This window comes from Physella acuta, unplaced genomic scaffold (genome assembly GCF_028476545.2).
Source record: "Physella acuta isolate Inbredline_101_S28 unplaced genomic scaffold, ASM2847654v3 ptg000988l, whole genome shotgun sequence".
NCBI lineage: Eukaryota > Metazoa > Mollusca > Gastropoda > Physidae > Physella > Physella acuta.
The window spans coordinates 35,632-106,744 of NW_026732505.1; the positions used below are offsets into that span (position 1 = coordinate 35,632).

Sequence of the window (71,113 nt, forward strand, 5' to 3'; positions counted from 1 at the left end):
AAGATTGGTATTTATACCTTTCTTTATAATTATTTTTTAAAAGTTAATTAAACATCTAATTAAGTCACATTTCATATGCATTGTTATTTAGTCTGCACACATGACAAAAAGTTAGAAAATATCTTTCAACATTATAATTAAGAACAAAGAGGAAGGAAAAATCTTCTAAATACACCTATAATGGTTGAATTATTTTTAGTCTCATTGATATTTCATATTTGAAAATCATTGTGTATTAAACGATTGATTTTATAAAAACATTTGATCTTTGTAAAAGAAGTTAGCTTTTTTTATAATAGAAGTTTATTTTTTTAAACGGGATATTATAATTTATAAATTATCTTTTTTTTTTACAAAATTTAAAAACAATTATATATAGATCGTATAATTGATAAATAGTAATTGGTAAAATTGTTTTAACCCATTACAGCAAGCAGATGTAATGTGTCCATTAATAATAACTAACTATGTGTAAGAAAAAAATAAAATGCTGAATGCATTTTGTTGTTTTAGGTGATAGATTCTGCAATGTTTTTAAACAGAATTAGTCTAGTACAAAAACAATGTACTTTAACATTTTAGATAAACCAAATTTAAATATTCGACAGTCTGTTTTGGATGTCTTAAATTGTGTTAACCCTATAGATGTTTAAAAAAACTGTTTAAAGTTTGAAACTAAAACTTAATATAAAATCAAACTCAATTTTAAATTATAAACAAAGAATTAGCAGAAAGTCAATTTCTATCTCAAATTGTAATCAAAATGCTATTAGAAAAATTAGCTCTCTATATACTGAATATATTGAGGATATTTAGAAAAAAAATCAGTATATAAAATCTAAATAATGAATGAAATTTTAAAAAACCTCACCAAAGGGAGATGTACTAGCTTGAAACGAGCGAATACAAAGAGGAGCAAAGAATGCTGGGTGTTTTATAGGGTCTCGTGTAAACTCGGAGCCAATCAAAACACTTGGCGAAAATCAAACTACAAGATATAAAAAATCAGAGGTGTCGCCAGATTTAATACTATATTATTTAGAGAGGTGCGACTAAGGAGTACTTGATAATTGTAGCGCAGAAACAGTAATTTAAAATCTGTTATTAGGGGGAAAAGTATTGTAATTTATATGGAAAAAAAGATTTTAAAAAGAAAGCTTAATAAAGCTTAATAAAGTTTCAGCTAAAAAGCTAAGAAAAATTTCATCCTGCGCAACACCATGGCAAACAAGCATACGCCTACGACTTTTAGTATCATAAAACCAACTGGTGATGTATTGATTAGGAAACTATCATTGACAAACTGATCCCGCCCACGAAAAAGTACAAAGTGTAAACGCGTAGGCGCAGGTTGAGGTGGGAGGGGGATGGTTAGTTTTATGAGGGTTAACCCCCTCCCCGTTCTCCCACACCCGGACTAGGGGGGAAAATGGGCTTGATTGATTTATTCAAAATGTTGAAAATTATATTTATCTACATCTATCTAAATCTATCTACACACAAACAAACACACACACACACACACACACACATATACATATATATATATATATATATATATATATATATATATATATATATATATATATATATATATATATATATATATATATATATATATATATATATATATATATATATATATATATATGTGTGTGTGTGTATGTGTGTGTATGTGTGTGTGTGTGCTTGTGTGTCTGCTTGTGTGTGTGTACACAGGAGCGCTCACCATGGCATATATTTTTCATTATTCCCTATTGACTTATCATGCGGTTGCCCCATGCCTTACCCTTTCGCTATCTTGTAGGTTTATAAAATTTAAAAAAAAACGTGTTCGAGCATCTTGTTGAGCACCGGTCTTTAGATGGCTTTTTATCAATCCACATCACATCGTTTAAACACAGTCGTTCACCAAACGCAATCATTCGTCAATACACGATCATTCATCAACACACAATCATTCGACAACACACAATCCTTCTGATGGACTATCTTATTGTTAGACAACATAATAGCAGCTGTCACAGATTTTTTTTCATTGATCCTGACAGACGAGTTCTTTGAACGTATTTATTTACTTTTAATAGCTTTTTATATATCTTACTAGATTCGACATCAAACAATCATTCGTTGACACGCAATCCTTCAGATGGATTGTAGGCTTTTGAGAAAACTGGACTACAGCTGTATCAAAGTTTTTTATTTTATCTCAGACATGAGTTATTTGTATATTTTTTAAAATTATTAATTGGCTTAAATATAAATTATTCGTCAACAAAAAATTATTTGTTAACACACAATCTTTCGTCAACACAAAATAACATGTCAACACACAATCATTCGTCAACGCACTAGAGTACTTTAACACACAATCATTCGTCAACAGACAATCCTTCAGATGGATTGTAGGCTTGTGAGATAAAGTGAGCGCAGCTGTCTCAAGAGTTTTCATTGATCTTGACATTGAGTTCTTTGAACGTTTTTATGTAGTTTTAATTGCCTTTCATATCTATATACTACTAAAACTCAAGTTTGTTTACAGGTTTGTATATTTATTTTTTTGTTTTTCTGTTTGTTTTGTTTACAGGAGGGAATGTGCACTATGTGTAGAGCTGTAAAATACGCATTTATGTAGAAAATAGTTTTTTTTAACCAAACTGTTAATCACAAATTTATTCAAAGACTTTAATTATAAATGTTCAAAACAATGACTTTATTTATGGTGACGTCACATGATTATCTGACTTTTTACAACAAACATGACGGCTTCCATGGAAGATTATGTTGCCTATTCAAAAGTTTAACGCATTATAAAGCTACATTTCTGTCGGCTACAACCGTTCAAACACTATTATCAGTTTTCAAGAGTTCTTCCAATTTTGGTATTCAATAAATTTCTCTAGATCTACAGATAACCTGACGGAGAAAAGGAAAAGTTAAAGTAGAAACTAGATCTAAAATTGAGGTCAAACCAAAATTTATTGATTAAAAATAAAAACAATTATAAAAACACGATAAATAATTGACTTTCTTTATTAAATATGTTAGTCATTAAATATTTGATATAAATCTTTGCTTTTTAGCTTCAATGATCATCTAATTTATGAACGCAAGGGATTTATCTTTCTAGATGGAGTGCTACGAAAACCTGGACCTAAGCCAGCCGTGGATTATAGATCTAGATCTATCTAGATCTCGAATTTATGCCAATAATGAGTTTCGATACTAAACTATTTCTGGCCTTAATTACTTTATATAAATATTTTTTGTTTGGCTATTGAATTGGCTAATTTGGGATCAAATTTAATTTGAAATAATATGGCATATTCGCGTAACTCAAGTTCCTTACGCTAACTAGATCTAAGAAAAGTACCTCACTAATATTCTGCACGTAATCGGAAGTGCCTTAATAGCCGAGTTGATAGTGTAATAGTTACCATGCAGGTGGTACGGGTTCCAGACACATCACGTCAATGTTAAATTTTTGTTTCAATTTTTGTTTAATATGAATGATAAAGTTGCCTATCATACATCAACACACAATCATTGGTCATCACACAATCCTTCGTCAACACCCAATCATACGACAACACACAATACTTAGTAACACCTCTTCACAACTTCCTTGAAATCCTGAATACAACCCTACATTATGCAACTCTTAACCAATCTATAATCAATAACATTCCTTATGCGCCTCTTCTTACTATAAATCTAAACCTAGTAGGCCTATAACTTATGTGACTCTTAAATTAGCCTTACAACTCTTTGACGCACAAGATAAAAATCGAATAGAGAGTCATGAACAGAAAATGTATTTTTAGAAATCACCAAAAGAAAATTTTACAAAGAGCGGACCGAATGTCTCACTAATGGCAAATTAATGTTTAAATTTATTTTTGCTTCAATGGTTTTAACGACATTTTGACTATCAAAACTACCAAGATCTAAAGGCAAGATACATTACGGTATAGATGGTCCTGTTTTCATCTTCAAGGGATGTGGGCGTTGTGTAAATCGATTTAACTGGTCGAACCACCCAAAGGCCACTGCTATTGAGCTAGCTAAAAAAATTATTAGCCTCTTCGTGTGATTATATAATATTTGAATAAAGTAATTAAGTGTCAATTTTTAAGTATATAGTAATACTGTTTTTTTAATATTGTAAGAATGTATTACTGTAGGCTTGTATTTGAATTAAAATCTTTAATAGGCCTACAGGGGAATTTATTATGTAATACTAAGAAAACATTTGACAATTTCAAATCTTATACAAAGGCAAACTTTTCAGTATGATTTCTAATATACCTTATGGTATGAAAAAACTTACTTCAACAAAAAAATAAAAGAATTTGAAATTTTTATTACTGCAACCATTTTTGAGCAAACCAAGTGAAAAATAAGCCTCTTTGTAATGTCAAGTGTTACAGGCTGCAACCCTTATAACTATACTTGTTTTCAGCCCTTAGCTCATATCATGATTTTTATTCTTGTTTCCATTGTTAAACTGGTTTTTTTTTCTTGTTTGTAAATATTTAAACAATGTTGTGATTATTTTAAAATGAAAAATAAAAAATATATTTTTTTAAATTAAAAACAAAAAAAAAAAAAAAAAAGCAAACTGACAATGTAAGTACATGTCCGAGGTAAAACAGAAATAAAGATGTAGATATTGGTTTTCAAAGATCATATACGAATTCCATATATCTAGCAATTAACTATTTTTAAAGCTGACGGTTTAAAGATTTCAAATACGAGAGAAAAAAAACAACATTTTTTCTTGGTTAAAATATGTATACTAGAGATAGAAAACAATGTGTGAGAGCGGTTGCTACTTTCTGCTTTTCACCTCACAATCCATAGATGATTGTAGACTGTAGTTACATAGATTATAGTGGGTGGTTAATGGTTTGTTGTTGGTATAGGATTTTAAGGTGAGTTGTTGATGTTAGGTTGTTGATGGTGGGTTGTTGGTTTTTTAGTGGAGGGTTGTTGATGTTAGGTTGTTGATGGTGGGTTGTTGATAGTGGGTTTTTTGGTGGTGGGTTGTTGGTGGGTGGTTGTTGGCAGTGAGTTGTTGATGGTGGGTTGCTCGTGGTGGGTTGTTGTTAGTATTTTGTTTCTGGTTGGTTGTCGATAGTGGCTTGATGATATAGGGTAGTTGATGGTATGTTGTAGATGGTAAGTTGTAGAGGCCAAAGACATCCATCCGTTTCAAGTTTTATTTCTCTTTCAAGATTTAATTTTGTGGGAAATATTAAAAACATATATATATTATACATTTTCTTTCTAACTTTATCCAATGTACCTCGAATGGCAATAGCGTAAACAACTATTTTATTATCAGAATTACCAACATTAAACCTCAAGTCGTATACTAGTCGATAATCCTTGACAACGATCACAAAACGTTGGATTAGTTTTAGCTACTCAGACAAAATAACACATCTATTTAAGCCCATAGGATATAAAAAACCTAATTAAGCCCACTTGGTGAAGCCCATCCCACCCTTCCTTACCCCTACAGCTCAGTATAGATCTATCTCTGTTGGAAAGAGCACGAGGGGATTGTCTGTCCCTTATCTGGCTAAGTCGTATGAACAGTATCTGGTAAGTTCAATAGTGAAAATGTGTTGCCCAATGGTAAGAAAGAAGAAAAAAACAATTACACAAGAACAATAAAAAGCAACAGTGGGTTTTTCCGACTTATCTAAGAATAACAAAGACAAAACAAAGAAAAAATGTATTCAATTTTCTTGTGCTAAATTTGTGGGAGATAATATTCTGTTCGATTGACGCAAATTTCGAAACAAATAAGAGGGTTATACTGGTTGTTTAATTCTAGATGGGCGGTGTGTGATGCAGAAACTTAAGCCCAGCTGTCTTGTTTTTTTAATTGAATACGAGAGATTAACTGTATATATATATATATATATATATATATATATATATATATATATATATATATATATATAGTTTTTCTAAAGAATTTACTAGATTAAAAACATCTAAAATTGGATACCATCCCCAGCCCTTCTAATATTATATCTCGGAAAATAACCTTTACATCTATTACTTGAGCCTGGTCAATAAACTCTCCAACAAGTACTGACACTCGGCCAATAAACCCTCCAGCAAGTACTAACACTCGGCCAATAAACCCTCCAACAAGTACTGACACTCGGCCAATAAACCCTCCAACAAGTACTGACACTCGGCCAATAAACCCTCCAATAAGTACTGACACTCGGCCAATAAACCCTCCAACAAGTACTGACACTCGGCCAATAAACCCTCCAACAAGTACTGACACTCGGCCAATAAACCCTCCAACAAGTACTGACACTCGGCCAATAAACCCTCCAACAAGTACTGACACTCGGCCAATAAACCCTCCAACAAGTACTGACACTCGGCCAATAAACCCTCCAATAAGTACTGACACTCGGCCAATAAACCCTCCAACAAGTACTGACACTCGGCCAATAAACCCTCCAATAAGTACCCCACCCATTTTATAACATTCAGGAGAGTATTTTCTGTTTCTGATGCGAATTAGCCAAGATCTGCAATATGGATTGAGGGGGGTGTCTCAATACAACACAGCCACTCGTCTAGGAGAGACAACTCCAAAATTAAACAACTGCTGCCTCGTAGTTTGTTCTTGGTTGAACAAAGGCTATGGAATCAAATCCAAAAAGAAAAGCAGGCTGAAATCGGAGTCAATGGCCTCAATGGCGCATAACCAGTTGACACGTAACGTGGTCGAGTCGGCAAAAAGCTCATGATTGATAAATTCGAACAAAGCCTCGAGGTCAAACCCACTGGCAGATAAATCTCGATCCCCTTCAACACTAGTAATTAAGAACAAAGAAGAAGAAGAACACAGGCAATTTGAAGATGGTGACTTGTTTAAATTAAACCTAAGAAGTTATTTTGTTGTTGTCTTCATTATTATGATGTCTTAATTGTTTTGTTGTCTTGAACGTTTGGCTGTCTATTTTTTGTTGTTGTTGTCTTCAACATTAAATGTTTTAATAGTTTTGTTGTTTTAAGCTTTAAAATATCTAACGATTTCTTTTACTAGCGTGTCGCACTGTTTCCCCCCCCCCCCCCCCCCCACCCTCAACATAGTTTATAACTTACAAAGCAGAGCATCATTAAACTCAGATTTAAGGTATTGACTATCTACTTATATTTTGAATCCGCGGATGGTGCGTAGGGAGGGGGGATAATCGAAAGGGCAAAGGGCTTAGCACACCATTACTACACAGAGCCACGTAAAGAAAACAACGTATACATGATCACAAACGCCCTTACAAACACATTCACAAATACAATGAAACTGAAGAAAAAATAACTCAGAAAAATATCGTACACTCACAAGACATTAAATGAAACAGTCACAAACACATTGAAAATATACTTTTAGAAATACTCACATTTAAAAAATACTTTTAGAAACACTAACATGAAAAAAATACTTCTAGAAACACTCGCAACACATTAAATGATAAACCCACTAACACAGACGTTGACACTAAACACACATTTAAAAAATACTTTTAGAAACACTAACATAAAAAAAATACTTCTAGAAACATTCGCAACACATTAAATGATAAACCCACTGACACAGACGTTGACACTAAACACACATTTAAAAACCCACAGGCACACACAACACGCACAAATTTTTACAGGCAATCTCAAAAACACGATGGTAAACAAAAACACGCAAAACAATGATTACTTTATTGTATTGTTTCCCTTGAAAAAAAGAAAGAAAATATATAGCGTAAATAGTTTTCGCTTTCGCGGCTAATTTTGTCAAAGATATTACTAATTCATTGCTGCTACTGAAAATAATCAGCGAACTAGGGTTAATATTAAAATTTCTCATCAATAATTTCCTTTACAATTGGCACATAAGAATGTTATTTTAGAAACCTAAATTAACTTCGAAAATGTTGTTTAATATTTATTATTAAAAGTGCCTACAGTCAAATTTTATTTGTAAAAATAAATTAAGCTACTTTTAAAAAAAATAATACAAAATTGAAAATAAACCGGGAGTGATTTCCCCTAAACTTTTTTGAATATTCTTATATAAAATAACAGGGGACGGAAACTCGGGATATAGACATGATTTTTAATCCATTTTAAATACTTACACTTTTTAAAATAGAATAGAATCTCATAGAAAAAAGAATTGCGTTCTTGGTGTGCAATTCTTTTTTCTACAAGATTTTATTCTATTTCAAAAAGTTTAAGTATTTAAAATTGATTCAATTGATTGGGTTTGTTTTTAAAATTAAAAAATCTGAAAAATAAAAACGATTTTGATCCAAGTCATCAATAAAAATAGAAGGATTCTTGTCAATTCAGCAGTGTGCATAGACCATACACGTATTACTTCTTTGATTATCTTGTTGTAATGCTTTTTTATTCTTTTTATATGCTAAATATTTTCAATTAGATCTGCATTATTTATTAGTGACAATTCTATATGCCGCATTGTTTTTGTTCAATTTATCTATACAATAAATATTTTTTTAAGTCTAGCACAAGTCTTTTATCTGGACTCAACTGTAGTAAATGACTTTTTTAGTACATGCTGATTTCTAATAATTACATCTCAAAGAAATTAAGTTGTATTATAATCGTATCATAACTTTTAAATTAGATAAGAGTATTTTATTTCTACTTTAAAAACACACTGTGATTAAACCCAATATGGTCAAACACCCTATGGTCAAAGCCCCACTAATGCCAAAGCCCCCGCTGTGGTCAAAGCCCTCGACTGCTAGCCGGAAGTTCTCGAACTCGGGTTTTGTCCAAACTCGTGACTGTAGAACGTCCATGAGTCCACCCAGCTCTAATGGGTACCTAAATCACGTTAAAGAAAGTGAAAGTGGTTGGGCATAGTGCTGACGATATTATCCCTTCATATGCCGAGGCTACATAAACTGGAGATACAGGTAGACTCTACTTTATCTGCCCTTAAGACCACCAGGTTCAAAATAAATGCTTTGAAATTAAAAAAAAATGCTGAAAAATTTAAACACTTTTGAAATTTTAATTTAAGTGTAATTGGAGAGTAAGGTAACAGAAGCAGTGCTTTTCTTGATGAAACTATTTTATTTGAATATTTATAGATGATTTACGTTTATTAACGCTGTAAAGATGATGTTGCTATTTCTTTAAGAGCATTGAGCTTACTGCTGTCACAAAGGCACACAGTCCCAGCATCTGTGTTGCTACCGTCCTGGTCCCGTTCTGTGGGATAAGGCAGTGATCGAACCTGGATGGAGGTGGCACAATGATATGTTTTTGTTTTCATTCGTCTAATTGCATGTGCGAATTAAATTTTATTTTGTGCTGGCGTTTTCTGTCTTCATGCTTTGCTGCCGTTTTGTCGTCATATTATGCTGGTGTGTTCTCCCATCTATCACCTTTAAGACAGTCCTCTCAGTCTCTGGATCCGAGTAATTAGCTGAGACCTACGTTATTGAAGAAGGGGGTTGTCTTATTATAACACAGGTAATTAGAAGACATAATGATTTAATAAAGCCAGAGGCAGTTCAGGGAACGGTGTAGCTTAGCAGTAGAGTGCTAAACTGCTAACCCAAACGTCTCGAATATTCGAAACCGGGTTCAAGTCGATTGAACGTCCCTGAGTCCACGTTAGTGATATTAAAAGCGACTGGGCAAAATGCTGACCACACTACCCTTTCATATACTGAGGTAACAGGAACATATACACTCTAATTCACCTGCCCCAACTCAAATGTTGATTTCACAGATGTAGATATACTCTACCTTTTGCAATTCTAACCTAACCAAGGAGAAAATAACTCAGTCGGTAATATTTGTTTAAGTATAAGCATAACCTTGTTTTTAAACTTGGTTTAGTTTTGAGCGTCGGTTATTTCAATCGTTGTGCTGTTTGGGCCGTTTTAAGCTAGAGTCGGTCGAAAGTGTGAAGTGATTTTAAATGGTGGAAGGTGGGTGGGGGGGGGGGGGGCGGTAGGCCAGGGTATCAATTTAGTCGGCCTTGAGTGTAGAGTGTGGTTGATTCAATTAGTCGGTCATTAGGGTGTGGCCGGTATGAAGTGTGGGGTGGGGTCGGTATGAAGTGTTGGGTTGGGTTAGTCTTTGGGTTGGGGGGGGGGGGGTCGGTCTTATGTGTCAGGTGTGGTCGGTGTAAAGTGTGGGTATGGTCGGTATGAAGTGTGGGTAGTAGTCGGTCTTAAATGTGGGGTGTGGTCGGTGTTAAGTGTGGGATGTGGTCAGTCTTAAGTGTTGGATGTGGGGCTTAAGTGTGGGATGTGGTCAGTCTTAAGTGTTGGAAGTGGGGCTTAAGTGTGGGATGTGGGCGGTCTTAAGTGTGGGATGTGGTCGGTCTTAAGTGTTGGATGTGGGGCTTAAGCGTTGGATGTGTTCGGTCTTAAGTGTGGGGTGTGGTCGGTCTTAAGTGTGGGGTGTGGTCGGTCTTAAGTGTGGGGTGTGGTCCGTCTTAAGTGTGGGGTTGTGGGGTGTGGTCCGTCTTAAGTGTGGGGTGTGGTCCGTCTTAAGTGTGGGGTGTGGTCCGTCTTAAGTGTGGGGTGTGATGTGTTTCAAACGTTCTTTTGGATACTACATCTTCGGGTTCTGTGTATACAATTTTTACCTTTACAGTCGTCAGTCGATGACATTTTCGAACAAGCTTCAAAATGGCGGCATCCACTGGGTCGCTTTTGTTGTCTACGTTCATTTCAAACTTGACCAGGCTCTGTCTATAGACGACACGATTAAGGATTGATTAGTAGTTTCCCTTGCTCTAAGCCCGCCAGAGTTAAGTCCCTTGTCCCACCCACCACACTACTGTCAGTCACCTAGAAACCAAGTCAATTAACCCAGTTTACAGATAGCGGCTTATATGTTATTGAGCGTAGGGAGTGTGTGTGTTTGTTTGTCTGTGTGTGGGTGTGTGTGTTAGGAGCAGAGGTGAGATGAAGAATAAAGAGCTTAGCTTAATTTAAATATTATAATTTGAGTCAGATTTAAACACTGAGAAAGGTGCTGCATTGCCTGATCAACAACAGTAACCTAAGCTAATAAAGTATACATTTTGTGTTGAGCACGCATTCACAACATCAACATCTTCTTTATATAAAAAAATATTCGTAAATAAACATACTTAATTTCAACATTGAATGACACAATCAAAGACACCTAAATACTAAATATCAAACACACAGACACGCCGAAAGACACAATATCAAATACACAGACACTCTTGGAAACACAACAACACACAAACACACACGCAAGACCACACAAACCTAGAACTAGTCGTGATGTCCTCCAACATACACACACACTCATACACACATACACACATACACACACATGACTCCCACAAACCTAAAACTAGTCGCGATATCCTCCAACACACTCGCCGCACTGGACCCCTGCATATCGAAGTAGTTGAACCTTGACCTCAGCATCAACCAAATCCTATAGACGGGCAGGACCGGGTCCAGTATGTCGAGAATGGAAACAAAAGGCGACAGGACCCAGCCCTCGATGTAAAAGGCCACTTTCAAAGTTGGACAAGCCTCTATCTGTGTACGGGTAATATACAATTAATCCTATTTCATTCGTATTTACCGACAGGCAATCCATTTTAAAATAAATATAAATAAATATCACCCCCCACCCTTTCAAATCTCAGTATATTTTCCTCAGCGCGTGAAGTTGAATCAAGGTATAGTTCAATTAGAGATTATTCGTGAAGTACTACTGAGTCAAACTCACATGATATCACTGAATTTAATTTAAATATATCAAAATCCTGCTATTAAATTATAGTCTATTGATCCTCAGAAATATCTCATCAGTCGCAACACAGAAACGTTGGAAGGCAGATGGAAAGTCTAGAGTTCTATTACCGGGTTTGAGTCCTTTGGAACTTTCCTGAATCTACTCAGCTCTGATGGGTACCTGACTCACGTTGGGATAGTAAAGCCGGCTGGGCGTAGTGCTGAACACATTATCCCTTCAAACGCCGAGGTCACTGAAACTGTTGATACAGGTGAAATCTACTTCGTCTGTTCTAGAAATACATCTCCCTCCAGCTTTACATATTCTCCTGCTTCGTTATCAATTGAAATATTGGAGCGTATTATGTGTCAACATGTTACTAGCCATCAGAGGCGTAGAAACCCATTCCGGCGCCTAGGGCAAACCATCAAATCTGCGCCCCCACCCCCAATATATACAGTTATTTACATTGGCAAAACAGCACCCCCCCCCCACCCCAATAGGGCTGGTAAGTAGGTCAACAACCAGTTATATGGCTCATGCAGTGTTTATTGAGCCATAGAACTGGTTAGTGACCTACTTACCAGCCCTATTAGGAAAGGTCGGAGCGCTTTTTACCTGTCTCTGTCCCTTAACGGCTTTTATTTTGGTTGCACACAATTGATGTAGTCAACATTTAAATAAGCCTGTTAAGTCTATTTTCTTTACTTTGACTGTGTATAATTATGTAATACAGCTCTATATTTCACATCCCTTTCGGGGCTCCCGAGTCTCGGCGCATGGTTCTGCCACCCCACCCAACCTTCCTTAGCTACGCCTCTGCGTTGACTCTGACCACATCCTGCTTTCTTCTGTTTAAATTACTTTGCAAGCCTTATGTTTAAACTCGTTTTAAAGGTTATCAATGCTATTGTATAACTATAATTGATGTTACTGTTTTTTGTTTTACGATTTGATAATTACCCATCTATTTTCTCACCAAAGTCAACCAGGAGCTTCTTGAGGTCTTGTCGTCTTTAGAACTCAGCTGAAAAGCAGAGATTTTCAGTACCTTGAGCTGTCCTGTGTGTGACCTGGACAGCGCTGTCACAAAGCTGTCAGTCAGGAGCTGGTAGTCGATGCTTAGTTTTGTCAGGCGGTTGAGAGAAAGGATGCCGTTGGTCACTCGCTCAAACTCAGCCGGTCTCTGGGCTAAAAAAGTCGCCTCAAAGAACCCGTCGATGACCAGAGACTGCAGGGTTCCTCTGGACACAGTCAAGACGGTGTCGATGACCTTGACGCCTTCATCTATTCTAAACAGCGAGGAGGTCATTTTGAAACACTGTAGACCTTCAAGTCTGGACAGCATGCGCGTCAGAATCTCACTGATGCTTTTTACAGTGCACATCAACGCACCTCGAAGTTTTAGGTCAGTAACTTTCAATGACGTTAATTCCGGTTGATGTAAGGTAAGTAAAAGTCTCCGGAAATTAATACCCATTAGCCTGCAGACCATATGGTTGTTGTCGTGAACGCAGGTGACCGACAATTTCCGGAAGTGATTTCCAAACTGGCTGGCGTACCAACACGCTCTCTTCCGGTGTATAGATTTGCTGTTACATGACAACTCCAGGTGCATATCCCGCCATAAACTTGATGTAGTGTGGATCAAATCCCACCAACACTTGCAAACTCTCGCCACTCTTAGAAGTTCACTTTTTCCGAGGTATCGGAAAATATGTATTATAACCTCTCGTGGTAATTGATCCCAAAGACATGACTCTTCTATTTTGTCTTTGAGCTGATCTTTTAATACGTCAATTTGACTGGATTGTCCCTCTGCTGATGATGAAGAACTAAAATCACTTACCACGTTGCAAATGATGGTGTTTTTAAGGTGCGCCATTTTGTTCTAACATGAAGCTACGTTGTACCTTACAGATGTTAAATAAGTTGACGAAATTAGTCAGTCAGATGTTACTTGTTCAGCATGCTTACAAAACGCGTTCTTTGTATTGTTTTTATGCAAACCCGTGCATCAAGGTGCACATTATGTTGTGTAAAAACTATATTAGCGTGTTTCAATTTTAAAAAATGCAGAAACGGGTGAACTCTACTTCACTTGCCCCATGGACCATCAGGTATGAAAAGCGAACTTCTCTAATTTTTTTTAATGACGCCACAATTAACAACACCTCCTCCCACATAGATGTCCAATCAACTACATTTTACACACGTACTGCTATAAAAATTTAATTAAAAGGGTTTCTTTCAGAAAAGGGATGTAACAAGTGTACATCTATTTTGCCTTAATATGTATGAGTTCTTTCCCTTAACAAAAAAAAATTAAATGATAACTACACTGTGTTGTATGTAAACAATAATAATAATTGCATTTTTTTTAATTGTGTAGTTGATTTCCTCATCAATAAAGTTTGTTTTTTTATATTTACTTCTTCAATTGATCATTATTTTTCATGCATTAGTACAACAGTTCGTGGAATCTCTGTAACTCCTCAATAAGAAAACCTAAGTTGATAAAATGTCTAAAATCAATGTATTAACCAGAGCGTGACCGCTGGCTGGGCCAGCCTTCACAGAAGGTAGACACGTGATCTAGATTGATGAACACAACATAGTTTGGCAACATGTATTACCAGGCAATGTATATAATCTATATATACAATTCACTCCTTGGAGACCCTAGAAAACACCAAGCTGTAAGCGCGCTCTCTACCACCCCCACCCCTACATGGTCTGGTGAGCTTTGGTTCACGCTAAATGTTTACAATCGTAGAGCCGGGTTTAGTGACGGCTATTAGGGGCAGATAATTTAGTTTGAAACTTAGGGGAGGTAACTAAGAGGAGGCTGCTTTCACGGGGGGCGGGGGTTGTAGGGTAGTGGTTGGGGGAAAGGAGGGTGGGGGTAGTATCGTCATTAACGACCTACTGATAGTGTTTTAAAGCAAATATTTTCAGTGGCAGCATTGGTACTGTCGAATTCACAAATTATGAATTACTGAAAAGTAGAAAATAAAACAACTAAATAGTGGCTTATGATATGCCGCGGGTCGGCTCGTATATATAATAGAATCAATAACATATAATCAATAATTAATAATAATATAATCAATCAATAACATATAGAAGACTTAACAACACGAAGCATAGCGAAATTACACAGACACGAACATTGCTGGAAAGAAACGAAATAAACAAAATATCAAAAGATTAAATGATGCTCTCAATGGACTACTCTTCAGTGAGTTGTAAAAAGCGAATAAGAAAAAAAATAAATGTCACTATTGATCGATAAACAATTTTATTTTCATATAAAAGCAACTCACAATGATACCCCCCAACCCATTCTTTTTTTTTTACAAATCCCCCCCCCCTCGTCAAATGAAATAATAACTGTAACGAATTTCAACTTGTTCTTTACTTTTCAAAATTCAAAACGTATTAAACCAATTCACAGCTCATAATTAGGTGTTATCTCATTTATTGAACCCCCCCCCCCCCCCCGTCTTTTTTTTTTCTGCCTGAATAATAATAATGAAAAAAAATGCTTTATATAAGAACTCTGTTTTCAAGTGTAACAGTAAAATAACTTATTTCTTATTTGTAAAAATGTTCAATCAACGTTAAGAGACGATGTTGTTCAAGAACACTATTCCCCCCCCCTCACCCATTTGACATATCGATTTAGAAGATGATGGTATTCGAGTACACTATCCCTCATTTGCTACAGGATACCATAAAGTGACCAGCAAATTAAAATAGGCAACGTATCGTCCCCTCAGTATTATCTTGTTCTAACTACACATTTTGATTTTTTCGAAAAAACTCGACCCTATGATGTAGAAAAGCACTATGTTCAATCTCCACTTATCTACGTGACTCTAAGTCATCTGCTTCCTACCAAACTTTCCAATTTGACATTGTTCTAACTACAAGTTGATGCATTTGGCCAGTATAATCTTGTTCTATGTCAATTTTATAATATGATTCTGTTCTAACAGTATATGTTAACTCTAGCAGTAAAAAACAAAATCGTTACTAATCTACCTCAACAGAATACACACACACATTTAATTTTTATAACGAATATATTGAAATTAAAACTCAAAATATAAGTACTGATATAATATATTTTTTATTTCGTCCTTTAAAACTGACTATTAGTTGACAATATTCTTAATATTTATCTTTTAGGTGTATTGTTAAATGTAATATGGAAATGTTTATTTACTACATATATGCACATAATGATTAATTTGTTTACTGATGTGAAAGAAAAAAACATATACTATGTTATAACATGCAATCCATAATGTTAAGATTGGTGTACTTTTATTATCACATAAATACAGTTTTTTCTTTCTCTCCATAGGGGTAATTATACAAATGAATGTGTCAATGTGATATATTGTTATAAATGAACATACGAGCATACATTGATTTTTAGTAGAGATTATGCATACTAGTAATTAAAAATGTAATTGATAAATATAATTAATTTATAATGTTATTTTATTATTATATTTGAAACTAAAATATTTGTACTTAATTATCTAGTATAGATGTTTATATACCTAAATCTTTGTTCCAGAATGGTCTATCTTTCCTTCGTCATTAAGGGGTCATCTGTCATGGTTCGTTGGTCAGTGATAGTCCATCAGTCTGGTCGCTGGACTCAGCCTCCATTTTGATGACGTTTACAGTTCGTGCCACCGTGGCTGTGTCGTTAGCGGGACTCGAACCTGCGCCGTCGTGCGGGCTTCTTTTCGCTCGTTTGTTGGCCGTGTCTTGGGACATCCTCAGGTCACGTTGCCGCCTCCTCTCTTGTAGAACAATCTGGGCCGTCATCTCAGTCTCTGGGTCCGTGAAACTGGACGATGCCTGGAATGTCAAGGACGGGGGTCAAGTTGTTTAATACATTCATTTTGAAAGAGGTTGAAGGTTAATTGTATCTAGTGTTATTTAAACTTACGATACGGACTTCATTTATATACGTCTAATTGTCTGAGAATTTCTTACTATCTGATCAATAGCTAAGGCGTAAATTGTACATTTAGTGATTGTTTAAAAATGATCATTATAAACATATATATGTATATATATATATATATATATATATATATATATATATATATATATATATATATATATATATATATATATATATATGTAATCCAGCTTCCATTTTGGTGTTCAATGTCCGACACCACTTCTTACCCCATGCTTATGCCATTGTGATAGAGACTTTCTAGCTTTAATTATATCTTCTAAATGTTGAATGTTGTTTTAAGTATGCAGTTGTCGAATATAGTAGATCTGGGAGTGGTATTAGTTTCGGGTCTGACTTTCTTTCAGGCATATTTTTCGGAGGGGGGGTGGAAGCATAGCCCTAATGGAGCGAGTCCACCCCCCCCCCCCACACACACACACCCTTACGGAACTAATACACTTAATATATACATTTTAAAGAAAAAAACTTACTTCTACCCATGTGTGACCCCCCCTTCCCTTCCCACACACGCACAACACACTCCGAAAATTAAGTCCGCCTTCCTGGAAATTTTCAAGTACCCCCCACCCCCTCCCTCCTCCCACAAAGTAAACTTTCTAAAAGAAGCACTGCTGGCTGGTGGGTCATGTGTTTCCGGTATAACGATTGTCATTTCTGTTCTGTATTGTGTCCATTGAAGCCTTACCTTCACATACAGCAAATTTTGACATTTCGCCACAAACATCAGAAACGCTATATCGATCCCATAAAACTTCACTCCAACATCCATCTCGAATTTCACTAGAGTCTGTCTGTGGACCACAAAGTTTTAAATAGATTAGTTGTCTCCCGTACCCAAGTTTTAATAGATTTGTTGTCCCCCTATCAAAGTTTTAAAAGAATATATAAAGTAGTTGTCTCCCTTACTCAAGTTTTAAATAGATTAGTTGTCCCCCTACCCAAGTTTAAAAAAAAAAAAAACTATTTAACGAAAAATACCCAGTCATCTAAATAAATTAATCAATTAGTTATTGAGCAAGAGAGTGCTATTTGTATACTATAAAGTATCGTTTTACTAGCTACGGTACGTATAACTTCATTTAGACAACCCAGATCTGATGTGTACTTGACTATAATTTGAGTGGAAAAAAAAGACAGTTTGGGCTTAGTGCTGTCAACGCTGTCCTTTCATATACCACTGGCCTAAGGGAGTGAGTAATATTTTGTTGGAGTGAAACCATTTAAGTTTAGAGCTTGTAACACTGCATGTGATACACATTGTAATAAATACTCACTTGACAAGCAGCGTATAACCAAAAACATTAAAGCCTCACTCAGAGTTTAAGTCATCTCTTTAGGCGCTACAACAACCAACCCCCCCCCCTCAACTAGGCACGTACCACCCCCTCCCAAATATATAATGTGTATATACTTTATATCTCCCGTCTCGAGCATAAATCCGTAAAACGTCCCTGAGTCTACCCAGCTCATATGAGTACCTGACTCACGTTAGAGAAAGTAAATGGGGCTCGGCTTAGTGCTGAACACACTATCTCTTCATATTCCTAGGTGACAGAAACAGGTGAACTCTACTCCACCTTCACCATGAACCGTCACATTCCAAATGTAACTTTATAAACTTAAATCCGTGTCTTGCCCAACAAACCATCTCGCCTTTTAGAGGAAGTTTCAAGTGCTTCTCTTCCACTTGTAGAAAAAAAAATATCTGAAAGAAACCCTGATGTGACTCACCTGTAGTAGGTCATGACCAGTGCTAGTACCACCAGCGTACACATGCAGTCCGATTCGAACCGTGCGGGGGTGGAGTTGAGCAGGAACCGGATCTTGTAGATGGGAAGGACGTGGTCCAGCATGTCGACTATGGTGACGTATGAGGATAGGTCGTCAATAACAAACGCTATTTTTAGTGCAGGGCAAGCCTCGATCTGGTAACGGCAGGGAGAAAGAAAAACAAATTAAATTTGAATTTTCTGACATTTAGGGGATGGGGTGGTTGATTGCTAAATTAAAATTAAAGTAGCGTTAATGGTTTTTATTTTTTTTTTATTTTACCTCTGCATACAAAGAGCTGCGATACAGCTGTTTCACTTAAACATAATGTGAGACGCCGTGACCTAGCAGTAGAGAGCTAGACTGCTAACCAGAAAGTCTCGAGTTGGAATCTAGATTCAAGTTAGTAGAACGTCGCTGAAACCACCCAACTCTGATGGGTACCTAACTCAAGTTAGGGAAAGTAAAGGCGGCTGGGCAAAGTGATGACCACACCTTCCCTTCATACGCCGTGGTCAAGAAACTTCATCTGCCCCATGGATTGCCAGGTTTAAAGAGGAATCTGTACTTACTTTTTGAGCTGGTATGGTGAACACTATGCCCCCTACCCCCTCCTTTACTTTCTTCAACGAGAGTCAGGTACTCATCAGAGCTGGGTGGACTCAGGGACAGTTTCGCGTTAGGCGTTCAAGTAACAAACGTGTGCTCTACACCCCGACCACGCCGTCACATAGAGCACTAGCTGCACGAGTATTACATAACTAACACAGGATACATTCAGCGAAGAGACGGGTGGTACTGATAAAAGAAAGCTGAGAGAGTTCTTTCTATGTATTGATATTTAGTGTTATCAGCTGTATTGAGAGAACATATTTTAAGCTGTTTAGAGAAGATTTTTATTATAAGGAGTATATAGAATATGTTTTTTTTTTAATTTTAAGCTGATAGAAGATGTATTATTAGAGACGGTAAACAATTATCACGGACGTTATATAGATATTTAAGTGAGGACCGCACAGTTGTCTTACCAAAGTCGACCAAACACTTCCCGGGATCTTGGACACGGCAGCGTCTGCTTGACCAGCCGAGATTTTCAGTACCTTGAGCTGTCCTGTGTGTGACCTGGACAGCGCTGTCACAAAGCTGTCAGTCAGGAGCTGGTAGTCGATGCCTAGTTTAGTCAGGCGGTTGAGAGAAAGGATGCCGTTGGTCACTCGCTCAAACTCAGCCGGTCTCTGGGCTAAAGAAGTCGCCTCAAAGAACCCGTCGATGACCAGAGACTGGAGGGTTCCTCTGGACACGGTCAAGACGGTGTCGATGACCTTGATGCCTTCATGCAGCGGCCATTGCGCAGACGACATTTGGAAACAATGAAGACGATGATAACTGGACAGCATGCGCGTCATAACCTGGCGTATAACGGCGACAGTGCTAATCAATGCGGAATCTAATCGTAGGTCAGTTATTTTCAATGACGTCAGATTCGAATGACACAAACAAAGCAGAAGTCTCCGGAAGTCAAAAGCCATATTCTTGCAGTCTTTACTCTTATGATGGTGATGACAGGAGATGGACAGTTCCCGGAAATGACTTCCGAGCTGCGTGGCGTACCAACACGATTTTTTACTGTGCGCGGATTTCTTATCGCAGGATAGGTTCAGGCGCATGCATCGCCAAAACTGCGCTGTTGTGTGGATCGAATCCCTCCAGTACTTGCATACAGTCGCTAGTCTCAACAGATCGCTTTGCTTGAGGTAATCGAATATGTTATAAATGACCTCTTGGGGTAACTTTTCCCAAAGATACGAACCTTCTAACTTGCTGTCAACGTCAGGTTGTAAACTGTCCTCGCCCATCTGTCTTACTTCTGGGTCCGACGCAGGTGAAGTATTTGAAGTCGTGGTCTCATTCAACTCCGACATTGTTCAAATGTAACGGCAGACGACTTCATGCATCAAAACAAAACGGCGTCATTAGCGCTCTATAAACCAACTTCCTTCTATTGGAATAAGCGCACAAGTGCAGAACGGTGCACGCGGTATTATGTGCAAATGTGCGTACAGTTTATTAATTAACTGTTATGGTGAAAATAATCGTTTGACAGCTATTTGCTTCCGGATTAATAATATGGAGGAAATTCCCTTTATTAATTTCGCCTCCTGAGTACTGTTTATATTTTTTAAACAATGAAAGCTGTAAAGTATAAAGCAACTGTGTACTGCATACATTTGATTGGCTTTCTAGTGTAGACTAAATTATGTTTTTTCTTCCACTCTTAACGACGCGTGTCACCAATCTTAAATATCATCAACCATCAGCCTTACACCCCAATCATCTAGGAAAGAATGTATTTTATTTCAATAGCAATAAAAATCTTTAAAATACGAAATATGCGATAAACTTTTAAAATGTGTTGGTATAAGTTGTTTTTTTTTTGTCGCCTTGGTCAAGTCGGAAAAGCGCACGGTTAAAAAAAACAGTTCCCTTTCAAACCTGACGGTCTTTAAGGCAAGTAAAGTAGAGTTCACTTGTTTTTGTCACCTTGTATCTGCCCAGCCGCCTTTACTTTACTAACGTGAGTTAGGTACCCATCAGAGCTGGGTGGACTCAGGGAGGGTCTAGTTGAAACCAAATTCGAACTCGAGACTTACGGGTTAACAGTCCGTTAAGTCCAGAGTTCGAAGCAGTTCTTCTCGTGAGACTCGAAAATCAAACAACTGCTGCCAAGTGGTTTGCTGTTGGATGGACAATGGCTATGGAAGCAGATCCAAATAGAAAAGCAGGCTGATAGCGCATAACACGTTGACACGTAATACTTAATTCTGTTGCAGTGAATATCTTCCAACATATCAGTGGCACACTGATACTCTAGTCCCCCCACCCCACAGCAGTTCCCAACATAAACAGAGTTATTGTCAAATCGATTCATGGAGTTAATTCTATAGCAGGATTCTGCTTTATAGTTAAAATAGGAAAATGATCTTTTTTTTGTTAATAAACCGAGGCAATTTTTTCAAAAGTTAGATTTTGAAATGGGATCGGCGTGGTCGAGTCGGTAAAGCTCATGGTTACTAAACCGAAAGTCTCGAGTTCGAACACTGCCTTGTAGTTTGTTCTTGGTTGGAGTCAATGGCCTCGATGGCGCATAACCAGTTGACACGTATACTCAATTGTTTTGGAGGGGATCCCTTACAACACTAAAATTAAGAACGAAGAAGAAGAAGAAATGAAACATTTAAAGAAAAAAAGGTCCTAATTAATCTGACAGCTGTAGAGCATATTGTTGCTTCATATAATTAATCAGAACATTAAATAGCATCTACCATACAAGCCTTCTACAACAATACAGCTCAATATGCACAAACATGCTTGAAAAAATTAACACTTGAAATTAATACAAAACTCATAAGAATAAGTCTAGTGTATCATTTATTTTGTTATAAAAGATGATTTGATGTCAGTATTCTGAATAAAATATTCAGCACATTGATTGTAAAAAACATTGTTAACTAATTTCACAAGATAAACTTGCACGCAAAAACCGATTGGTTTTGTGAAGCTGATGAATAACTTTAAAATAACATTCTTTTCTACTTCACTCTACTTTCACACGATGCTAAACATGAACAAATGTGCATACATTATATTTTTGTTGTTGCTTAAATTGAATTAATCTTAGTACATTTTTGGCTTGGCTTTGTGATGTAAAACTGTTTTGTTTAATGTGTTTATACTCTTTATAATATCCCTTGTATAATTTTACAACATGTATTATATTCTTTTTCGAATATTATTTTACGTCTTTTAAAAATCATTTGGTTATTTATCAAAGTTGAAAAAAAATGTTTTCCTTTTAAATATGAAAGATGTAATGATTATCGTTTCACTCAATGTCGGATCTCATTGTCCACTTGTCTTTTCCCTTAGGTCAGCAACAGTCTAGGTCTCATTTTGTAGACAGCCCCTCCGGTATTGTGGCGTTAGCTGTGCTTGGTCCTGCTTGGTCTACCGGGTTTTGTTTCACTCGTTTGTTGGCCAAATTTCTGGTTAACCGCATCTCGCGTTTTCGCCGTCTTTGTTCAATCAAAGCCCGGACAACCCTCTCCGATTCCGGATGACTGAACTGTTTCGGGGTCTGCAGAAGAAATAAATGATCTATTCTATATATATATAATTCTCTTCATGGGGACCATAGAAGACACCACGCAGCTTAGCCACCAACATCATCACCACCTGTCAGGTGAGCTGTGGTCCACCCCGAATGTTTACAATCGTAGAGCCGGTTCGGCTAATAGGGGTAGGGGCAGATAATTTAGATTTAAAAAGGGGAGGTAATAACAATTTCTCGCGGAGGGGTGGGGGTGGGGAAGGGAGGGTGAGGATAATCGTCTTTACCAGCTACTGATATTGTTTTAAAGCAAAATATTTTCAGTCTCAGCATTGGTAATGAATTATGAATTACTGAAAAGTAGAAAATAAAAAAAAAACTAAACAGCGGCGTACGCTTACGGCGCGGATAAGCTCGTATGGGATATTGTGCTTAGTTAGCTTGACCTACTTTTTCGACCTACTTTTTTTTTACCGTCGTCATGGTAATGTAATGATGGCTGCCAAAAATGACGATACCGTTATTCGTTTTTTTAACAATGCTTCACGGTCATTTCAGAAATATATATTTAAAATCGTTATTTTTGCGTATTATGCAACGATACCGGTCTAGTTTTAACTATGGAAGACTAGTGTTTGATGCAAAATTGCCGTTTGTACATTATTTTGGTCTAACGACTGAGAATATCGAGCAGAACAAAATAAGAGTAAGCAAAACACATTTCAGCCCAACTGCAGTGAACGGTCAATCGCGTCACAACAACACTCCTTACACAACTAACCCACCGTATCACTGAAAATCAGTCATTTCATCGTAGACATTTAAAAACAAACGCGTTTTTCAAAACTCATTTTCTAGGCTACCGATTAAATATGATAAATAAAATTGGTATCAAATTAAAGGTAATTAATGTAGTTTTTAATTGTTTAAGTCATCTTGAACAATAATGAAGTTTAAAATCCTATGCGACACTCTATGTTTAGTGTAATCGAACTTCATAGTTGATAAGTACCTTATAAAGAAACGTCTTCATTACTTTATAACCTAAGTCTCCATGACATCTATTTTAATGAGATAAACTGAAAAAGAATTTTTCTATCTGTAAGGAAGGCCGAGCATTTCATTCTGTTATAATAAATTGAAGTAGATTTTAGCTGTTACTGTGACTTCGGCATATGCAGGGATAGTGCAGTATATTTTAACGATTTAGGGGTGGACCAACGAAATTTTTTAATTACTAAGGCTAGGACCCCTTGTTGTATCGTAATTATTTAAGTTGTGATGTGTTTTAAACTATCTTTCTATCTTAGTCTTACCTTTACATAACGTTTTATACTATATTTCTATCTTCTTCTTACCTTTACACAACGTTCTAAAATATCTTTCTATATTACTATTACCTTTACATAACGTCCTACACTATCGTTCTATCCCAGTCTTACCTTTACATAACGTTCTATACTCTCTATCTATCCCAATCTTACCTTTACATAACGTTCTATACTATCTATCTTAGTCTTACCTTTACATAACAGTCTATACTATCTATCTTAGTCTTACCTTTACATAACAGTCTATACTATCTATCTTAGTCTTACCTTTACATAACAGTCTATACTATCTATCTTAGTCTTACCTTTACATAACAGTCTATACTATCTATCTTAGTCTTACCTTTACATAACAGTCTATACTATCTATCTTAGTCTTACCTTTACATAACAGTCTATACTATCTATCTTAGTCTTACCTTTACATAACAGTCTATACTATCTATCTTAGTCTTACCTTTACATAACAGTCTATACTATCTATCTTAGTCTTACCTTTACATAACAGTCTATACTATCTATCTATCCCAATCTTACCTTTACATCTATCAGATGGGTACATTTCCTCACGAGCCCTATAAACGCCAGATCAATAAATCCACTTTTCTTTCCAATGTCCAGTTCAAACTTGTTCAAACTATGTCTGTAGATTTATAATCTGGTTTTATTTATAGGCATAACATAGGTGAGTGCTTTAAAAAAAAACAATTATAAACTTTTATTAACATAAAGGTTAATCTAAGTAAAGAAACAATTAGTCATGCAATTAAATTTTAAAACATCTAAATTTTACAACAAAAGTGGAGATAACGTTAGAATGGACACCAGCGAGAAAAGTCTCAAAGGTATTTGAGAGGTGTATAAATTCATTTAAAAATCATGCACAGCGTAGTTACAATTAATATGGTTATAAAATCCTGTCTATCTGGTTTTTTTCGGACTTTACTAAAGATTGGATGTATTTGATGTTTATAATATTTTCGGTAACTAAATAAAAATTAAAAAAAAAGCAAAAACAATTTGGTTTTCACGTGTAATGGCGACATAAACAATGGCATCCTGCTATTGGATAGGCCGCCATTGATTTTATTGTACACATTGTAAGCTAAAAATAGAAAACTAGGTCATGGGGTTTTAAATTTGCATTGTAATTTAAAAACTTGATCTGCAAAGTTTTGTAAACAAATAGTTATCGATCACTAAGTTACTGTACAGCCAATCAATATTTGTCTTACGAAAGTGAAACATCCGGTTATAACTTAGGCTTGATGAAAATAAATAGAAATGTAGCCTTAAACTCAACAAATTATTTTCAAGTTCTCTGGATTTGCAACTTTTATAACATTTATTCTAAAAATATAAAATTTCTAAATTAATTTTAGGCTTAAGTTTTTATTTTTTATTTTTTTTTACGGTCTAAATCTAAAAAGCACGTTTTTATTCCATGTCAACAACATTGGGGACGGAATCTCGTCAACTCGCTCGCCTCCATTAATCTCTAGCGATTTCTTGATCGGCTTGTTTACATTGGTGAACTGTCACGGACGGCTGGTTTCAGTTGTGAATAGTATCTTAGTGTACTGAATGGGTATGAGAGTATGTGTGTAGTGGAATATGTATTAATAAAAGATGTTGAATGTGACATCTCAACAGTTTCCACAGGCATTATGTAGTATCAGACAATTGATTGTTTGTTTTTAGATATTACATGCTTCTAATCAGGTTTTAAAGCTAATACTTTTCGTTTTAGCCTTGATTTTAGTCGTGATAAGTTAATTAAGAAGAAATAAGTTGAAAGTATACCATATATAAACAATTTAATAAGCATTTAATGTACTAACAACAAGAAAACGAAAAATGCTTTCATTAACAAAAGTTTTGGTTGCTAAGATATGTAATAGATCTAATGGGAGACACTATCTTTTATTTAAGAAAACATATTTGATTCCCCAGACCGCACTCTTCTTAGCTCATTGAATCACAATTAAAAATATATATATATAATTCATGTTTAAAAATTACATTTAGACGTTTAGTATTTTAAATAAATAAACCATTTTCAACGAATGAAAGTGCATGTGAAAAGAAATATTACTATTGTAAATCTGTATCAGTCCTAATAAGTCAATGAAGAAAACTGTAATCCTTATTAAGCGTTATTAAAAAGTATCACCGATTTCCCCTAAATTTGATATCTGCCGCTTTCTGTTGTAGCAAACCCTCCCCCCCCCCTCAACTTTTTCCAGTCTTTGAATGTAATGTCTGCTACCCCAATGAGGGGTGGAACAATACAAGATTGTAGCTCCCCAAAACACACAAGATTAATTAATGCGAAACACTTTAGTCGAAGCTTGGATTCGGTAGATCATTCGCAATTTTTTTTCTCACTGACCTGTACATGAACTAATGTTTCCCCCTCTCCTCCTCTTCCCCAGTCTAAATGACCTAATACTCTGTATATTTCAGTTGCCCGACGGTCCGTTATGTTTTAGAGAGAATAAACGTCACCCACACCCCATAGTAAAGAGCAGAGGCGCAGCGATAGGGGGAAGGAGGGTACAGATGTCCCTGGGCGCCAATCCTAGAGGCGCTAAATGCGTTGGAAAAAAAAATTAAAAGCTCATTTTAGCATTTTTGAATTAAAAATATTTTTAAAAAATATATATATAGGGGGGGGGGGGCAAATTGAAAGTTTGTCCCCCTGCGCCGGGAGTTGTCGCTACGCCTCTGGTAAACAACACTGGTCTCGCTCACCTGAAGTTCATTGTGATATGCCCTAACAAGGCCGCCGTTGTCACGCTCCCCACCTCAGGCTCGTTGGGTCCTGTCTGTAGCATCAGTCTTATCTTCTTGACCGGTATGGCGGGATTTAAGATGCGGACCATTTTAATCAGGGAATAGACACCCTCAATGGTAAACGTCACTTTCAGTGCTGGAATAGCCGTCGTCTGGGAATGGCGGTATGAGGGTTATAATAAAAAAAACAAGTTAAATAATAAAATAGTTATTGGAGTGTTGGATTAGGTGGGACATTATATTAATGTCATGGGGTGATGCCGAACATTACCTCTATCAGTCAAACCCTACACCCCCCCTTCCCTGTCAATTAAATTACCTTTTATATTACCTGCGCAGGAAAAAAAAAACATTTTCGTGTCAATCAAACCTTACTAATCCCCCCCCCCCCCCGCGTGATTACATGACATATCAAATCGATCCCCTCTCCCCTGTCGATTAAATTAGTTTATTACCCACACAGGAGACAGGACATTACCGAGTGCTCAAGTACACTTAAACACTAAAACTAATCCTAGCAATAAATCTAGCCTAACCGTTGAGTATAAATTATGTCAGCCCTATTTTGAGGAAATAACTAACAATAACGTTTGGGATATTATTGTTTCCAATTAAGACTAGGAATAGGGATGAAGTAAGGCCAATTTTAAGTTTAGATTAACCTACAATAACGTTTAGGATATTATTGTTTCAGATATGTCTACGGTTTGGATTAGGAATAGGGATGAAGTAAGGCCAATTTTAAGTTAAGATTTTGGTTAAGGTATACGGAACAGGTTTTATGAGTGTGAATTTTGGTACGTTTAAGGTGACAGTAAAGTTGACAGTACAATACAGGTGACAGTTCAGGTGACAGTAAAGTTGACAGTACAATAGAGGTGACAGTTCAGGTGACAGTAAAGTTGACAGTACAATAGAGGTGACAGTTCAGGTGACAGTAAAGTTGACAGTACAATACAGGTGACAGTTCAGGTGACAGTAAAGTTGACAGTGCAGGTGACGGTGTTAAAGACGGTTTAAATGTAAGCTTGGGTGCGGATGCAAGTGTAGCCGTTGGTGTAGTAGTAGGTTTAGGAGTAGGTGTAGGTGTAGGTGTAGGTGTAGGTGTAGGTGTAGGTGTAGGTGTAGGTGTAGGTGTAGGTGTAGGTGTAGGTGTAGGTGTAGGTGTAGGTGTAGGTGTAGGTGTAGGTGTAGGTGTAGGTGTAGGTGTAGGTGTAGGTGTAGGTGTAGGTGTAGGTGTAGGTGTAGGTGTAGGTGTAGGTGTAGGTGTAGGTGTAGGTGTAGGTGTAGGTGTAGGTGTAGGTGTAGGTGTAGGTGTAGGCGTAGCCATCAAAATTCCCATTATAGTTTCTTCCAAAGCGATATGGCAAAACAGTTCTTGTTCTTGGCTCAAAAAGACGGTCCCTGTTTGTAAACATTGTGTTCTATCTTTGATCTTTTATTTCAGATAAAACTGTTGTAATTGTGATGTGTTGGTAAGGGCGGAACATAGACGCGCTGGATATCGCTTGTGATGCAAGTGTAGCCGTTGGTGTAGGTGTAGGTGTAGGTGTAGGTGTAGGTGTAGGTGTAGGTGTAGGTGTAGGTGTAGGTGTAGGTGTAGGTGTAGGTGTAGGTGTAGGTGTAGGTGTAGGTGTAGGTGTAGGTGTAGGTGTAGGTGTAGGTGTAGGTGTAGGTGTAGGTGTAGGTGTAGGTGTAGGTGTAGGTGTAGGTGTAGGTGTAGGTGTAGGTGTAGGTGTAGGTGTAGGTGTAGGTGTAGGTGTAGGTGTAGGTGTAGGTGTAGGTGTAGGTGTAGGTGTAGGTGTAGGTGTAGGTGTAGGTGTAGGTGTAGGTGTAGGTGTAGGTGTAGGTGTAGGTGTAGGTGTAGGTGTAGGTGTAGGTGTAGGTGTAGGTGTAGGTGTGACATTTGATTTTCCGTCTGCGTTTTAAAACAAATCTAATGCCTTACCAAGGTCTCCCAACTTTTTCTTGATACAATGGTGGTGCTACCATCTACCAGCTTTGTACTTATCTTCAATACCCTCAGCTGTGTTGCCTGACTACCGGGGAGCTCTAGCAGAAAAACGTCACTCATGAGCCCGTAGTCCAACCCCAGCTTTGTCAAGCGACTCAGAGAACGGATTCCGGCGAACACTTCATCAAACACATCCGGTCCTTGACTGGCGGCGTCCGGTTCAAAGAACCCATCGATTTCCAGCGACCGTAGGGTTCTTTTAGACACGGTGAAGAGGGCTCTGAGGATGCTCTTGCCTTCTCTGATCGGCCACCGCGCAGACGACATTTGGAAACATTCCAGTTCATCTTGTCTCGACAGCAAGTGTATCATCGTTTTACGAACTAGCCCCAAGTTATTCCACACGCCGTGTAATCGTAGGTCGGATATCTTCAACTTCGTCAGATTCAGTTGCATTGGTAAAGTTTGCACAAGTCTACAGAAACAATCGATCGTCTGCGCAAAGCCCGTAGTTTCATTACCATGACAGCAGGTAACCGACAATTCCCGAAAGTAGATTCCGCGTTTTCTAATGTGATGGACCGCTTTCTGGCAGTACTTTTTGTTTTTGCTGCGCTGTAACTTCAGATGTATCTTCCTCCAAAAAAGAGCGGTAGAGTTGATAACCTCCTGCCAAGACTGACAAACCCTCGCCGCCTTCATCAGATCTTTTTGATCGAGTTTTGAAAAGATCTTTACTAGAATTCCGTCTGGCAACCTATCCCATTGAGCCGAGCCATCAAAATTCCCATTATAATTTCTTCCAAAGCGATATGGCAAAACATTTCTTGTTCTTGGCTCAAACAGACGGTCCCTGTTTGTAAACATTGTGTTTTATCTTTGGTCTTTTTTCAGATAAAACTGTTGTAATCGTAATGTGTTGGTAAGGGCGGAACATAGACGCGCTGGATATCGCTTCCGTTTAGTAAGAAGTGCGCAACAGTGCACGATTGTGCATGGATTCACATCTTACACATCTTAAATACAGCGTGTCAAAACACATTTTCTAACACCTCTCTTCTAGACTCACAAATTTTATGTTTTACTTTCACATAGAAGAACTATTGTAATTTTGCTAAATAATTTGATGAAATAGGACTGTGTTCATTAATTTATACCTCTAGTTTGTTTGTCTTAAAATGATACCATGAAAACGAGCAGAATTCTGACTCGAGATTTTGAGAAAGGTTGAGTATGAGAAACGTGGATTTTTAATACTATCCAAGTGATGTGTTTGTATTTTTGTGAACGTGTGTGTGTTGTGTGTACGTGTGTGTGGTATGTGTGCGCGTGTGTATGTATGTGTGCGAGCGTGTGGTGTGTGTGGATGTTTGTATGTATATGAGTGTGTGTGGGTTCGTGCGTGTGTGTATTGTGTGTGCGTGTGTGTGGAATGATGTGAGAGTGCGCATGTGTGTGTGTGTTGTGTGTGTGTGCTGCGTTTATGTGTGTATGTTAACGTTTGTGTGAAAACGATTTCTTGAGTACCATTTCAGTTGGATGGACAAATATTCCCACGTAAGTATCATATCAAATTTATAATTTTCATTCAGCTTTTGAGCGATTTCCTATAACTTGAAGTGGTACTTATTCAGCGAACGTTTCTTCAAAACCCTTCAACTAAAGTACCATGTGAGATGGGTGGACGCAATTTCAAATAGAAGTATTAGATTGCGTGCGATGGTTTCTTTCAACATTTCGACGATTTCTGGTAACATGTAGTTTTTTTTCAGTGTATCTCCGTCGGAACCAGATTACTTGTGTACTATTTCAGTTAGCTGACGAAATTCCGTATACATCGGATACTTGGATTGCTATCAAATTTTTAAGTCACTTCTAATATCCGGAAGTGGATTTCCGATTTCTAAAACACCAATAACAAAAGTACCGTTTCAAAGATACATAAAATTCATACATATCTTTTTCTCGTATGCTGTCAAGTTCTGAGTGATTTCTGGTAACCGAATGTTGTACTTTACGATATTTCCGATGGCTCGAAATATAACAACTTCAGGCTTTTTCAGCGTAACGTGTATTGTGTGAAGCGGTATGATGTTCCGTCTCGCTGAGTTCGTAATGACGTCCAGTCCAATCACCTAGGAGATAATTTTATGTATTTATTTTATTGTAATTTACAAACAAAGAAAAAAATCTTCAAAATTTACTGTTAAACCTATCGAACTTTTGAAACATATAATAGTTCTTCACACTTTAACCAAATATCATTAATACATCACCATACAAAAACAAATTATTCTCTCCCCCCCCCCCCCCATTCCCGCCATCTGTTAGTAACTGAGAGTTAAAAACGGGTTTCATCATTGAAATTCTTATAATATGAGCTATAAAGCAGGAAATCGTATTTTTTCAGATTTAGGTGTTGAAAATGTGCATTAAAAATAAGGCTCCACGTAATAACAAAAGTAAAGTTCCCTTTTCGAACCCGGCGGTCCATGGGGGAAAGTAAACTAAATTTGACCTGTTTATGTGACCTTGACATGTGAAGAGATAGTGTGGTCAGCACTATGCCCAGCTCCCTTTACTTTCCCTAACAGATCTGAGTTAACTCAAGGACTTTCTACTGACTTGAACCCGAATTTGAACTCGAGACTTGCGTGTTAGCAGTCTAGTGCTCTACTGCTATACCACGGCGTCCCACAGTGTGTTTAAGTAAAAAAACTTGTTCTTTTTTATAATTTATCAGCAACATAAGTATTTTCTTCTGTAAACGCAACCACATAACTCATCTACAACGATGTATTGCAGTGTAAAGACCATTAAATATCTTGTCGGACATTTGTCCATGTCAGCCTTTGTCAGTGTCGGTCTTTTTCCGGATCCATAATTTTTTTATACGTAGACATGAGATTTTTTTATTAAAAACTCGCAACAATTAAAATATTGTATATTGTATTGTTTATTTTATATATTTGTAAATATGATTTGCTGTCAGTATTCTTAATAATGTATTATTACGTTTATTATAAACAATTATAAAATCAAATTCCCATGATATCCTTGCACGCACAAAATCAATTGCTTTACTAGAATTAATGAATACACAATTTTCATAACACGTATGTCACAATACAAAAATTAGATATACTCTGTGTTATAATTCAACACATCTTTTTACTTTTCGCAAACATAAACACAAGGTTAAACATCATGGAAGGTGCTTCAATCGCTAAAAAAAAAACTAAAAAAAAATCTACAGATATTGTTATTGGTCTAATAGAGTCAGCCCTGTCAGAACTAAACATGTTTTGTTGGATGAGATTAGTTTTTATTTTTGTTGCATGTTTAATATTTATCCTACTATTTTAATATTGAATGACATGGGAATTTTAAAATTGCATTGGTATTTTATCAAACATGAAAAAGTGTCCATTTGTCTATTTATGTATTGTAAGTTTTATAATAAATGATATTTCAGTTTAGACATGTAATTTTTAAAACAGTGTTTTGGTAATTTAATAAAGATAAAAATGTCCGTTTTCAACGAGAAAGATGTAATGATGTTTGTCCTGATCTCATTGTCCACCTGTCCGTTCTGTAGATTCTCTCAACCGTGCAGGTCTCATTCTTCAGACAGTCCCTATGGTATTGGGGCGTGAGCTGTGCTCAGTCCTGCTTGGTCCTGCTTGGTGCTGCTTGGTCCTACTTGGTCCTGCTTGGTCCTGCTCGGTCCTGCTTGGTCCTGCTTGGTCCTGCTTGGTCCTGCTTGGTCTACTGGGTTTATTTTTACTCGTTTGTTGACTACATCTCCGGGTAACCGCATGTTGAGCTTTCGCCGTCTCTGTTGAATCAAATTCCTGACAACCCGCTCCGACTCCGGATGACTGAACTGTTTCGGGGTCTGTAGAAGAGCAGATAGGTTAGTGAGATTTTATCAAAGAATTTGTACGAGATTATGTATTTTCTGTAATAAAAAAGCCAAGTTGATCAAAATATCATTACTATACGTTTAAAAGACTTAATAACTTGTGTTTAGTCTGTATGAATTAGATTAATTTACATTAGATTATCTTCACATTTGACGTTGTGATCAGTGTTTCTTCCAGAGTTTTTTCTCCAGGAGGGGGGGGGGCACTTGAATTATTTTTTTTTTGGACAGGAGGGGGCGGACTAAAGTTTCCATGGTGCGGACACTTTTAAAAGTATATATTTTCTATATAAATTCCATTTCGATGGGGGAGGGGGAGGGGGCGGGGGACGGTAGAATTTCTTCAGAAATATATGGTTCATTAGTTCTGAATGAGAGCAGATAAAGTAGAGTTCTCCGGTTTCAGTGACTTAAGGCAGTTAAATGATAGTATTGACAGCACTATGCCCGACAGTCCTATTCTTCATTAAGATACCTCTCATAGCTAGAAGGACTCATGGATGTCCTGTGAATTCGAACCCGGGATCCTAACTATTTTCGTGTAAGCAGTCTACCTTTCGACCCTCGGAGGAGACATTCTAGCAATAATCGAATCTTTCTGACTAAGGCTTCAGTTGCGGAAACTTTTATGTGTTTAAATATCTCTAAGTGTTTGTGTAGTGGTTTTAACTGTTGGTAGTCTTAAACTGTACGTTTTATCTTACACTTCTGTGTTCTATATGCAAGCTTAATAGGTACTCTATAAGTCAGTGCTATAAGTCAGAGCTTATATTAAGTGGTATTCAGTGCTGAGATCTGTGTGGTCAACTGTCCATATGTTGTGTGATATTTAATACTGAGTTCTGTGTGGTAATTTGTCCATATGTTGTGTTGTATTCAGTAAAATCATTTTACTCTTGTCTTACCTTCACATAAACCAGGTGTTGACATTTCTTGACAAGCATCAAGAACGCTAGGTCGATAAAGCCACTTTTTCTTCCAATGTCAACCTCAAACTTTACCAACGTGTGCCTGTAGATTTGGAATAGGTCTATAGCTTGATGACAATACAGTAAAGATTCCTTTTTAGACTTAGCAATCTGTTGGGCAGAGGAAGTATATATATATATATATATATATATATATATATATATATATATATATATATATATATATATATATATATATATATATATATATATATATATATATATATATATATATATATATATATATATATATATATATATATATATATGCACATATTTTGTGTTGATGGTTAATGTTTCGAGTTCCGACAATGGAAAGATTTATTTAACTTGCTAATCTCAATTCAAAACCACGAGTTGGAGATAATTACCACGTCAGTCGTTAGCCGATCGTCTGTTAGGCCGTAGAGGTAGAGTGAACACGCATCAACCAAACATACATGTAAACAACACATTTCACACCCACCTGTAGCTCATGTTGACGTGTCCCAGAGCATCAACCAAACAACAGATTCCACACCCACCTATAGCTCATGGTGACGTGTCCAAGTAGAGCATCAACCAAACAGCTGATTTCACACCTACCTGTAGTTCATGGTGACGTGTCCCATTTGAGCATCAACCACACGACAGACTCCACACCCACCTGTAGCTCATGGTGACGTGTCCCATTTGAGCATCAACCACACGACAGACTCCACACCCACCTGTAGCTCATGGTGACGTGTCCCAGTAAAGCATCAACCTCACGACAGACTCCACACCGACCTGTAGCTAATGGTGACGTGTCCCAAATAGAGCATCAACCAAACAACACATTTCACACCTACCTGTAGCTCATGGTGACGTGTCCCAATAGAGCCGCAATGCTGAAACTCCCAACATCCGGGCTGTTGGGTCCTGACCTGAGCGACAGCCGGAGCTTATAGACGGGTACGACAGGACTCAACTTGCGGACCGTCTTGAATAGGGAGCACACACCGTTAATGGTAAACGCCACTTTCAACGCAGGGCATGCCTTGGTCTGGTTGTAAGTTGTAAGATGGATAGACAAAAACAAGTCCATTAGTGAATAAGTTAATAATGTATAGGTTCTGTAGTAACGCCACTTTCAACGCAGGGCATACCTTGGTCTGGTTGGGCGAGGGGGAAAAATGGAGACACAAACACGCAAAAGTTAAATAATGAGCCAATATATAATGTAAATCAGGGGTTCCCAACCTTTTTTAAATCTAGAGCACATTCTAAAATATAGGTAGGGTGGCGGGCACCACCGATTTTAAATCGACAAACTCCTTCCAAAGGCGTAGCGACCCTTCCCGTCACCCGGGGACAGAACTTTCGATTTGCACCCCCCTCTCAAACTTTCGATTTGCACCCTCCTCAAATTTTCGATTTGCACCCCCCCCCCCCCCCCCCCTCTCTCAAACTTTCGATTTCCATCCCCTTCAACCTTTCAATGATGTTTATGAAAAAAATTCTGTCTCTGTCGAATAGTGATAGGCGGGCACATACGAATCGTTCGGCGGGCGCCCGCGGGCACAGGGTTGGGAACCCCTGATGTAAAGTATCTGGTAGGATATTATATAAATTCAATACGAGGACGCAAAACACCGCCGCGGTCAATTTATCCTCTTGTAGGAGAGACAACGCTAAAGTCAAACTGCTGCCTTGTTGTTGTTCTTAGATTGACAGAGGCTAAGCAAGCAAATCCAAAAAGAAAAGCAGGCAGGCTGAAATTGAAGTCAACGGCCAATAAGGCGCATAATCAGTTCACACGTACTACTTAACTGTGTTGGATCCAAAAGTTTAATTAAGAACGAAGAAGAATAATATCACAAATCGCCCGTCCCCCCACCCACTCTTTGACATTGCACTGCATGACGAATTATTTTCCTATCAATTAATTAAACGGCCGAAAGGAAAAACAGAATCAGGATATTAACCGGTGGTCTCGTATAAATAGATTCTAGCAATATCACTAATCGAAACGTTACACAAAAAAGGGATTAGGGGTATTGTAATAGTTAGTGCTAGAATTAAAAGATTGGGAAAAGGTATTCTTAAAGATATGGTTATGTCTAAATTAAGAGTTAGGGGTATAGTAACACACATTTCAGGGTTAGATTTAGTTCGTGGAAAGGTTAAATTTAACATGCAAGTGCTTGTTAGGCAAAATGTGTTAAAGTAAGTGTAAGTGTGAGTGTGAGTGAGTGTGTGTGAGTGTATGTGTGTGAGTATGAGTGTGATTGTGAGTGTGTGTGTGGGTGTGAGTGTGAGTGTGAGTGTGAGTGTACGTGTAAGTGTAAGTGTACGTGTACGTGTACGTGTACGTGTACGTGTACGTGTACGTGTACGTGTACGTGTACGTGTACGTGTACGTGTACGTGTACGTGTACGTGTACGTGTACGTGTACGTGTACGTGTACGTGTACGTGTACGTGTACGTGTACGTGTACGTGTACGTGTACGTGTACGTGTACGCGTAAGCGTAAGCGTAAGTGTAAGCGTCAGCGACAGCTTCAGCCTTAGCGTTTGCGCGTGAGTGCATGCGTTACTTTTAGTGTCAGGCTTGTGTGTGGGAGTGGGAGTGTAGGTGTAGACGTTAGCATCAGCGTGAGTGTGATTTTAGGTGTAACTGTTGGTGTGAATGTGTGTGTGAGCGTGGGTATTAATGTGTGTGTTATTGTGAGTGTGAGTGTAATCTTGATTGTGAGTGTGTGCGTTTGCGCATGAACGCGACTGAGAGAAAGAACATGAGTGAAATGTTTAAAGGTTTTTGTTTTTGTCAACAACTGCCTTACCAATGTAACCCAAGAGCTCCTGGATAAGATGCTGGTCTTGCGATCCACTTGGCTTGTTGTGACTTTCAGTACCTTCAGCTGTACTGCGAATGTCCTAGAAAGATTTGCTAGAAAAAAATCACTCAGGAATACGTAGTCGATGCCCAGCTTCGTCAAGCGGCTGAGAGAAAGGATTCCGGAGAAGAAATTATTGAACACTTCCGGTCCATAGTCAAACGAAATCTCCTCATAGAATCCGTCGATGAGCAGGGACTGTAGAGTTCCTCTAGCCACACTGAAGAGAACATAGAGGACGTTGTTGCCTTCATGGACTGGCCAGTTCGCAGACGACATTTGGAAATATTCTAACCGATTTTGTCTGGACAGTAAGCGCGTCATCAAAACACGGATTATTATTATGACGAAACACAGCGGGCTTTCTAGCAGTAGGTCGGTAATTTTCAACTTGGTCAGATTCAGTTTGTTTGGTAAGCTCGACAACAATTCACGAAACTCGTATCTTACATCTTTGCAATGCATACCGTCATGTTTGTGATTGCAGGAAACATACACTTCCTGAAAGTACCTTCCCCTCGTTTTAGCAAGCCAGCAAGCTTTTCTACGGTACATCGGTTTGTTTTAGCAAGACAACCTCAGATGTATCTTCCTCCAAAACTGAGGGGTGTGGTTAACCACATACCGCCAAGATTGACACACAGTCGCCACGCGTATGAGGTCATTCTGTTGCAGATAATCAAATATCTTTATAAGTATCTGTTTCGGTAATAGTTCCCAATGTATTAAGCCATCAGAATTACAATCTTTTTTTGTGAAGTATTTTTCACACGGCCGCTTTGTTTCTGCAGCATACATATTTACCATGTTTGTAATCGTTAACATGTCTTACCGTTGATCTTTTATCAGACGAAACTGTTTTGACCTTCTGTTTTTGTTGGTAATCGACTGAATTTAGACGTCGCAAGAACGCGATAGAACTTCTTCCTGTTAATGTTTTGGTCGCACCAGTGCAGAATTGTGCACGATAAGGGTGTGAAAAGTTTGACTGCAGAATTTTAAGTTTGAGAAACAAAGTAATTCATATAATTCGTCTCGGCTACAATAAACGGAGAATACGCATACGTATTGTAATCTGTTTAAAAAAATTGACGTTTCTTGTGTTGGAAAAAGTACGTTTTACAATTAAGTTATTATGTATATTTGATCTGTGTGTGTGCATGTTAACACGATAACTGAACAACATTTACTGTGTAAAAGGTTGATCTTATATTGTACGATTGTTGGATTCTTTCAACATTCGGGCGATTTCCGATTCATGGAAATTGTACTGGAAATAGGTTAATAAAAACTAGTTTTCATAAATAAGTAATTAATTGCATAGTTAGCTACCACGATTTCTGAGCGATTTGTACTAAACGGAAATGGTACTGTAGTATATATGCGCATGAACATAATAACTTGAACATCAATTAAGTTAAGTATTTGATTCTATGCTTACATTTGTGGATTGTATTCCGACATTCGAAAGCGGAAAGCAAGGTATTCCCGTTTCCTAAAATACCAATAACTTGAGTACATTTTCAGTAAGCGAACGACATTTTATAAGCACGATATTTTTCGTCATTCAAAACGATTCCCGGTACCTGGGGGGGGGGGGGATTGGTTGGTATTTTACTCAATTTCTATTTAAATATAAATGTTATAGTCAACACTTTTAAGAAATTTTATCACACACTATTAAACAGAGTCAAAAACAGCCTATCACCTACACTCTCCCCTCTTATAACCAAGCTTACATTATTTTAAAGATCATGATTTATGAAAGAAAATAATCTTTGAAACACGACGTAAAAGTTAAACAGTTTAGAATTTTTTTTTTTTAAACTGCAAAATGTTTTGCTTCAATTTACCAAAATACTATAATAGAAAACCCCTCATTTATTCTTATCACCGACGGCTTTATGCGGAAAACAACGTTCAGAGTTAATGTATGCAGTGGCGTAGCGAGGTCGGGTGTCACCCGGTGCGGTCGGCACCCCCGCCCGCCCCCCCCCCCCCCCTCGCTACGCCTCTGAATGTATGACAAGATCGTGCTGTGAAATTCTAACCAATACGACCTTTCTTTCAAACAAGTAAGTAAGCCAAAGTTGATTTATGAATACAAGCTGTTAAGACATGAGGTCCTACATTGATTAAGGAGTTATAGGCCTGGTAAGTAGGTCACCAACCAGTTCTATGGCTCATGCAGGTTTTTTTTAGCCGTAGAACTGGTTGGTGACCTACTTACCAGCCATATATTGTTTTTTTTTTCTAAATACATTTTTTTGCAAAGCCATACCAATAACTTCTCTTTGTCAAAGTTATTGTATAAAATAATTCTGCTTTGAAATTTAAAAACAAAACGATCTTTTTTTTTTAAACAAGTAAGGAGGAATGTTATTTTCATACTTAGGTGTTGAATAAAAGGATTCAAGAAAATGAGGATCCAGATTAACCATAAAGTCTTTATGCATATTTTATATACACTTTTTCCCAAAGACATAGCTTCGCACACTATAGTGTTATTGTATAACAGGATTCTGATTTATAATTAAACAGAAAAGCGATCTTTATCTAAAACAAGTAAGTAGGGAATTTTTTTAGAGCTAGGTTATGAATAGAAGCACTTAAGAAAATGAGTTCCTACCTTAATCAAAGCTATAAATCTTTTTTTAGCGCAATTTCCATTCTGGAGAATTGCGTTTATTAACTCGTCATTTCTGGGAATGGATGGATGAATGTATGGATGAATGTGTGTCCGGGCTTTAAGTCGTATCTCCTCCTCAACGAAGCAATATCGATGACTAGTTCTAAAAGCAATTATGTTAAGCAAGTTACGAGAATGAGCATAGGCCATAAAAATTCCGGGTTTCTTTCATGTATTTGCCGGAAAAGCCAAAAAACCTCAAAAAAATGCAGTTTTTGACCCATATCTCGGCAACCAGACCACTTAGCGACTTGAAACATGTACCAATCGATTCCTGCCATAATTTAGAACAATATTGCCGAAGAAAGTTTTCAAAAATATCCTCTCGTTCGGTCACAAATTTTAAACTTACATAAACACCTACAAACCGATCGTTCTTCTAGCTTGAACGCACCCCAGCATTATACGTCAGAGCTATTTTTAGATAACATAAGAAAATTGCGCATAAATGTCACTAGACTTTTTTAATTAACTTGTTTTGTTTAATATACAATTTTATTTCCAAACCAATAGTTTAATCATTTCTGTTATGTGGAACAATCTTCCTAAAAGCAAAGAAACTATTTCTCAAAATATATTCAAAACAACACTAATTAAACAACAATTTCACGACATTCTATAAGGAGCAAGTGCAACATCTAACTTTATTACTGTTTTATAACCTTTCTACTATATTTTATTAATGCAATGTAAATATTATATCTTTGTTTAAATAACTGCACTGTGACAGCTTACTATTTTTACCTAAATAAAATAAAGACGTAGTGTTATAAGTAGTAATAGAAGTAAAATTAATCAGCACGTTAAATATATTTTGCAAGACGAGCAAAAATAGTAATTGTATAAGGTCATATATCCAACATAAAAAGTTTTAATACAGACACGAGAATAAATAACTCACAACAATTCAATGAAGATATATAATGTATTATGTATTTCGTTTATAAAGATGGTTAGATGTAAATTTTGTGAATAATGTATTGTTATGTTTATTGTTTAACATCGTATGAACATTCGCTTAGACATACTTACTTGTCTACATACATTTTTATTATTACAATACACAAACTGATGTAATGGCCAGAAAACAGTGCTTTTTTTAAACACTTAAATTACGTTTCTTTCACTTTTCTCGACATAACACATGGTAAACAAAAAATATGTATCATAAATTGATAATGTGCAAAATTATTATTATTAGCCAAAATTTAATCTAAATTAAAGAGTTAGCCATGTAAGACGTAATTATTGTTTCGTACTTTATAACTTTCTAAATATCTTTGTACATTTTTAAACTATTTCATACTTTTGTGATATACTTTTGACAAGTGATAAAAAATTCATTAATAATTTAACAAAGATGAAAATACGTGTCCATTTTATATGAGAAAAGTGTAATGATCTTTGTTTCGTTAAAAATCTAACTCATCTACTAGTCCGTTGTCTATTTTCACCAATAGTCCAGGTCTGATTCTTCAGACATCCCCTCCTGAGATGTGGCGTTCGCGGTGCTAGGACCTGCTTTGTCTTCCGGGTTTAGTTTCGTTCTTTTGCTGGCGCTGTCCAAAACATCCTTCTATTGTGTTGCCACCGTCTCTCCTGTAGTATTGCACGTACTGTGGTCGCTGCTGTTGAATGGGTGAAGTGGGCCCAAGTCTGTAAGAGAAGAAACAGGCAGCAATAGTTTACTGAACAGGAAAATACTTACTAGATGAAACATCTGGTATACATATATATATATATATATATATATATATATATATATATATATATATATATATATATATATATATATATATATATATATATATATATATATATATATATATATATATATATATATATATATATATATATATATATATATATATATAATTTGGGCTACAGTTTTATATCCATGCATCTGTTACTGTTCATTTTTTCCATTTTTTTTATCCCTCCATTCCTGCACTCCCTCGGTCGTTTATTCCCTCATTTGCTCATATGTTCATTCGTTTATTTACTCGTTCCTTTGGTTATTCATTTCTTCATTTATAAACGTTTCATTCCTTTATTTTTTGGTATCTTCATATTTGCATGGCCTCAATTTTTTCTTTTATTCCTTATTTAATACCTGCTATGTATACTTCTTCATTGCTTCGATCATTCTTTTCTTCATTAATTCAATTATTACTCCATTTCTTTATTCCCCCCATTGCTTAATACATTAAATATTTCATTTAACTTATTTACTCGTTTAAACGGTTCATTCTTTCAATTATTCATTCTTTCAACAATTCTTTATTTTATTTACATGACTTTCCTTGAACTGTATTTTAAAAGGTCGAAACTTACTGAAACTGAATGTAATGAATTGAAACTGGATGCCAAACATTTTAGACTTCGCACGTATTTACAATAAAGTCTCTTATTTAATGTGTATGGTAAAGACGAGGTCTATTCATGTGTATCAAGCATGAAACTAGTGTTGACGTGGTGTAGTGAATCCTGTGATGTAGTGTTGTGTGCTCTGCCGTGTCGCCGTATCTTGTGTAGTGAATCCTGTGATGTAGTGTTGTGTGCACTGCCGTGTCGCCGTATCTACAACGATGCATTAAAGTGTGCACAACATTCATTGTTTTGTCGGCCTTTTATCCGTGTCGGCCTTTTATCCCTGTCGTCCTTTTGTCCGTTTCGGCCTTTTGTCCGTGTCGGCCTTTTGTCCAGATCCACAATGTTTTAATGTAAACAAGAAATTTTTTATTCAAAACTCGTAACAATTAAAATATGGTATAATATAACGTTTATTGCTTTTTTAAAATAAAAGATGATATGCTATCATTATTTGTTATTTTATATTATTAAATTTATTTGTAAAACAGTCCACATGGTATCCTTGCACACAAAAATCAATTACTGTTCTGAAATTAGTGAATACACATTTTTTATAACAATACTAACACGGGTTTTATAATAAAAAAAATAGACATATTCTTTGTAAATACTCCACACTTTTCATTTTTTTGCAAACATAACACAAGGTTAAACATCATGGAATGTGCTCCAATAACTTAAAAAATGTCTACAGATATTGTTGTAGGTCTTCACTGATCTAATGGAATCAGCACAGTCAGAACTAAACATGTTTTGTTGGATGAGGTTATTTGTACTCTTTATATTTTTTATGTTTTATATTTATCTTACTTTTTTAATATTGAATGACATGGGAATTTAAAAATTGCATTGGTATTTTATCAAAGATGAAAAAGTGTCCATTTGTCTATTTATGTCTTGTATGTTTTATAATAATTGATATTTTTAATACAGTTTAGACATGTGATTTTTAAAACATTTTGGCAATTTAATAAAAATGAAAATGTGTGTCCGTTTTCATCAAGAAAAAATGTAATGATGTTTGTCCTGATTTCATTGTCCACCTGTCCGTTCTCTAGATTCACTCAACCGTGCAGGTCTCATTCTTCAGACAGTCCCTATGGTATTGGGGCGTGAGCTGTGCTCAGTCCTGCTTGGTCCTGCTTGGTCCTGCTTGTCCCTGCTTGGTCCTGCTTGGCCCTGCTTGGTCCTGCTTGGCCCTGCTTGGTCCTGCTTGGTGCTGCTCGGTCCTGCTTGGTTTACTGGGTTTATTTTTACTCGTTTGTTGACTACATATCCGGGTAACCGCATGTTGAGCTTTCGCCGTCTCTGTTGAATCAAATTCCTGACAACCCGCTCCGACTCCGGATGACTGAACTGTTTCGGGGTCTGTAGAAGAACAGAGAGGTTAGTGAGATTTTATCAAAAAATTTGTACGAGATTATGTATTTTCTGTAATAAAAAAATTGATCAAAATATCATTACTATACGTTTAAAAGACTTAATAACTTGTGTTTAGTCTGTATGAATTAGATTAATTTACATTAGATTGTCTTCACATTTGACGTTGTGATCAGTGTTTTTTTCCAGATTTTTTTTCTCCGGGAAGGGGGGGGGGGGGGGAAACTTGAATTATTTTTATTGGAAGGGGGAGGGGGCGGACTAAAGTTTCCGGGGTGTAGACCTTTTTAAAAGTATATATTTTCTATATAAATCCCATTTCGATCGGGGGGGGGGGGGGACGGTAGAATTTATTCGGTTCTGATTAGTTCTGAATGAGAGCAGATAAAGTAGAGTTCACCGGTTTCAGTGACATGAGGTAATTAACTGATAGTGTGGTCAGCACTATGCCCGATAGTCCTTTTTTTCCTAAAATACCTCTCAGAGCTTGATGGACTCCGGGATAGTAGTTTACTATTCGACCCAAGATGGAGATATTCTAGCTAAAACCGAATCTTTCAGATGAAGGCTTCAACTGCAGATACTTTAATGTGTGTAAATGTCTTTAAGTTTCTTTTGTAGTTGTTTGACTGTAAGTAGTCTTAAACTGTACGTTTTATCTTACACTTTTGTGTTCTTTAAAATTTGGTCCTTTAACTGTAAGCTTAATTGATAACCTATAAGTCAGTTCTTATATTGAGTGGCATTCAGTACTGACATCTGGGTAATCTATCTTTATTTTAAGGGATATTTAGCATTGTGGTCGAGAGGAAATTGGTCCCTATGTTGTTTTTAGTGCACAGATCTGGGTAGTGATTCGTCCATATGTTGTGTGGTATACAGTGCTGAGATCTGGGTGGTAATTTGTGGTATTTAGTACTGAGATCTTGTTGGTAATGTGTCCATATTTTGTGTGGTATTCAGTACTGAGATCTGGGTGGTAATTTGTGGTATTTAGTACTGAGATCTTGGTGGTAATTTGTGGTATTTAGTACTGAGATCTAGTTGGTATGTTTGTGGTATTTAGTACTGAGATCTAGTTGGTAATTTGTGGTATTTAGTACTGAGATCTAGTTTTTTAATTTGTGGTATTTAGTACTGAGATCTAGTTGGTAATTTGTGGTACTTAGTACTGAGATCTAGTTGGTAAATGTGGTATTAAGTACTGAGATTTAGTTGGTAATAGGTGGTATTTAGTACTGAGATTTAGTTTGTAATTGGTGGTATTTAGTACTGAGATTTAGTTGATAATTTGTGGTATTTAGTACTGAGATTTAGTTGGTAATTTGTGGTATTTAGTACTGTGAACTAGTTGGTAATTTGTGGTATTTAGTACTGAGATTTAGTTGGTAATTTGTGGTATTTAGTACTGAGATTTAGTTGGTAATTTGTGGTATTTAGTACTGAGATTTAGTTGGTAATTTGTCCATATTTTGTGTGGTATTCAGAACTGAGATCTGGGTGGTAAAGTGTCTATATTTTGTGTGGTATTTAGTACTGAGATCTAGTTGGTAATTTGTCCATATGTTGTGTGGTATTCAGTAAAATCATTTTACACCTGTCTTACCTCCACGTAAACCAGGTGCTGACATTTCTTGACGAGCATCAAGAACGCTAGGTCGATAAAGCCACTTTTTCTTCCAAAGTCAAGTTCAAACTTTACCAATGTATGCCTGTAGATTTAGAATAGGTCTATAGCTTGATGTAAATAAAGTAAAGATTCCTGTTTAGACTTAGCGATCCGTTGGGCAGAGGAAGTAGAGCTCATGTGTTTCTAATGTTATCAACATTATGCCCAGCCGCCTTTCTTTCCGAAAGTTAATAGACTCAGGGATGTTTTACTGTCTTGAACTCGGATTCGAACTGGAGACGTTCGGGTAAGTAGTCTAGCGCCCTACCACTAGGCTACGCCGTGTTATTATAGACTGATGTACATATATTTAATAGGTGAGGAGCTCCAATATGTAAAGCCCTCATTCCTGATTTCCTATATCTAAACTATTTAACCTAAATTTTTATTTTTTATTATTGAAAAGAAAGGGAAGAAGGGGTGGGGTGTCCACCATGGATTATAAAAAATATTATATAGTGGATTTAAATTCGTATATCAACGTTACACTGTAATTTTTTTAAAAAGAAAAGCGCATTGACACACGACATAACTATGAAGTATGAAAAATATGAATGAAAAATATATTGTGTGAGAGAGGGTAGATAATGTTTTTAACTTGAAACTCAATTTAAAACTTCGATTTTTTAGATAGTTGCCTAGTCTATCGTTTACCATCAAGTAGACTATTCAATCTTGCCCTCTTTTTCTATACGTAGTATAAGAGAAGAGATACATACGATCTCTGTTCGATCGTCTGTTAAACTATGGATTGAATCCGCATCAGCCATATAATATATATATATATATATATATATATATGTATATATATATATATATATATATATATATATATATATATATATATATATATATATATATATATATATATATATATATATATATATATATATATATATATATATATATATATATATGCACATATTTTGTGTTGATGGTTAATGTTTCGAGTTCTGCATATATATATATATATATATATATATATATATATTTATATATATATATATATATATATATATATTACCACGTCAATCGTTAACCGATCATCTGTTAGGCCGTAGATAGAACACGTATCAACCAAACATACATGTAAACAACAGATTCCACACCCACCTCTAGCTCATGGTGACGTGTCATAGTGGAGCATCAACCACACGACATACTCCACACCCACCTGTAGCTCATGGTGACGTGTCCCAGTAAAGCCGCAATGCTGAAACTACCCACATCCGGGCTGTTGGGTCCTGACCTGAGCGACAGCCGGAGCTTATAGACGGGTACGACAGGACTCAACTTGCGGATCGTCTTGAATAGGGAGCACATACCGTTAATGGTAAACGCCACTTTCAACGCAGGGCATGCCTTGGTCTGGTTGGGCAAGGGGAAAGATGGATAGACAAAAACAAGTCAAATAGTGAATCAGTTAATAATGTATAGGTTCTGCAGTAACGCCATTTTCAACGCCACTTTCAAACACACACAAACACACAAAGTTAAATAGTGTACCAGTTAATAATGTATAGGTTCTGTAGTAACGCCACTTAAAACGCAGGATATGCCTTGGTCTGGTTGGACAAGGGTGAAAGATGGAGACACAAACACGCACAAGTTAAATAATGAGCCAATATACAATGTAAACTATCTGGTAGGACATTATATAAATTCAATACGAGGACGAAAAACACTGTCCCGTTCAATTTATCCTCTTGTAGGAGAGACAACGCTTAAGTCAAACTGCTGCTTTGTTGTTGTTCTTAGATTGACAGAGGCTATGGAAGCAAATCCAAAAAGAAAAGCAGACTGAAATTGAAGTCAACGGCCAATATAGCGCATAACCAGTTCTCACGTACTACTTAACAGTGTTGGATCCAAAAGTTGGAGCCCACCCCCACCCAATCCATGACATTGCACTGCATGACGAATTATTTTCCTATTAATTAATTAAACGGCCGAAATGAAAAAAACAGAATCAGGATATTAACCGGTGGTCTCGTATAAATAGATTCTAGCAATATCACTAATCTAAACGTTACACAGAGATGGGATTAGGGGTATCGTTATAGTTAGTGCTAGAATTAAAAGATTGGGAAAAGGTATTCTTAAGGATATGGTTATGTCTAAATTAAGAGTTAGGCGTATAGTAACAAGCATTTCAGGGTTAGATTTAGTTCGTGGAAAGGTTAAAATATAATTATGCAAGTACTTGTTAGGCAAAATGTGTTAAAGTAAGTGTAAGTGTAAGTGTGAGAGTGTGTGAGTGTGTGTGTGCGTATGAGTGTGATTGTGAGTGTGTATGAGAGTGAGTTTGAGTGTGTGTGAGTGTGTGTGTATGTGTGAGTGTGAGTGTGAGTGTAATTGTCAGTGTCAGTGTCAGTATCAGTGTCAGTGCCAGTGCCAGTGCCAGTGTCAGTGCCCGTGCCAGTGTCGTGTGAGTTTGAGTGTGAGTGTGAGTGTGAGTGTGAGTGTGAGTGTGAGTGTGAGTGTGAGTGTGAGTGTGAGTGTGAGTGTGGGTGTGGGTGTGAGTGTGAGTGTGAGTGTGAGTGTACGTGTACGTGTACGTGTACGTGTACGTGTACGTGTACGTGTACGTGTACGTGTACGTGTACGTGTACGTGTACGTGTACGTGTACGTGTACGTGTACGTGTACGTGTACGTGTACGTGTACGTGTACGTGTACGTGTACGTGTACGTGTACGTGTACGTGTACGTGTACGTGTACGTGTACGTGTACGTGTACGTGTACGTGTACGTGTACGTGTACGTGTGAGTGTGAGTGTGAGTGTGAGTTTGAGCGACAGCGTCAGCGTCAGCGTGAGCGTGAGCGTCAGCGTCAGCGTCAGCGTAAGCCTGAGAGTGAGCGTGAGCGTGAGCGTGAGCTTAAGCGTGAGCGTAAGCGTAAGCGTGAGCGTGAGCGTGAGCGTGAGCGTGAGCGTAAGCGTAAGCGTAAGCGTAAGCGTAAGCGTAAGCGTAAGCGTAAGCGTAAGCGTAAGCGTAAGCGTAAGCGTAAGCGTAAGCGTAAGCGTAAGCGTACGTGTACGTGTACGTGTACGTGTACGTGTACGTGTACGTGTACGTGTACGTGTACGTGTACGTGTACGTGTACGTGTACGTGTACGTGTACGTGTACGTGTACGTGTACGTGTACGTGTACGTGTACGTGTACGTGTACGTGTACGTGTACGTGTACGTGTAAGTGTAAGTGTAAGTGTAAGTGTAAGTGTCCACGCCAGCGTTAGCGTTAACATTGGCGCGTGTGTGTATGCGTTACTTTTATTGTCAGGCTTGCGAGTGGGAGTGTAGGTGTAGACGTTAGCATCAGCTTCAGTGTGATTGTCAGTGTGACTGTTAGTGTGAGTGTGTATGAGCGAGCGTTCGAGTGGGAGAAGGGATGTGGGTGTAAACGTGAGCGTCAGACTGAGTGTGATTGTCGGTGTGACTGTTGGTGTGTGTGTGTGTTAGCGTGTGTGTGAGTATGAGTGCATTCTTGATTATGAGTGTGTGAGTCTGAGTAGTAATGCAAGTGAGAGAAAGAATAAGAGTGTAAACGTTTAAAAGGTTTTGGTTTTTGTCAACAACTGCCTTACCAATGTAACCCAAGAGCTCCTGGATAAGATGCTGGTTTTACGATCTACTTGGCTTGTTGTGACTTTCAGTACCTTCAGCTGTCCTGCGAATGTCCTAGAAAGCTCTGCTAGAAAAAAATCACTCAGGAACACGTAGTCGATGCCCAGCTTCGTCAAGCGGCTGAGAGAAAGAATTCCGGAGAACAAATTATCGAACACTTCCGGTCCATAGTCAAACGAAATCTCCTCATAGAATCCGTCGATGAGCAGGGACTGTAGAGTTCCTCTAGCCACACTGAAGAGAACATAGAGGACATTGTTGCCTTCATGTACTGGCCAGTTCGCAGACGACATTTGGAAACATTCTAACCGATCTTGTTTGGACAGCAAGCGCGTTATCAAAACACGGATTATTCTTATGACGAAACACAGCGGGCTTTCTAGCAGTAGGTCGGTAATTTTTAACTTGGTCAGATTCAGTTTGTTTGGTAAGCACGACAACAGTTCACAAAACTCGTATCTTACATTTTTGCAATTTATACCGTCATGTTTGTGATTGCAGGAAACATACACTTCCTGAAAGTACCTTCCCATCGTTTTAGCAAGCCAGCAAGCTTTTCTACGGTACATCGGTTTGTGTTTGCAAGACAACCTCAGATGTATCTTCCTCCAAAACTTAGGGGTGTGGTTAACCACATACCGCCAAGATTGACACACAGTCGCCACGCGTATGAAGTCGTTCTGTTGCAGATAATCAAATATCTTTATAAGTATCTGTTTCGGTAATAGTTCCCAATGTATTAAGCCATCTGAATTACAATCTTTTTTTGTGAAGTATTTTTCACACGGCCGCTTTGTTTCTGCAGCATACATATTTACCATGTTTGTAATCGTTAACATGTCTTACCGTTGATCTTTTATCAGACGAAACTGTTTTGATCTTCCGTTTTTGTTGGTAATCGACTGAATTTAGACGTCGCAAGAACGCGATAGAACTTCTTCCTGTTATTGTTTTGGTCGCACCACTGCAGAATTGTGCACGATAAGGGTGTGAAAAGTTTGACTGCAGAATTTCAAGTTTGAGAAACAAAGTAAGTCATATAATTCGTCTCGGCTACAATATATTTTATATGGAGAATATGCTTAAGTATTGTAATCGGTTTAAAAAAAATTGACGTTTCTTGTGTTGGAAAAAGTACGTTTTACAATTAAGTTATTATGTATATTTGATCTGTGTGTGTGCATGTTAACACGATAACTGAACAACATTTAATGTGTAAAAGGTTGATCTTATATTGTACGATTGTTGGATTCTTTCAACATTCGGGCGATTTCCGAATCATTGAAATTGTACTGGAAATAGGTTAATAAAAAACGAGTTTTCCTAAATAAGTAATTACTTGCATAGTTAACCACAATTTTGGAGCGATTTATACTAAACGGAAATGGTACTGTAGTATATTTGCGCGTGAACATAATAACTTGAACATCAATTAAGTTAAGGAAATTTCATATAGAAGTATTTGATTCTATGCTTCCATTTGTGGATTGTATTCCGACATTCGAAAGCGGAAAGCAAGGTATTCCCGTTTATTAAAATACCAATAACTTGAGTACATTTTCAGTAAGCGAACGACATTTTATAAGTACGATATTTTTCGTCATTTAAAAAAAATCTCCGGTACCTTGGGGGGGGGGGATTGGTTTGTATTTTACTCAATTTCTATTAAAATATAAATGTTATAATCAACACTTTTAAGAAATTTTATCTCACACTATTAAACAGTCAAAAACAGCCTCTCACCTACACTCTCCCCTCTTATAACCAAACTTACATTATTTTAAAGATCATGATTTATGAAAGAAATAATCTTTGAAACACAAAGTAAAAATTAAACAGTTTAGAATTTTTTTTAAACTGCAAAATGTTTTGCTTCAATTTACCAAAATACGATAATAGAAAACCCCTCAGTTATTCCTATCACCGACAGCTTTATGCGGAAAACAACGTATGACATGATTGTGCTGTAAAGTGCTAACAAAAATTCGACATTTCTTTCAAACAAGTAAGTAAGCCAAAGTTGATTTATGAATAGAAGCTGTTAAGACATGAGGTCCTACATTGATTAAGGAGTTATAGGGCTGGTAAGTAGGTCACCAACCAGTTCTATGGCTCTTGCAGTTTTTTTTAGCAGTAGAACTGGTTGGTGACCTACTTACCAGCCATATATTGTTTTTGTTTTCTAAATACATTTTTTTTTGCAAAGCCATACCATTAACTACTCTTTGTCAAAGTTATTGTATAACATAATTCTGCTTTGAAATTTAAAAACAAAACGATCTTTTTTTTTTAAACAAGTAAGGAGGAATGTTATTTTCATACTCAGATATTGAATAAAAGGATACAAGAAAATGAGGATCCAGATTAACCATAAAGTCTTTTAGCATATTTTATATACACGTTTTCCCAAAGACATAGCTTCGCACACTCTGGTGTTATTGTATAACAGGATTCTGATTTATAATTAAACAGAAAAGCTATCTGTATCTAAAACAAGTAAGTAGGGAATTTTTTTTAGAGCTAGGTTATGAATAGAAGCACTAAAGAAAATGAGTTCCTACCTTAATCAAAGCTATAAATATTTTTTTTTTTTTAATATACAATTTTTTTTTCCAAACCAATAATTTGAACAACTCTTCTAGGAGAGACAACTCCAAAATTAAAACAACTGCTGCCTTGTAGTTTGTTCTTGGTTGGACAAAGGCTATATAAGCAAATCCAAAAAGAAAAGCAGGCTGAAATCGGAGTCAATGGCCTCAATGGCGCATAACCAGTTGACACGTAACGCTTAATTGTGTCGGAGGCGTGGTCGAGTCGGCAAAAAGCTCATGGTTGATAAATTTGAACAAAGTCTCGAGTTCAAACGCACTGGCAGATAATTCTCGATCCCCTTCAACACTAATAATTAAGAACGAAGAAGAAGAAGAAGAAGAACAATTCTGTTTTGTGGAACAATCTTCCTAAAGCAAAGAAACTATTTCTCAAAATATATTTAAAACAACACTAAATAAACAACAATTTCACGACATTCTATAAGGAGCAAGTGCAACATCTCACATTTATACTGTTTTATAACCATTCTACTCTATCATATTACTGCAATGTAAATATTATTTCTTTGTTTAAATAACTGCACTGTGACAGAAAGCTTACTATTTTTAACTATCTAAAATAAAGTCGTAGTGTTAAAATAGTAATAGTAGTAACATTAATCAGCACGTTAAATATATTTAGCAAGACGAGCAAAAATAGTAATTGTATAAGCTCATGTATCCAACATAAAAATTTTTAATACAGACACGAGAATAAATAACTCACAACAATTCAATGAAGATATATAATGTATTATGTATTTCGTTTATAAAGATGGTTAGATGTAAGTTTTGTGAATAATGTATTGTTACGTTTATTGTTTAACATCGTATGAACATTCCCTTAAACATACTTACTTGTCTACTAAAATGGAAGAATACATTTTTACTATTACAATACACAAACTGATGTAATGGCCAGAAAACATTGCTTTTTTTAAACACTTAAATTACGTTTATTTCACTTTTCCCGACATAACACATGGTAAACATAAAATATGTATCATGAATTGATAAATGTGCAAAATTATTTTTAGCCAAAATTTAATCTCATTTAAAGAGTTAGCCATGTAAGACGTAATTATTGTTTCGTTCTTTATAACTTTCTAAACTTTCTAAATATCTATTTACATTTTAAACTATTTCATTCTTTTGTGATATACTTTTGACAAGGGATAAAAAATGCAACAGTAATTTACCAAAGATGAAAATACGTGTCCATTTTATATGAGAAAAGTGTAATGATCTTTGTTTCGTTAAAAATCTAACTCATCTACAAGTCCGTTGTCTATTTTCACCAATAGTCCAGGTCTGATTCTTCAGACATCCCCTCCTGAGATGTGGCGTTAGCAGTGCTCGGTCCTGCTTTGTCTTCTCCTGAAATATCCTTCTATTGTGTTGCCACCGTCTCTCCTGTAGTATTGCACGTACTGTGGTCGCTGTTGATGGATAGGTGAAGTGGGCCCAAGTCTGTAAAAGAAGGAACAGGTCGCAATAGTTTATTGAATTTGGTATATATATATATATATATATATATATATATATGTGTGTGTGTATGCATATATATTTATATATATATATATATATATATATATATATATATATATATATATATATATGCATACGCATACACACACACTCACACACATGCATACGCACACACACACACACATATATATATATATTAACTAGCCGTCCCGGCCAGGCCCTGCTCTGGCTTCTGTGAAAAACCTTTCTGTTAAAGACCATTACCTGTGTGTTTAGTAATCATCATAAACCCGGCATTGCACACCCAAACCAAAACCAAAACAACAAAACGCAAACATAACGCTAACACAATTACAAATACAAACGAAAACAAAAACCTAACAACTAACCCAACCACAACCACAAACACCAATACGAACACAAAGAAAAAAACAAACGAAAAAGCAAACGAAAACAAACCAAATCCAAATGCAAAACCAACCACAAACCCAAAGAAAAAAAAACACAAACGAAAAAACAAACGAAAACAAACCAAATACAAACGCAAAACCAACCACAAACACAAATACAAACACAAACGCAAAGAAAATAAAACACAAACGAAAACGAAAAAAGAAAGAACAAAAACGAACCAAATCAAAACGCAACCACTAACGCAAACCCAACCTAAACACAAAGAAAACACTAACGCGAACATAAACGCACAGTGCTCAGAGTCTAGCCCGGGGCGGAATCGCCTGTTTCAGCTTAATAAACGACTATAGTACCCCAACTTATTCATAGTCTTTTGCACTCACTTTAATGAACGTAGGCGCGAAACCGAACACGGGAGGCCCGGGACCCCAAATAGCACCCTGTCTGGGCGCCAGAGGACGCACCATGACGTCACCGCCTGATTGAACTTAGTAAACGACTATAGTACATAACTTATTCATAGTCTTTGGAACTCACGCGAACGTAGATACCATAGCGTACACCGGAAGGCCCGGGGCGCCAAATAGCACCCTGTCGGGGTGCCGGAGGACGCCCGGATTTGATTCACTTAAAGACTATAGTAACCTTTCTTATCCATTGTCTATCGCACTGTTCAAAACAAAATTATGCAGCATAGCGCTCACATGATAGCCCAGGGTGCCAAATCGAACCGTGCAAGGGCGCCGGCGGACGCACCTGTTTCAATTTAGTGAACAAAAATGATAATACTCCAAGCTTATCCGTAAATGGAAAGAAATAAACATATAGGATTTGTAGGACCTGGCTTATTAAATGTTATTGATTTAAAAAAAAAATATTGAACAGTATCTTCAGTGTATAGAATAAATAAAAGGCAGTGTTAAAAATACCTAACGACATTGCACTTATTCAATCCCCGCTAATTATGTAATTATTTTTTTTTCTTAACACCAAAAACAAAGTAATAAAATGTAAATTCTTTCTTCTTAAGGATTTTTTTTATTAAAGGGAAGTAACTGTGCAGTCAATACATTTCCGACACAATTTTAGAAATTTTATAAACGTCGATACACTTTTTAAAAATTTTATGTCGTGTTCATAATTGAAAATTATTCTTCTAAGTAAATAGTGTGAAAATTGTTTTTAAAGACTTTCAATGGTAATTTTTTGACTCGTAAATTTAGACTATGAGCACGATAAAAAATCTAACACTTAAATCCATAGAACTGTCAACGACAAACTTTTTTGCCACACGTTACAGAACTGAGCTTTATATATTAGACTAGCCGTCCCGGCCAGGCCCTGCTCTGGCTTCTGTGAAAAACCTTTCTGTTAAAGACCATTACCTGTGTGTTTAGTAATCATCATAAACCCGGCATTGCACACCCAAACCAAAACCAAAACAACAAAACGCAAACATAACACTAACACAATTACAAATACAAACGAAAACAAAAACCTAAAAACTAACCCAACCACAACCACAAACACCAATACGAACACAAAGAAAAAAACAAACGAAAAAGCAACGAAAACAAACCAAATCCAAATGCAAAACCAACCACAAACCCAAAGAAAAAAACACAAACGAAAAAACAAACGAAAACAAAACCAAATACAAACGCAAAACCAACCACAAACACAAATACAAACACAAACGCAAAGAAGATAAAACACAAACGAAAACGAAAAAAGAAAGAACAAAAACGAACCAAATCAAAACGCAACCACTAACGCAAACCCAACCTAAACACAAAGAAAACACTAACGCGAACATAAACGCACAGTGCTCAGAGTCTAGCCCGGGGCGGAATCGCCTGTTTCAGCTTAATAACGACTATAGTACCCCAACTTATTCATAGTCTTTTGCACTCACTTTAATGAACGTAGGCGCGAAACCGAACACGGGAGGCCCGGGACCCCAAATAGCACCCTGTCTGGGCGCCAGAGGACGCACCATGACGTCACCGCCTGATTGAACTTAGTAAACGACTATAGTACATAACTTATTCATAGTCTTTTGAACTCACGCGAACGTATATACCATAGCGTACACCGGAAGGCCCGGGGCGCCAAATAGCACCCTGTCGGGGTGCCGGAGGACGCCCGGATTTGATTCACTTAAAGACTATAGTAACCTTTCTTACCCATAGTCTATCGCACTGTTAAAAACAAAACTATGCAGCATAGCGCTCACATGATAGCCCAGGGTGCCAAATCGAACCGTGCAAGGGCGCCGGCGGACGCGCCTGTTTCAATTTAGTGAACAAAAATGATAATACTCAAAGCTTATCCGTAAATGGAAAGAAATAAACATATAGGATTTGTAGGACCTGGCTTATTAAATGTTATTGATTTAAAAAAAAAAAATATTGAACAGTATGTTCAGTGTATAGAATAAATAAAAGGCCGTGTTAAAAATACCTAACGACATTGCACTTAATCAATCCCCGCTAATTATGTAATTATTTTTTTTTCTTATTAACACCAAAAACAAAGTAATAAAATGTAAATTCTTTCTTCTTAAGAATTTTTTTATTAAAGGGAAGTAACTGTGCAGTCAATACATTTCCGACACAATTTTAGAAATTTTATAAACGTCGATACACTTTTTAAAAATTTTATGTCGTGTTCATAATTGAAAATTATTCTTCTAAGTAAATAGAATGAAAATTGTTTTTAAAGACTTTCAATGGTAATTTTTTGACTCGTACATTTAGACTGTGAGCACGATAAAAAAATCTAACACTTAAATCCATAGAACTGTCAACGACAAACTTTTTTGCCACACGTTACAGAACTGAGCTTTATATATTAGATACTAATAGTTTCGCTGTCTGTGTATCTGACAAGAACGCTCTGTCTGACAAGAACGCTCTAGAGAAAACACAAGCAATTTAAAAACATGCACAGTAATTCGAAAAACGAAATATGACGTCGACACATTTAGCGCACAGAGTAGAAAATAATCTCAAACCCAGAGAGTGCTCAAAGTTATATGACGTCATTGATTTTCGCGTTAACATTGAATAAAAAGGAAATGTTGTCTAATCTTAATGGTTTGCGTGAAGAGTTTCTTGCATACAATTCTTCGGGTAGGGGCGAAGCCCCACCCCCCGCGTAAGAACGTCTGAGCCCCCCCCCCCCTCGGGGAGGGGGCGGACACTGGAAAAAGTATATAATTATATTTCGTTGAATGGGACGGTAGACATGTTTTTTTTGGGGGGGGGGGGGGGTGGGGGGGGGGTGGGGGGGTGGTGTGTGTGGGGGGTGGGGGGTGGTGTGTGTGGGGGGTGGGGTGGTTTTAGTTTAGACTTTTTCCTCCCCAGAGAGGGGTGGGGGTACTTGAAATTTTCGGGGGCGGGGGTAGAATTTTCGGGGAAGGGGCGGACACTGGAAAAAGTATATAATTATATTTCGTTGAATGGGACGGTAGGCATGTTTTTTTTGGGGGGGGGGGGGGGGGTGGAGGGGTGGGGGGTGGTGTGTGTGGGGGGGGGGGGGCGGTGTGTGGAGGGGGTGGTGTGTGTGGGGGGTGGGGGGTGGGGGTGGGGGGTGGTGTGTGGGGTGGGGTGGGGTGGGGGTGGTGTGTGTGGGGGGGGGGTGGGTTGGTTTTAGTTTAGAGAAAAGAGACAGCACTATCAAGCTAGCGCCCGGTGTATCCTTCCTCAACGGGCCATTTTTCTCGTATATCTATAATAATAGTTTCGCTGTCTGTGTATGTATCTATCTATCTGACAAGAACGCTCTGTCTGACAAGAACGCTCTAGAGAAAACATAAGAAAAAATTCAATCTGACAAGAACGCTCTAGAGAAAACACAAGCAATTTAAAAACATGCATAGTATTTCGAAAGACGAAGTATGACGTCGACACATTTAGCATGTAGTTGAAAATAATCTCAAACCCAGAGAGTGCTCACAGTTATATGACGTCATTGATTTTCGCGTTAACATTGAATAAAAAGGAAATGTTGTCTAATCTAAGTGGTTTGCGTGAAGAGTTTCTTTCATACAATTCTTCGGGTAGGGGCGAAGCCCCACCCCGCGTAAGAACGTCTGAGCCCCCCCCCCCCCCCTCCCCAACTCAAAAGAAATTTCCTCATCGATACTCTATAATAAAATTACCGCCTAATTAATGTGTCTAATCTAAAAAGTGGTTTTCTTGCAATGGGACGGTAGACATGTTTTTTTTGGGGGGGGGGGGGTGGGGGGGGGATGGAGGGGTGGGGGGTGGTGTGTGTGTGTGTGGGGGGGGGTGTGGGGGTGGGGGGTGGGGGGTGGTGTGTGGGGGGTGGGTTGGTTTCCGTGTTTCTTTCAGACTTTTTCCTCCCCGGAGAGGGGTGGGGGTACTTGAAATTTTCGGGGGCGGGGGTAGAATTTTCTGGGAGGGGGCGGACACTGGAAAAAGTATATAATTATATTTCGTTGAATGTTACGGTAGACATGTTTTTTGGGGGGAGTGGGTGGAGGGGTGGGGGGGCGGTGTGTGGAGGGGGTGGTGTGTGTGGGGGGTGGGGGTGGGGGGTGGGGGTGGTGTGTGGTGGGGGGGTGGGGGTGGGGGTGGTGTGTGGGGGTGGGGGGGGTGGGGTGGGGGTGGTGTGTGGGGGTGTGGGTTGGTTTTAGTTTAGAGAAAAGAGACAGCACTATCAACCTAGCGCCCGGTGTATCCTTCCTCAACGGGCCATTTTTCTCGTATATATATATATATATATATATATATATATATATATATATATATATATATAATATGGGCTACAGTTTAATATCCATGCATCTGTTACTGTTCATTTGTTCCATTTTTTTATCCCTCCATTCCTGCACTCCCTCGGTCGTTTATTCCCTCATTTGCTCAAATGTTCATTCGTTCATTTACTTGTTCATTTGGTTATTCATTTCTTCATTTATAAACGTTTTATTCCTTTATTTTTTGGTTTCTTCATATTTGCATGGCCTCATTTTTTTTCTTTTATTCCCTATTTAATACCTGCATATGTATACTTCTTCATTGCTTCGATCATTCTTTTCTTCATTAATACAATTATTACTCTTTCTTTATTCCCCCATTGCTTAATACATTAAATATTTCATTTAACTTATTTACTCGTTTATACGGTTCATTCTTTCAATTATTCATTCTTTCAACAATTCTTTTTTTTATTTACATGACTTTCCTTGAACTGTATTTTAAAAGGTCGAGACTTATTGAAACTGAATGTAATGAATTGAAACTGGATGCCAAACATTTTAGACTTCGCACGTATTTACAATAGTCTCTTATTTAATGTGTTTGGTAAAGACGAGGTCTATTCATGTGTATCAAGCATGAAACTAGTATTGACGTGGTGTAGTGAATCCTGTGATGTAGTGTTGTATGCACTGCCGTGTCGCCGTATCTACAACGATGCATTAAAGTGTGCACAACATTCATTGTCTTGTTGGCCTTTTGTCCGTGTCGGCCTTTTATCCGTGTCGGTCTTTTGTCCGTTTCAGCCTTTTGTCCGTGTCGGTCTTTTGTCCGTGTCGGCCTTTTGTCCAGATCCACAATGTTTTAATGTAAACAAGAATTTTTTTATTCAAAACTCGTAACAATTAAAATATGTTATAATATATCGTTTATTGCTGTTTTTTTTTTATAAAAGATGATATGCTATCATTATTTGTTATTTTATATTATTAAATTTATTTGTAAAACAGTCCACATGGTATCCTTGCACACAAAAATCAATTACTGTTCTGAAATTAGTGAATACACATTTTTTATAACAATACTAACACGGATTTTATAATTAAAAAAATAGACATATTCTTTGTAAATACTCCACACTTTTCATTTTTTTGCAAACATAACACAAGGTTAAACATCATGGAATGTGCTTCAATATCTTAAAAAATGTCTACAGATATTGTTGTAGGTCTTCACTGATCTAATGGAATCAGCACAGTCAGAACTAAACATGTTTTGTTGGATGAGGTTATTTGTACTCTTTATATTTTTTATGTTTTATATTCATCTTACTATTTTAATCTTGAATGACATGGGAATTTAAAAATTGCATTGGTATTTTATCAAAGATAAAAAAGTGTCCGTCTATCTATTTATGTCTTGTATGTTTTATAATTATTGAAATTTCTAATACAGTTTAGACGTGTAATTTTTAAAACATTGTTTTGGTAGTTTAATAAAGATAAAAATGTCCGTTTTCAACGAGAAATGATGTTTGTCCTGATTTCATTGTCCACCTGTCCGTTCTCTAGATTCACTCAACCGTATAGGCCTCATTTTTCATACAGCCCTTACGGTATTAGGGCGTGAGCTGTGCTCAGTCCTGCTTGGCCCTGCTTGGTCCTGCTTGGTCCTGTTTGGTCCTGCTTGGTCCTGCTTGGTCCTGCTTGGTCCTGCTTGGTCCTGCTTGGTCCTACTTGGTCCTGCTTGGTCCTGCTTGGTCCTACTTGGTCCTGCTTGGTCCTACTTGGTCCTACTTGGTCCTGCTTGGTCCTGCTTGGCCCTGCTTGGTCCTGCTTGGTGCTGCTCGGTCCTGCTTGGTCTACTGGGTTTATTTTTACTCGTTTGTTAACTACATCTCCGGGTAACCGCATGTTGAGCTTTCGCCGCCTATGTTGAATCAAATTCCTGACAACCCGCTCCGACTCCGGATGACTGAACTGTTTCGGGGTCTGTAGAAGAGCAGATGGGTTAGTGAGATTTTATCAAAGAAGTTGTACGAGCTTATGTATTTTCTGTAATAAAAAAAAACAAGTTGATCAAAATATCTTTACTATACGTTTAAGAGACTTAATAACTTGTGTTTAGTCTCTATGAATTAGATTAATTTACATTAGATTATCTTCACATTTGACGTTGTGATCAGTGTTTTTTTCCAGATTTTTTTTCTCCAGTAGGGGAGGGGGGACACTTGAATTATTTTTTTGGACACTTTTAAAAGTATATATTTTCTATATAAATTCCATTTCGATGGGGGAGGGGGAGGGGCGGGGGACGGTAGAATTTCTTCAGAAATGTCTGGTTCTGATTAGTTCTGAATGAGAGCAGACAAAGTAGAGTTCACCGGTTTCAGTAACTTAAGGTAGTTAAATGATGGTGTGGACAGCACTATGTCCGACAGTCCTATTCTTCATTAAGATACCCCTCAGAGCTAGAAGGACTCAGGGATGTCCTGTGAATTCGAACCCGGGATCCTAACTATTTTCGGGTAAGCAGTCTACCTTTCGACCCTCGAAGGAGACATTCTAGCAATAATCGAATCTTTCTGACTAAGGCTTCAATTGCGGAAACTTGTATGTGTTTAAATGTCTCTAAGTGTTTGTGTAGTGGTTTTAACTGTTGGTAGTTTTAAACTGTACGTTTTATCTTACACTTCTGTGTTCTTTATGGTCGTTTAATTGCAAGCTTAATAGGTACTCTATAAGTCAGTGCTATAAGTCAGAGCTTATATTAAGTTGTATTCAGTGCTGAGATCTGTTTGGTCAACTGTCCATATGTTGCGTGATATTTAATACTGAGTTCTGTGTGGTAATTTGTCCATATGTTGTGTTGTATTCAGTAAAATCATTTTATTCCTGTCTTACCTTCACATGAACCACGTGTTGGCATTTCTTGACGAGCATCAAGAACGCTAGGTCGATAAAGCCACTTTTTCTTCCAATGTCAACCTCAAACTTTACCAACGTGTGCCTGTAGATTTAGAATAGGTCTATAGCTTGATGTAAATAAAGTAAAGATTCATTTTTAGACTTAGCAATCCGTTGGGCAGAGGAAGTAGAGTTCATGTGATTCTAATGCTGTTAACATTATGCCCAACCGCCTTTCTTTCCTAAAGTTAATAGATTTATAGTGGATTTAAATTCGTATATCAACGTTACACTGTATTTTTTTTTAAAGAAAAGCGCATTGACACACGACATAACTATGAAGTATGAAAAATATGAATGAAAAATATATTGTTTGAGAGAGGGTAGATAATGTATTCAACGTGAAACTCAATTTAAAACTTCGATTTGGAGATAGTTGCCTAGTCTATCGTTTACCATCAAGTAGACTATTCAATCTTGCCCTCTTTTTATATACGTAGTATAAGAGAAGAGGCACATACGATCTCTGTTCGATCGTCTGTTAAACTATGGATTGAACCCGCATCAGCCTTATATATATATATATATATATATATATATATATATATATATATATATATATATATATATATATATATATATATATATATATATATATATGCACATATTTTGTGTTGATGGTTAATGTTTCGAGTTCTGCATATATATATATATATATATATATATATATATATATATATATATATATATATATATATATATATATATATATATATATATATATATATATATATATATATATATTACCACGTCAATCGTTAACCGATCATCTTTTAGGCCGTAGATAGAACACGCATAAACCAAACATACATGTAAACAACAGATTCCACGTAGAGCATCAACCACACGACATACTCCACACCCACCTGTAGCTCATGGTGACGTGTCCCAAATAGAGCATCAACCAAACAGCTGATTTCACACCTACCTGTAGCTCATGGTGACGTGTCAAATTAGAGCATCAACCAAACAGCTGATTTCACACCTACCTGTAGCTCATGGTGACGTGTCCCATTAGAGCATCAACCACACGACAGACTCCACACCCACCTGTAGCTCATGGTGACGTGTCCCATTAGAGCATCAACTAAACAACACATTCCACACCCACCTGTAGCTCATGGTGACGTGCCCCAGTAAAGCCGCAATGCTGAAACTACCCACATCCGGGCTGTTGGGTCCTGACCTGAGCGACAGCCGGAGCTTATAGACGGGTACGACAGGACTCAACTTGCGGACCGTCTTGAATAGGGAGAACACACCGTTAATGGTAAACGCCACTTTCAACGCAGGGCATGCCTTGGTCTGGTTGGGCAAGGGGGAAAGATGGAGATACAAACACGTAAAAGTTAAATAATGAGCCAATATACAATGTAAAATATCTGGTAGAACATTATATAAATTCAATACGAGGACGAAAAACACTGTCCCGGTCAATTTATCCTCTTGTAGGAGAGACAACGCTGCCTTGTTGTTGTTCTTAGATTGACAGAGGCTATGGAAGCAAATCCAAAAAGAAAAGCAGGCTGAAATTGAAGTCAACGGCCAATATAGCGCATAACCAGTTCACACGTACTACTTAACTGTGTTGGAGCCAAAAGTTGAAGCCCACCCCCACCCAATCTATGACATTGCACTGCATGACGAATTATTTTCCTATTAATTAATTAAACGGCCGAAAGGAAAAAACAGAATCAGGATATTAACCGGTGGTCTCGTATAAATAGATTCTACCAATATCACTAATCTAAACGTTACACAGAGATGGGATTAAGGGTATTGTAATAGTTAGTGCTAGAATTAAGAGATTTGGAAAAGGTATTCTTAAGGATATGGTTATGTCTAAATTAAGAGTTAGGCGTATAGTAACAAACATTTCAGGGTTAGATTTAGTTCGTGGGAAGGTTAAAATATAACATGCAAGTACTTAATAGGCAAAATGTGTTAAAGTAAGTGTAAGTGTAAGTGTTAGAGTGTATGAGTGTGTGTGTGCGTATGAGTGTGATTGTGAGTGTGTATGAGAGTGAGTTTGAGTGTGTGTGAGTGTGTGTGTATGTGTGAGTGTGAGTGTGACTGTGAGTGTAGGTGTAAGTGTCGGTGTCGGTGTCAGTGTCAGTGTCAGTGTCAGTGTCAGTGTCAGTGTCAGTGTCAATGTCAATGTCAATGTCAATGTCAATGTGTAATGTCAATGTCAATGTCAATGTCAATGTCAATGTCAATGTCAATGTCAATGTCAATGTCAATGTCAATGTCAAGGTCAATGTCAATGTCAATGTCAATGTCAATGTCAATGTCAATGTCAATGTCAATGTCAATGTCAATGTCAATGTCAATGTCAATGTCAATGTCAATGTCAATGTCAATGTCAATGTCAATGTCAATGTCAATGTCAATGTCAATGTCAATGTCAATGTCAATGTCAATGTCAATGTCAATGTCAATGTCAATGTCAATGTCAATGTCAATGTCAATGTCAATGTCAATGTCAATGTCAATGTCAATGTCAATGTCAATGTCAATGTCAATGTCAATGTCAATGTCAATGTCAATGTCAATGTCAATGTCAATGTCAATGTCAATGTCAATGTCAATGTCAATGTCAATGTCAATGTCAATGTCAATGTCAATGTCAATGTCAATGTCAATGTCAATGTCAATGTCAATGTCAATGTCAATGTCAATGTCAATGTCAATGTCAATGTCAATGTCAATGTCAATGTCAATGTCAATGTCAATGTCAATGTAAGTTTCTGTGTCAGTGTCAGTGTCAGTGTCAGTGTCAGTGTCAGTGTCAGTGTCAGTGTCAGTGTCAGTGTCAGTGTCAGTGTCAGTGTCAGTGCCAGTGCCAGTGTCAGTGCCAGTGCCAGTGCAGTGTCGTGTCCATTTCCGTGTGAGTGTGAGTGTGAGTGTGAGTGTGAGTGTGAGTGTGAGTGTGAGTGTGAGTGTGAGTGTGAGTGTGAGTGTACGTGTACGTGTACGTGTACGTGTACGTGTACGTGTACGTGTACGTGTACGTGTACGTGTACGTGTACGTGCACGTGTACGTGCACGTGTACGTGTAATTGTACGTGTACGTGTACGTGTACGTGTACGTGTACGTGTACGTGTACGTGTACGTGTACGTGTACGTGTACGTGTACGTGTACGTGTACGTGTACGTGTACGTGTACGTGTACGTGTAAGTGTTAGTCTCCACGCCAGCGTTAGCGTTAACATTGGTGCGTGTGTGTATGCGTTACTTTTAGTGTCAGGCTTGTGAGTGGGAGTGGGAGTGTAGGTGTAGACATTAGCATCAGCTTTAGTGTGATTGTCAGTGTGACTCTTAGTGTGAGTGTGTATGAGCGTGCGTGTGAGAGGGAAAAGGGGTGTGGGTGTAAACGTGAGCGACAGACTGAGTGTGATTGTCGGTGTGACTGTTGGTGTGTGTGTGTGTGTTAGCGTGTGTGTGTGTATGAGTGCATTCTTGATTATGAGTGTGTGAGTCTGAGTAGTAATGCAAGTGAGAGAAAGAATAAGAGTGTAAACGTTTAAAAGGTTTTGGTTTTTGTCAACAACTGCCTTACCAATGTAACCCAAGAGCTCCTGGATAAGATGCTGGTTTTACGATCCACTTGGCTTGTTGTGACTTTCAGTACCTTCAGCTGTCCTGCGAATGTCCTAGAAAGCTCTGCTAGAAAAAAATCACTCAGGAACACGTAGTCAATGCCCAGCTTCGTCAAGCGGTTGAGAGAAAGGATTCCGGAAAACAAATTATCGAACACTTCCGGTCCATAGTCAAAGGAAATCTCCTCATAGAATCCGTCGATGAGCAGGGACTGTAGAGTTCCTTTAGCCACGCTGAAGAGAACATAGAGGACATTGTTGCCTTCATGTACTGGCCAGTTCGCAGACGACATTTGGAAACATTCTAACCGATCTTGTTTGGACAGCAAGCGCGTCATCAAAACACGGATTATTCTTATGACGCAACACAGCGGGCTTTCTAGCTGTAGGTCGGTAATTTTCAACTTGGTCAGATTCAGTTTGTTTGGTAAGCTCGACAGCAGTTCACGAAACTCAGTTCTTACATCTTTGCAATGCATACCGCTATGTTTGTGATTGCAGGAGACATACACTTCCTGAAAGTACCTTCCCATTGTTTTAGCAAGCCAGCAAGCTGTTTTATGGTACTTCGGTTTGTGTTTGCAAGACAACCTCAGATGTATCTTCTTCCAAAACTGAGGGGTGTTTTTAACCACATACCGCCAAGATTGACACACAGTTGCCACGCGTATGAGGTCGTGCTGTTGCAGATAATCAAATATCTTTATAAGTATCTGTTTCGGTAATAGTTCCCAATGTAATAAGCCATCTGAATTACAATCTTTTTTTGTGAAGTATTTTTCACACGGCCGCTTTGTTTCTGCAGCATACATATTTACCATGTTTGTAATCGTTGTCATGTCTTACCGTTGATCTTTTATCAGACGAAACTGTTTTGATCTTTCGTTTTTGTTGGTAATCGACTGAATTTAGACGTTGCAAGAACGCGATAGAACTTCTTCCTGTTATTGTTTTGGTCGCATCAGTGCAGAATTGTGCACGATAAAGGTGTGAAAAGTTTGACTGCAGAATTTCAAGTTTGAGAAACAAAGTAAGTCATATAATTCGTCTCGGCTACAATATACGGAGAATATGCTGAAGTGTTGTAATCGGTTTAAAAAAAATCAACATTTCTTGTGTTGGAAAAATTACGTTTTACAGTTCAATTGTTATGTATATTTGATCTGTGTGTATGCATGTTAACACGATAACTGAACAAAATTTACTGTATAAAAGGTTGATCTTATATTGTACGATTGTTAGATTCTTTCAACATTCGGGCGATTTCCGATTCACGGAAATTGTACTGGAAATAGGTTAATAAAAAACGAGTTTTCCTAAATAAGTAATTACTTGCATAGTTAACCACGATTTTGGAGCGATTTATACTAAACGGAAATGGTACTGTAGTATATTTGCGCGTGAACATAATAATTTGAACATCAATTAAGTTAAGGAAATTTCATATAGAAGTATTTGATTCTATGCTTACATTTGTGGATTGTATTCCGACATTCGAAAGCGGAAAGCAAGGTATTCCCGTTTCCTAAAATACCAATAACTTGAGTACATTTTCAGTAAGCGAACGACATTTTATAAGTACGATATTTTTCGTCATTTAAAACGATATCCGGTACCTCGGAGGGGGGGGGGGGGGGAATCGGTTAGTATTTTACTCAATTTCTATTTAAATATAAATGTTATAGTCAACACTTTTAAGAAATTTTATCACACACTATGAAACAGAGTCAAAAACCGCCTCTCACCTACACTCTCCCCTCTTATAACCAAACTTACATTATTTTAAAGATCATGATTTATGAAAGAAAATAATCTTTGAAACACGACGTAAAAGTGAAACAGATTAGAATTTATTTTTTTTAAACTGCAAAATGTTTTGCTTCAATTTACCAAAATACGATAATAGAAAACCCCTCAGTTATTCCTATCACCGACGGCTTTAAGCGGAAAACAACGTTCAGAGTTAATGTATGACATAATTGTGCTGTGAAGTGCTAACAACAATTCGACATTTCTTTCAAACAAGTAAGTAAGTCAAAGTTGATTTATGAATAGAAGCTGTTAAGACATGAGGTCATATTGATTAAGGAGTTATAGGGCTCGTAAGTAGGTCACCAACCAGTTCTATGGCTCATGCAGGTTTTTTTAGCCGTAGAACTGGTTGGTGACCTACTTAACAGCCCTATATTGTTTTTGTTTTCTAAACACATTTTTAGCCAAGCCATACCATTAACTACTCTTTGTCAAAGTTATTGTATAACATAATTCTGCTTTGAAATTTAAAAACGATCTTTTCTTTAGTACAAGTAAGCAGGAGTGTTATTTTCATAATTAACACTCTGGTGTTATTGTATAACAGGATTCTGCTTTATAATTAAACAGAAAAGCGATCTTTATCTCAAACACGTAGGGATTTTTTTTTAGAGTTAGGTTATGAATAGAAGCGTTTAAGAAAATGAGTTCCTACCTTAATCAAAGCTATAAATCTTTTTTTTTTTGTTTAATATACAATTTGTTTTTCCAAAGCCATAGTTTGACCATCTCTGTTTTGTGGAACAATCTTCCTAAAGCAAAGAAACTATTTCTCAAAATATATTCAAAACAACACTAAATAAACAACAATGTCACGACATTCTATAAGAAGCAAGTGCAACATCTCATTTTGATACTGTTTTATAACCATTCTACTCTATTATATTACTGCAATGTAAATATTATTTCTTTGTTTAAATAACTGCACTGTGACAGAAGGCTTACTATTTTTAACTATATAAAATAAAGTCGTAGTGTTATAAGTAGTAATAGTAGTAACATTAATCAGCACGTTAACTAAATTTTGCAAGACGAGCAAAAATAGTAATTGTATAAGGTCATATACCCAACATAAAAAGTTTTAATACAGACACGAGAATAAATAACTCACAACAATTCAATGAATATATATAATGTATTATGTATTTCGTTTATAAAGATGGTTAGATGTAAGTTTTGTGAATAATGTATTGTTACGTTTATTGTTTAACATCGTATGAACATTCGCTTAGACATACTTGTCTACTAAAATGGAAGAATACATTTTTACTATTACAATACACAAACTGATGTAATGGCCAGAAAACATTGCTTTTTTAAACACTTAAATTACATTTCTTTCACTTTTCTCGACATAACACATGGTAAACATAAAATATGTATCAGAAATTGAAAAATGTGCAAAATTATTTTTATTGGCCAAATTTTAATCTAATTTAATGAGTTTGCCTTGTATAACGTAATTATTTTATCGTTCCTTATAACTTTTTAAACTTTCTAAATATCCTTGTACATTTTAAAACTATTTCATTCTTTTGTGATATACTTTTGACAAGTGATAAAAAATGCATTAGTAATTTATCAAAGATGAAAATATGTGTCCGTTTTATATGAGAAAGGTGTAATGATCTTTGTTTTGGTAAAAATTTAACTCTTCTACAAGTCCGTTGGCTATTTTCACCTCATTTCCAGGTCTCATTCTTCAGACAGCCCCTCCTGAGATGTGGCGTTCGCGGTGCTAGGACCTGCTTTGTCTTCCGGGTTTAGTTTCGTCCTTTTGCTGGCGTTCTCCTGAAATATCCTTCTATTGTGTTGCCACCGTCTCTCCTGTAGTATTGCACGTACTGTGGTCGCTGTTGTTGGATAGGTGAAGTGGGCCCAAGTCTGTAAGAGAAGAAACAGGCCGCAATAGTTTATTGAACAGTTGAATAGGAAAATACTCATTTGTTGATATATATATATATATATATATATATATATATATATATATATACTAGCTGCATCCCGTGCTCCGCCACGGTAAATCTTTTTAAAATATACCAACTTTGGAACAGAACAAAACAAACAAAAAAACAACACAAACACAAACAAAACACAACCGCAACCACAACACAACCACATTACAACCACAACACAATCACAACACAACCACAACACAACCACAACACAACCACAAAACAACCACAACACAACCACAACACAACCACAACCACAACCACAACACAACCACAACCACAACACAACCACAACCACAACCACAACACACGGTAAATCTTTTTTAAATGTACCAAGTTGGGAACAGAACAAAACTAAATACAACACAAACGAACGCAAAGAAAAAACAAAAACAAACACAACACTCAACATAAACTCAATTTAAATGTAATCATAAAGGCATATTGCTCACAGTCTATCCCATAGCGCCAAATCGCGCCCTTTCCGAGCGCCGGCGGAAAATTTCGATTTACACCCTCCCACCTCCCTCAAACTTTCGATTTCCACCCTCCCCCCCCCCCCCTCTTGCTACGCCTCTGTTATAAAACCCCTAGCTTTTCCGCAAATAAATTAAAGGCAGTATTTAGAATATCCGTGTTTTACCGACCATATTGCACTTTATAAATTCATTCATTTTTTTCAGTACTTTTAAAAATTTACAATAAAGTTTCATGACTAAAACCATTGCGCACCTAATGAACGTGATGACTTAATATAGTAATGGAGAATAGTTGATTAAAAATTATAATTAGTAAACAGTACATTCAGTGAATAAAATAAATAAAAGATAGCCTTTTATCAATCAATGCTAATAATAATATTCCAACAATAATGTACTCTTACACCTCTGCATAATTTGCATTCACATTTTGCTAATTATATTATTCCAACAATTATTCCGTCTTGCAGATTTTGCATTCACATTTTTAGCGTGAGTTCAATTTATCTTTGAATTACCTCCATTGGCAAAATTACTAAGAAGTTTAATTAGATTTTTTCTACCGTACTGTTATTATGTTATTAATATGTATCCACTTTTTCTGGGAATATTAACGAAAACGATATTTGACATTGATCCTTTTAATATGTTTTAGCAATGTGCGTGTATTTAATATTCTCTTTACGTTATGCAAAATTGTACAAACAGTGGAAATTATAAAATAGATCTATGCCGTTATATAAACAAACCCTACTCTATTACCTATAATAAGACACTGCGGTGCACTGAAAAGCACAGCATGGTGCGATGTTTACTTTTATGGTTCCAAAATCTATAGCGATGACAGAAGGAAGGACTGACACACTACCAGCAGCGTTATATTATATATATATATATATATATATATATATATATATATATATATATATATATATATATATATATATATATATATATATATATATATATATATACTAGGCATACTGCCTAGCTTCGCTTAGGTTTTTAAAAGGCATTTGAGAATTTGAATACTTAATTATTTAGCGATGGATTGGGTGTGGAGTGCTTTAATAAGTTTAATAAGTTTAATTTAAACAGTAATGCTAACTTTAGAAAAAATGTTTTTGTTAGTCATTTACATGCAGATTTGTAGCGAATTTTTGGAAAGTACGCAAAGTATAACTAAAATGGAATTAGAACTACACAGGTTTCATGAACAGTATATCTCATAGTTTATATTACATTGCCTTTTGAAATTAATTAATTAATTTAATTAACATACTTAACTAAATTAACAACTTAATTTTGTCCTCATTTTCTGTTTCTGTTTAAAATAGTATACAATTATTTGAAAAATAATAATTTTAAAAACGTTACCTCCCTTGAAAACTGAACGTATGACGTATGTCATTGTTTACTTATATTGTTTGCTTATATAAGAAATTACGTTATATGAACTTATTTAACGACTATAATGGCTGTTTCCGACGGGAATAAAGTTTTTTTGTTACCCTCCATGGTCGGTCTACGACGTCACATAATATTAAGGGGATCGTTCGTCAATTTATTTATATATATATATATATATATATATATATATATCTCATATAAGGAGAATTTCACTCAAGATCATCTTTTAGCCCTCGTCGAGGGCTTTGAGTCTGACCAACAGTTTTTCCATACGGCCTAGTCATCTATAGTAGTGTATGCAAAAACTTAGCATGATGTACAGACATTAAGTAACCTAAAAATTGTGTTAAAATTTCCCTGTTTTTCCCATAAAATACAAAGATTATATAGGGAAATACAACTGGTCAGTTTTGACCGCTTTACGAAGTTTTCCCAGAATTGCCGACTTTTTTATGAAACCCCTAGGTGTTCTTCTACCACCTCACAAAATATCAAGGGGGGTCGTCGGAGGAAATTTTTTTTCGTAATAGAGCTCATATAAAGAGAATTTCACTCGCGGTCACTTTTTAGCCCTCGTCGAGGGCTTTGAGTGTAACCGACAGTTTTCCCTAAAGGTCAAGCCATTGACCTAGGAGCATGCAAAAAAGTAGCCAGATATACTGAGCTTAAGTACCCTAAAGTCTGCGTTGAAATGACCCTCTGTTTTTCCCATAAAATACAAAGATTATATAGGGAAATACAACTGGTCAGTTTTGACCGCTTTCCGAAGTTTTCCCAGATATGCCGAGTATTTTTTGTGACACTCCTAGGTGTTCTTCTACCACCTCACAAAATATCAAGGGGGGTCGTCGGAGGAAAAAAATTTTCGTAATAGAGCTCATATAAAGAGAATTTCACTCGCGGTCACTTTTTAGCCCTCTTCGAGGGCTTTGAGTGTAACCGACAGTTTTCCCTAAAGGTCAAGCCATTGACCTAGGAGCATGCAAAAAATTAGCCAGATATACTGAGATTAAGTACCCTAAAGTCTGCGTTGAAATGACCCTCTGTTTTTCCCATAAAATACAAAGATTATATAGGGAAATACAACTGGTCAGTTTTGACCCCTTTACGAAGTTTTCCCAGATATGCCGAGTTTTTTGTGACACCCTAAGGCGTTCTCCTACCACCTCACAAAATATCAAGGGGGGTCGTCGGAGGAAATTTTTTTTCGTAATAGAGCTCATATAAAGAGAATTTCACTCGCGGTCACTTTTTAGCCCTCGTCGAGGGCTTTGAGTGAGACCGACAGGTCTGCCCTACGGTCAAGCCATTTTCCTATAAACATGCCAAAAATTAGCCAGATGTAAAGAGGGTAAGTGCCCTAAAATCCGTTTTGAAATGACCCTCCGTTTTTCCCATAAAATACA

At 36.9% G+C, this 71,113-nt stretch overlaps 7 protein-coding genes across 8 annotated transcripts in view; all 7 read right to left on the reverse strand.

Moving 5' to 3' along the window:
- Nucleotides 1–9,172: 9,172 nt before the first annotated feature.
- LOC131954282 (uncharacterized) lies at nt 9,173–13,777 on the reverse strand. Its single transcript, XM_059317861.1, has 4 exons — nt 12,788–13,777; nt 11,410–11,609; nt 10,673–10,778; nt 9,173–9,304 (listed from the first exon to the last, which is right to left on the reverse strand). The coding sequence occupies exons 1-4, from the start codon at nt 13,691–13,693 to the stop codon at nt 9,173–9,175; spliced, it is 1,344 nt and encodes a 447-aa protein (XP_059173844.1). The 5' UTR covers nt 13,694–13,777.
- A 2,157-nt stretch (nt 13,778–15,934) lies between these two features.
- LOC131954268 (F-box only protein 39-like) lies at nt 15,935–20,587 on the reverse strand. Its single transcript, XM_059317850.1, has 4 exons — nt 19,618–20,587; nt 18,551–18,744; nt 17,505–17,610; nt 15,935–16,689 (listed from the first exon to the last, which is right to left on the reverse strand). Exons 1-4 carry the CDS (start codon nt 20,509–20,511, stop codon nt 16,438–16,440), a joined length of 1,446 nt encoding a protein of 481 aa, XP_059173833.1. The 5' UTR covers nt 20,512–20,587; the 3' UTR covers nt 15,935–16,437.
- A 1,420-nt stretch (nt 20,588–22,007) lies between these two features.
- On the reverse strand, nt 22,008–29,735 carry LOC131954319 (F-box only protein 39-like). Its single transcript, XM_059317913.1, has 4 exons — nt 28,773–29,735; nt 26,783–26,976; nt 24,566–24,671; nt 22,008–22,724 (listed from the first exon to the last, which is right to left on the reverse strand). Exons 1-4 carry the CDS (start codon nt 29,643–29,645, stop codon nt 22,536–22,538), a joined length of 1,362 nt encoding a protein of 453 aa, XP_059173896.1. The 5' UTR covers nt 29,646–29,735; the 3' UTR covers nt 22,008–22,535.
- Nucleotides 29,736–31,738: 2,003 nt separating this feature from the next.
- Nucleotides 31,739–37,342, reverse strand: LOC131954306 (uncharacterized). Its single transcript, XM_059317888.1, has 4 exons — nt 36,476–37,342; nt 34,502–34,695; nt 33,609–33,714; nt 31,739–32,676 (listed from the first exon to the last, which is right to left on the reverse strand). The coding sequence occupies exons 1-4, from the start codon at nt 37,082–37,084 to the stop codon at nt 32,416–32,418; spliced, it is 1,170 nt and encodes a 389-aa protein (XP_059173871.1). The 5' UTR covers nt 37,085–37,342; the 3' UTR covers nt 31,739–32,415.
- Nucleotides 37,343–42,004: 4,662 nt separating this feature from the next.
- LOC131954305 (F-box only protein 39-like) lies at nt 42,005–49,215 on the reverse strand. Its single transcript, XM_059317887.1, has 4 exons — nt 48,226–49,215; nt 45,815–46,008; nt 44,578–44,683; nt 42,005–42,959 (listed from the first exon to the last, which is right to left on the reverse strand). The coding sequence occupies exons 1-4, from the start codon at nt 49,102–49,104 to the stop codon at nt 42,678–42,680; spliced, it is 1,461 nt and encodes a 486-aa protein (XP_059173870.1). The 5' UTR covers nt 49,105–49,215; the 3' UTR covers nt 42,005–42,677.
- A 9,562-nt stretch (nt 49,216–58,777) lies between these two features.
- LOC131954297 (F-box only protein 39) lies at nt 58,778–65,014 on the reverse strand. The gene is made up of 4 exons (XM_059317879.1): nt 64,012–65,014; nt 61,560–61,753; nt 60,386–60,491; nt 58,778–59,473 (listed from the first exon to the last, which is right to left on the reverse strand). The coding sequence occupies exons 1-4, from the start codon at nt 64,888–64,890 to the stop codon at nt 59,093–59,095; spliced, it is 1,560 nt and encodes a 519-aa protein (XP_059173862.1). The 5' UTR covers nt 64,891–65,014; the 3' UTR covers nt 58,778–59,092.
- Nucleotides 65,015–66,599: 1,585 nt separating this feature from the next.
- The window catches only part of LOC131954299 (F-box only protein 39), a 12,241-nt gene continuing 7,727 nt past the window's right edge, over nt 66,600–71,113 (reverse strand). Inside the window, exons 4-5 of one of the 2 annotated variants that reach the window (XM_059317881.1) lie at nt 67,545–67,747; nt 66,600–66,615 (exon numbers count right to left, since the gene is read on the reverse strand). In XM_059317881.1, coding sequence (XP_059173864.1) covers nt 67,559–67,747 — 189 coding nt within the window. In that variant the 3' untranslated portion in view covers nt 66,600–66,615; nt 67,545–67,558. Of the gene's footprint in view, nt 66,616–67,004; nt 67,748–71,113 lie in introns of those variants that run through there. The other variant, XM_059317880.1, reaches the window with a different exon arrangement.

What these genes read in the sequence shown, in the direction of transcription:
- LOC131954305 (XM_059317887.1), bottom strand. Translation starts at nt 49,104, where the DNA reads ATGTTAACGATTACAAACATGGTAAATATGTATGCTGCAGAAACAAAG. An exon ending in GGAGCTCTTGGGTTACATTG is followed by an intron (nt 46,009 to 48,225) that starts GTAAGGCAGTTG and finishes TTGCCCAACCAG; the next exon opens with ACCAAGGCATGCCCTGCGTT. An exon ending in CACGTCACCATGAGCTACAG is followed by an intron (nt 44,684 to 45,814) that starts GTGGGTGTGGAG and finishes CTAAATCTACAG; the next exon opens with GCATACATTGGTAAAGTTTG.
- LOC131954319 (XM_059317913.1), bottom strand. Translation starts at nt 29,645, where the DNA reads ATGTTTACAAACAGGGACCGTCTGTTTGAGCCAAGAACAAGAAATGTT. An exon ending in GAAAAAGTTGGGAGACCTTG is followed by an intron (nt 26,977 to 28,772) that starts GTAAGGCATTAG and finishes CGCCATTCCCAG; the next exon opens with ACGACGGCTATTCCAGCACT. An exon ending in CCCATCTGATAGATGTAAAG is followed by an intron (nt 22,725 to 24,565) that starts GTAAGATTGGGA and finishes TTTCTTCTGCAG; the next exon opens with ACCCCGAAACAGTTCAGTCA.
- LOC131954282 (XM_059317861.1), bottom strand. Translation starts at nt 13,693, where the DNA reads ATGGCGCACCTTAAAAACACCATCATTTGCAACGTGGTAAGTGATTTT. An exon ending in GAAGCTCCTGGTTGACTTTG is followed by an intron (nt 11,610 to 12,787) that starts GTGAGAAAATAG and finishes ACCCGTACACAG; the next exon opens with ATAGAGGCTTGTCCAACTTT. An exon ending in GATATCGCGACTAGTTTTAG is followed by an intron (nt 10,779 to 11,409) that starts GTTTGTGGGAGT and finishes TGTCGTCTATAG; the next exon opens with ACAGAGCCTGGTCAAGTTTG.
- LOC131954268 (XM_059317850.1), bottom strand. Translation starts at nt 20,511, where the DNA reads ATGTCGGAGTTGAATGAGACCACGACTTCAAATACTTCACCTGCGTCG. An exon ending in GAAGTGTTTGGTCGACTTTG is followed by an intron (nt 18,745 to 19,617) that starts GTAAGACAACTG and finishes TGCCGTTACCAG; the next exon opens with ATCGAGGCTTGCCCTGCACT. An exon ending in CTGGTCATGACCTACTACAG is followed by an intron (nt 17,611 to 18,550) that starts GTGAGTCACATC and finishes TGTGGTCCACAG; the next exon opens with ACAGACTCTAGTGAAATTCG.
- LOC131954306 (XM_059317888.1), bottom strand. Translation starts at nt 37,084, where the DNA reads ATGTACCGTAGAAAAGCTTGCTGGCTTGCTAAAACGAGGGGAAGGTAC. An exon ending in GGAGCTCTTGGGTTACATTG is followed by an intron (nt 34,696 to 36,475) that starts GTAAGGCAGTTG and finishes ACTTACAACCAG; the next exon opens with ACCAAGGCATGCCCTGCGTT. An exon ending in AACACCTGGTTTATGTGAAG is followed by an intron (nt 32,677 to 33,608) that starts GTAAGACAAGAG and finishes GCTCTTCTACAG; the next exon opens with ACCCCGAAACAGTTCAGTCA.
- LOC131954297 (XM_059317879.1), bottom strand. Translation starts at nt 64,890, where the DNA reads ATGACAACGATTACAAACATGGTAAATATGTATGCTGCAGAAACAAAG. An exon ending in GGAGCTCTTGGGTTACATTG is followed by an intron (nt 61,754 to 64,011) that starts GTAAGGCAGTTG and finishes TTGCCCAACCAG; the next exon opens with ACCAAGGCATGCCCTGCGTT. An exon ending in AACACGTGGTTCATGTGAAG is followed by an intron (nt 59,474 to 60,385) that starts GTAAGACAGGAA and finishes GCTCTTCTACAG; the next exon opens with ACCCCGAAACAGTTCAGTCA.